The following is a 72,089-nucleotide window of genomic DNA, read 5'->3' as shown; positions in this document are numbered from 1 at the left end:
CTACATGTCCACTACTTGTGTTGATACCCCCCTACACGTACAATATTTGTCTCAATATTCTCCTACACGTCCACTACTTGTCTCGATGATATCGTCAATCCTTGGTTGCACTTTTCTTAATTTTATGATTGTTTTCTATTATCGTAAAGTAATGTGTATGATGGTCTTCATGTGCATCATTGATGTAGAAATGACAAGGTTCACCAAGATCTACAATGACATATCGAGCTCCACGATGTCATGGGTGAAGCTACATGATGTGTCCTCATCCATGGTTCAAGGTGATATTATGTGTTGTACCTTTATTTTCTCCATCCGTGGCTTTGGTTCTTAATGTATGATACTGATCTCGTCATGATTCGTCAAAAAACACTTCGCGTAATTTTACGATCATTTTCTGATGATATACTAATGATCATCCATCTAGAGATGACAAGATTTACCAATCCATTATCTACTGACTAGTCATTGTCTTTGAGGTTTTGTAGATTTTGCATTTCCTCACAAAAACAGCGTCTCTGATGCCATGGTGCATAAATCCATGATGATGATTACTATTTTATAGTTTTTATTTGATTTGAAGAAAGCGTCTCTGATGCCATGGTACATAAAGCCATGATGATTGCTATTTCAAAGTTTTTCTAAACGTTTCTAATGCCATGGTGAATACCGTGATGCCATGGTACATAAAGCCATGTTGATGATTATTATTTTAGAGTTTTTATTTGATTTGAAGAAAGCGTCTTTGATGCCATGGTACGTAAAGCCATGATGATTGCTATTTCAAAGTTTTTCTAAGCGTCTCTATGCCATGGTGAATACTGTGATACCATGGTACATAAAGCCATGATGATGACAGCTGCCAGTTGAGATCTTGGGGGTCCCAATATGTTTATTACATGCTAGCTTTGTATATATATATATATATATATGCACATGTGATTAAATTGATATCACTTTTGTTTCTATGTCGTTTGCACATGTGATTGCATCGGCATTATGTTTGTTTCTATGTCGTCTCTAGAGTGGCGTCGCAAACCGTCTCTAAGGACAATGTGATGTTATCTCTAACCTTCATGTCTCGATATGTTTCTTGAGTTGATGTTGTTTACAGGATAAAAATCACGTCAAGCAATGTGTACAGGGGCTCAAATATATTGACATTGCTCAAAGATCTTGAAGAATATGCATCAATTCAATTGTATATATATGATTAATTAATAAACTTCCAAAGATGCTTGAAAGCACACCTTGTATATGGAGTGATGTAGCTCCTAGAAAATGACTTTTGTAAACTTTGATAATTAGTAATATAACAGTGCATGTATATATTGCTGTGGGTTTTTCCCTTGTACCCCCAAGGGTTTTTTCATCCACAATTATGGACTCCTATTTGAGTGGGGGTGTTGGAGCTATATATACCAACCCCTATGCTATATATAGCTAGGAGTCCCCACTATATATGTCTACTCAATCTGATATGTACACACACTTTGGCGCTTGCATATGATGGTGTCGTCTCTCTCTCTCTTTTCGTCTACTTGTTGCTCTCTCCCTTGAGTTCAACATCATACAACTCTCATACACCCCTACACGAGTTATTTTCATTAAATTAGTGTATAAGACTTTATACTTAAGCCAAAAGCAAGTATACCACATGTCATGTCCATGCACACATGGCTACCTCATAAGTCAACCATAAGAGCCCTTTCACATGCTACTTACCTAGAAGCATTCTTGAAGCTAAACTCTGCACAAATACATGAGCACATGCATCAAAGTGCACACAAAAATTCTCTAACTCAATCTCTATTCAAACATTTGTTCTCTACTTGGAGAACCACTTACTAGTCTCTTCCCTATTTTCTAGCATGACTTTTGTAGACCTTTGGAAGCATATGAAACACCCCTTGTATAAGTCCTTTGGTTTTATTGGAGCTTTAGGAGTATTCATGAGCACTTTTGTAGCTCATTCCCTCCTTTTGAAATGGTAAAACTTTTCTGCTAGAAAATAGTAACATGCTAAATCCTACTTTCTAGCTCATTTAATCAAGCAACTCCCCCTTTTTTTCCTAAATGGTCAATTTAGGCTATGAATGAGAGAGGCCATTTTTATTATCCAAAAGTGATTTTTTTGTGACATCCACCATGGTGAAGACATTGCTTCCTATCACCCAAAACTAAGTGGAGGTCTCAATAAAGTAAATGGAGTGTGCTTAACTTCTCATCTAAGAGTGGGGTGTTGTTGGAAAGAGGGTTGCTTGGAAACACACACAACTTGGAGCAAATGAAGAAGCTAAAGTCACACAACTGAGAGTATATTTCTTAGTGCACAAAATGAAAGATAAGTTAGCCCTAGAAGGATGGGTGTATGTACAATGCACGAGGGGAAAACCTTGTATTGAGGGAAAAAATGCCCCGATCCCTAAGTGTGTTCACACACATCACTACCACATATGTTTGGTAACAAATCCCCCTTGGAAGTTACGTGGTGAATGAGATTTGACACCTATAGTGTAAAGGGAAGTTCCATGCCCTAAGGACATGATCAATCCATTAAGGGGAGTAAGCCCAAATCTTTGTGAAAAGCTTCAAACTTCTCATGAGGTAATGATTTTGTGAATAGATTTGCAAGGTTATCTTGTGTTAGCACATAAGCCAAGTTGGTCTCTCCTGCTGAGAGTCTCTCTCTAACATAGTGGTAATGCACCTCATTGTGCTTTGTGCAAGCATGAAGAGCATTTTTACAGTGCATAGACCTATTTTCTCTTTTTTTGACATTTTTCACTTATTATTTTTAAGTGACTTTTGTTGGAAACTAGGTAGGGCAATTTTGCTAAGTTTGTATATATGGAAACCTAGCGTTAGCACTTTCTGGGCAGAAGAGGCAGCAGGAGCACCTTGTTCAACTGGGTTCCTCACAACTGCCAATGTGTTGTGACTGTTAGTGGAGATGATGTTGATAGCGTTCTACCCAACACTCAAATTAGCAATAAGGCGTTTGAGTGTTGGGTAGAACTGGGTTCCTCACAACTGCCAATGTGTTGTGACTGTTAGTGGAGATGATGTTGATAGCGTTCTACCCATGAAGAACTGGGTTCCTCACAACTGCCAATGTGTTGTGACTGTTAGTGGAGATGATGTTGATAGCGTTCTACCCAACACTCAAATTAGCAATAAGGCGTTTGAACCCAGCATGAAGAACTGGGTTCCTCACAACTGCCAATGTGTTGTGACTGTTAGTGGAGATGATGTTGATAGCGTTCTACCCAACACTCAAATTAGCAATAAGGCGTTTGAGCCATACACACTCAATCGTAGCTGTGAATATTTCCCTCTACTCAACATCACAATTGGAAGTGGACACAATAGGTTGCTTCTTGCTCAACTATGATATGCATGAATTGCCGAGCATGAAACAAAAACCCCTTGTGGAAATTCGTGTGTCATAACAGCCAGTCCAAGCCAGGTCCAAAAAAGCATGTAAATCAGGCGGCAATAATCCCCCCTTGGGATAGTCTGCCAATGCTTAGACCCTGGACTATGCATAAATTTGTTGACCGGTGAGATTGCAAACTGAATATTGGGCCTTGTATTGCATACATAAATAAGGCATCCAACAACAGTTTGGTAAATAGTGACATCGGCAGGATCACCAACATCATGAAGACTTATTAACTTCAAACTTGTTTCCATGGGAGAGGCAATAGGTTTGCAGTCCTCAGGTTCAAACTTACATAGTAATGTTTCTATTTAGAGTGTTTGACACAAGGAAATACCACCATCACACTACTTAAATTGTATGCCCAAGTAATGATGAAAAAGCCCCAAGTCTTTCATCTTGAAGGTAGCATTCAAATCAGCCTTAAATTCAGCCATATGTGCCTCATTTGGTCACCCTCACGCTTTACATACAAAGTGCTTTCTGTTGGACTGTTACAAAAGCCTTGTTTAAGCAAATGAGTATCAGCTTTCTCATACCAAGCATAAGGAGATTTCTTCAACCCATACAAAGCTTTCTTATATTTGCAGACTTTATCTTGTTGTCCTTTTATGAAAAAATCGTGAGGTTGTGTTACATAAACTTCTTCAAATATATCACCATTCAAGAAAGCAGTAACAATGTATGATTGATGTACATCCCATCCAAAATGAGCTGCCATTGCACATAGAAAACGCACAATAGTCATACGACAAGTGGAAGCAAAAGTGTCTTCATAATCTATGCCTTTCTCTTGTGCATAACCTTTTGCAACAAGTCAAGCCTTATAGCAATCAATGTCACCATCCAGCTTATGTTTCAACTTATAAACCCACTTTGTACCAATGGCCTTTTTGCTAGGAGGCAAATCACATAAAGTCAGTGTGTCATTTTCAGTAGTGCATCATATTTTTATTGCATGGCAACAATCCAATTTACAAAATTTTGTGTATGCACCAGCCATTTTGGTATACCTCTAGCCTGCTCATTCTCAACCTTTCCACATCAAGTACATCATGTATATCTACATTAGAAATAGACTGATCCATAGCATTTTTAGAAACTCCCATAGGCTGTACATTTGCCTCATTGGAATTTACATTTAAGTTTCCACCATTGAAAAGAGGCAGTAAACTGCCATAAATGTCATGTGAGCTTGTATTACTGTCTCTAGTATATGACAACAAAGGCTAAGCAAAATCTTCCACGAACACAACATCTCATGACACCAAGATATGTTTTGTTTATTTTGGCAATATTGGATTGTGATCAATGATCATATAGCAAGCCTTCGACAATCAATGAAATAAAAGCCTTTGCATATGTCTCGTTGCACCACCATCTCAATGCATACACTTTGTTATAGTTAGCTACCCTCGGATGAGAACGATAGATGCAACATCAAATGGGAAACCAACCAAGTTACTTTCAACACCAAAATGGAGATGATAAAAATTCCATCAAGGGGGAGTTACCAAAATACACCTCAAATTTGTGGAAATTTCCAAAATATACTCTTATATAAATATTTCCCAATATACTCTTATACAAAGTGTTTGATGGGTCTGGTCCAAATATTGCATGGTATATTCTTTTGACAATAGAGATTGTTCTTTAGTTGAGTAGACAAGTTTAATGTTTGCCATCAAGCTCACAAATAGAGGAATTTATGTCTATAACCATGAATCGTTTCATCTTGAGAGTCCAACGAGAGAAAACCCACCTTCCTATGAATATTTTCAAAGAAAACTGTCTTTAGAAATGTTTGTGGGACTAACAAGGGGTATTTCGAAATTTGGAAATTTCCAAGGACATTTTATCAATTTTTGACAAATATAAGGGGTAAATTGGGAATTTTCACAAAATTTAGGGATATTTTGGTGGTTTCCCTTTCATTATTGACAAGGTCACTATGAATCCTCCACCTCCTATAGCTATTGAGCCAACCAAATCACATTGCCACTCTCTGTAAATCAAGAATTATCCTTCCTTTTGTGTGGCAAGCATGACTCCAAAGCTTCATCTTCTCATGCACCATAGGCATTCCTTTGACCCAATCAGTAGCCAGGTTGAGAAAAGAATGAGATTACCACGAAGTCCATAAAACTTAGCTTCCAAAATATCCCCATTCAAGTCCAACCCAATAGCTAAAAGCCAATCACAGTCAAGAGATGGGTGCCAAAAACGCTCCTAAAAGCAGAAGACTACCACGTAGGGCAGCCAACACCATGGATTCCTAAGTAGGCTACTCAAGCCCATTGCTTTATGTACACCACTGTCAATTGAGAAAATGTTCTTTCTATTAAGTAGCCTCCTCAAAATAAAACATCATAGTGTTATTCTACAATAGCAATGAGTACCCAAACAACGAACCTCACTTCACACTTTGAACCAATAAAAAAGAGTGGATCCCATAAATCTTCCAATCAAGAACCCTCCTACTATATTGGAAAGGGCCAGGCAATTGAAAACTACCTTGTTTGGTATGCATTGTAGTACAAATTCTACTATAAGCAACATCCTTCAACCAAGGATTGCATAATAAGATTTCTCAAAAAAGTGGACAAGTCATAAATCCCAAGGCTTTATGATATCTACTAGTATTCCTCATGATAGTGCATGTACATAACTCCCTTATTTCTCCATCATTTGTAATTTCCTATTCACCTAGCTGGATGAGCAGGTTCTACTATGTTGCTCAAATGAGAATAAAAGTCAAACAAATGAAAAATAAGTCGCTACAGTAGAAAACCTTGCCTTCAAAGTGCAAAGTCCCTTCTACTTACTACTTTTTTTAACACATTCTTCAATAACTTGTAGAGCGTTGATTCAAGGCCTACATTTGGCACTCTTTTGGCTTCTCTCCCATGCACTTAACACTTGTTTTGATGGTGTTGGGACTACACCTAGACCCAACATGGGAGATAAAGTAGACATGAGTATGGTGGACCATAGAGCAAAGATAAAAGGCTAGAAAATCAAGCAAAGAAATCTGCAAAAGGTGTGTATGAAGGTTAGGTCACATAAATGACAAAAGATCAAAAAATTTACAAAAGCTAGTAATATGTAACGTCAAGGCCAAATACAAATTATATGATATCTTGGGCTCTTCCATTCCTCCTATTTCAATGGTGACAATAGTCACCGCCAAAGTTCACAGCTATAGCACATGACAAAACCTAGAACAGGAATGTGAAGCTCAAAGAGTTCATCACTTTGCATAGTTGCAATGAGGAATGGTTGTTGAGAAAGAGGCACATGGAAGACGTGTAGTGCCTTGGTCCATATTCAACGTGGCTATCCTTTTAAGGAGGTGGGCTATTTATTTCCTTTTTAAACGTTCCAAATTTTTCATCTTGTCAAATCCATGTAGGGAGCTAATTGATGCAATGACTGACTGCTTTCTTTGGTAAATCATTAATTCCATTGCAATAAGGTTTTGTGTTGCACAATGTTAGGTGGACAATTTGTTTATCTTTTATTTTTACAACCTCATTGTTTCATATCTCCCATGGAATGTTCAGAAGGAGGTGTTTGTTTTGGAATCCCTAGTTGGTTTGACCTGAAAAACATCCTTCTATTTTGACATGGTTGATTGATTCGAGTGTATCAACATTGTGACTTACAAAACTTTGTTGCTTGCGTACAAAGAAGAGCAAGAGTTATCAACACAAATCTCGGGGTATGTGTAGGATTGTGGGGAGTTCATCATTGAACACGTGTATTTCTATTGTATAACTTGCATTAGAGTCTCATAGCAGTTTCTCTGGAGCACAAATGTGTTACCTTGCTAATTATGTGCATGAACTCCACAAAACCATGCAAAGATTTCCAAATTTTTGCATCTTGATAGGTTGAGGGCTTGTTTGTGTTTTTTTTTTTTGCAACATTGTGCTATCAATTAGCCTCAAAGTTAACAGGTCTACAAGAATGCACATAACCAGCTATGAGGCACTCAACCATGAAAAATTCTAGAATGACATGATACTCGTAAGTTGTGAGGTACCAAATTGGGACAATGAGCACTCATCTGGGTGGAGGATGTTGGCCAATGCTTTTCTCTAGCACTTTTATGACATGGAACATGGAAGTGTAAGGACACTAACCAGCTATGTTATTGATTAGCTCCAAAGTTGACAAGAAAGCAAATAACCAGCTATGAGGCACTCATCCAAAATTCTAGTATGACATGACACTCCTTAAGTTGCAAGGTACCAAACCATGACAACGGGCACTCATGTGGGTGCATGATGCTAGCCAGTGCTTTTCTTCTTTTGGAGCATTTTTATATCATGGAACACGGAAGTGTACGAATGCTATATTTTGAGACTTTGCATGTTTTTTTGTGCTTGTTCACTTATGTCTATGTGTGTATCTATAAGCTAACAATCTTGCCAACTATACTTCTATAGATTTGACTCTATGAAGATTATGTTGAACATTATCACTTTTATCACAACTAAGCCAATAGGCATTCCTTATGCTTTCATGCTATTGGTGTTGGGGTTAAAGTGTGGATGTGCTTTGCTTTTGGCCAGCCGTTTGGTGTATGACCACCATTGAACTTATTCTTTATACATAAATTAATAAGGGGTCTCACTCATTCAGTAGTGAGTAGTCCACCTATACATAGTCTATCACTCTACACTCACTGCACGTGCACCTGCATGGCATAGCTTTCGCAACATTGGCATGCTCTTCAATTGGTATTAGAGTGTAAGGAGAGTGGCAATATGAAATTTGACATTGCATCATGGAGACCAGAGCAAAAGCGGGGACAAAACTTTATGCAGCTTGTTTTTACCATTTTCAAGCTCCAAAAAACTATTTTTGCATATCTCCACCATATGGAGTTGGATAGATATAATCTAGGAGTCTAGGTTGGGGTTTTGGAATGTTTTGGATGCCATGGTGATGTCTATTTTATAAATTTTAGTCAAAATTACAACAAGTGCAGCAATAGCATATTTGTTCTACACTTTTGAGCCAAAAATTATTGTTTTTGGCATATCTCTCACACTTGGACTCGGATCTATATGATATAAGAGTATACCCCATGGTTTCTTGATGTTTTTATGTGTTGGTGATTTTGGAATTTTAAAATTTTAGACATTAAACTTTTTGCAGCAACCTGTAGAAATTTCTACACATAACAACTTTGACAGTTGGATACCTATACTACAGAGCATTATGCAGTTTGCATCTTTGGATATTTATGTATTTACCTTGCATTTTTGTATGTAACTGTTGATTTGGGATGTGGCTTTTGGATTGATATACATTCAGATGCGGTTTTGTGCACATTGAGAGTGTGTGGGATTTCTAGAGAGATTTATACACGGATTTGTGCGGTTTATTGTCATGTATGCCATGTGTGGATACATATGAGCTTGTTATAGCCTGGATTTTGTAGATTCATAGTTGTACATGTTGCGAACGATTGTTGTTTGAAGAATCACTCATTTTGGGAGTGAGCTCCATTGGCTCTCACTTGCTTGCCGTAAAAAATATTTACGATTAGTCTTTTTGTGGTATTAATGTCGTGGTATGTGATGATGTTTGCTAAGCTAGTCCAATGTAAAATTCCTTGATACTTCGAAAAAAATTTATGGTTCTTGAAGCTATCTCGCCTTCTTTTTTGCATGATAAGATAAAATGCTATGAATTAATAATCGCTATGAGGCTAAATGATAAAAACCTTCATTGACATACTCAATAAAATATGCATTTCCCAAACACAGTAAATTCGATTCACGAACAAAAAGTACATACGCTCAACTCCCCATCCCTACCTTAAACCCCCATATTCTTTTATGCAAACTAAGATAAAGATTTACACAAGCAACATGTCTTCAACAAAAAATTACGCACATCTATATCTTTACATGCTCAAGGCAAGAGGAGAAAATCTTTTGTCAAAATATACAAAGTACCAACCTATCCAAAGTTCACACCAAGTCTTCACCCAACCATTAACCTCAAATCACGACTCAATGTGGAAATTTATGCAAGCAAGTTTGAAATTTTACATCACCTAGTCAATGGACCAGAGGTTATTTTTAAAGTTGTCACGGATAGCCAAGAAAAATAAGCAATATGTATATTTTCAAAACATCAAAGTAGGTGAAAGAGCTAGATTTGAGAACCAGCCATTACACAATTCCACAACAGATAAACATGTTACCATATGCATGTGGTAGTGATGTGTGTGAACACACTAGAACCGCTGGGGCATTTTTTTCCTCTTTAGCAGATTTTCCCCCGCGTGCATTGTATATACACCCATCACTCTAGGGCTATCTATCATTCTATTGCACACTAAGTAATACTCTCTCTGTTGTGTGCCTTGAGCTTCCTTCGTCTTCTCCAAGCTATGTGTGTTTCTCTGCAACCCTAATTCCAACAATTGGTATCAGAGCAGGTTGCGTCCTCCCGGGTTTAGTTGCCAGCAGCTCTAGCACACGCCTGCTCACTTTCTCCGGTTTCAGTGAGCTTTGGCGAGCTTCGCAGGTCGGCAAAAATTTTGGATGAGCTCGTAGAGCTTAGTCTGCTGAGAGTTTTAATCGGGCTCATTTCGGCCTCCGTTTCCACTACAGGCAGTAATGCACAGGCTATTTCGTCATTTTGTGCAGAATTTTTGTCAGTACCATTTTTTGCATAACAGGTGCTACAGTCTTCTACTGTTTGTGCTATATAGCACGTGTTTTCTCACTTCGTTTCTCCTCTTTTTGAGCAGTTTTCACATCAGGTGCAGCATTTACCATGGCTGACAACAACATATGTGTTCAAGATGTTTGCTGCAGAGGGCAGATTGGAGGACAATTACCCTATGTGGGCTTACATGATGCAACATGTTCTTGTGTCAAAGGGCGTCTGGAATATTGTGCAGGGCATTGATGTACATCCTGGTTCTGAGGATATAGGTGATGTTCAGGATGTGGCAGGTCTTGCTGCAAGGATTGCTGCTATTAGAGTTGTTTTTCTTACGACAGAACAATCTCGTTGGGATGTAAAGGATGTGCAGGCTCATGCATTGATTGCATTGTCTGTGAAGTGCACCATTGTTCCTCACATTCGTTCAGCAAAATCTCCAAAGCAGGCTTGGGATATTTTGGATGGTCTTTATGCAAGTCGCAATGAGGCTAAAATTTCTTTGCTGCGTAAAGAGCTGGAATCGAAGATTATGCATGAGGAAAATGATATGAACACTTTCCTTGCTGGTGTCAAGGATATCAATGAGCAACTTATTTCTGCAGGTGAAGTCATTTCTGACAGTTCCCTTGTGCAGACTGTCCTTGATGCCTTACCAGATTCTTACCAGACTTTTGCTAGTACTTGGAGACTTATGACCCAAGGAAATCCTGAAGTTGTCAAGTTTGATGCATTATGCACATTGTTGTTGCAAGAGTCACTTTCCAGAAAAAACAAGACTAGACAGCGTGCAGTTGAACAGGCTTTTATTGTTTCTCAAAGAAAGGGTGGTAACAGCAATGTAGCCACTTCTTATGGTTCTACTGTGAGTAGCAAAACTTTCGTTCCTAATGCTTCTGTTGGCGGCACTTCATGTGGCAATTCTGGTGATAAGGGAAAAAAGAAGATGCGTTGTCATTATTGTAAAGCTAATGATCACTTGATCAAGGAGTGTCCTAAGTTGAAGGCCAAAGAGGCTAAGAAGAAAGAGGGTGGTTCCACTGCAAATGTTGGTTCCACTACAAATGCAGCCATTATTGAGTCTTTTGTGAAAGGAGACTATGATGCTGATGTTGATACAGAATGGGCTTTTGTGCAGAGTGCACTTACAATCCTACTGCCTATGATGCATGCATGTCAGTTGCTGCAGATTCACATGTGTGGTATTTCGACAGTGGTGCTCCAAAGCACATTACCTCATATCGTGAATTGTTCACCTCTCTCGAGTCTGTCCCTCATGGGAATTCAGTCACTTGTGCCAACAATGCCTCTTATCTGGTTCAGGGAGTTGGAAAGATTGTGCTTACTGCTGCAAATGGCAATTATATCACACTTGTTGATGCACTTTATGTACCTGGGATCAAGAAGAATCTTTTGTCTGTATCTGCACTTGCTAGACTTGGACTTGTAGTCAAATTTGTGGGTGACAGTTGTACAATTCATGATCTCAGTTTTGGCGATGAAATTATTACATCTCTGCTTTTGTGCCATGGGCTGTATAATCTCACTTTGTATGGCAAGTGTGGACAAACTTTTGCAAATGCAATTGCAGATTCAAGGGCTATTTTAGATGCAAAACTTTGGCATGCACGTTTTGGTCATCTGAATTTTGCTTGTTTGCTGTATTTGCAGAAATCTGATATGGTTGCTTCTTTGCCGCCTCTTGAAGCACCTGTCAAACATGTTTGTGAAGGCTGTATTTTGGGTAAGATGCAACGTTCGAAGTTTCCAAAGGATGGTTCAATTAGGGCCACATGCAGGTTGCAGCTTGTGCATAGTGATGTTTGTGGGCCCATGCAAACTCCGTCCTTGGGCAATTACCTTTACTTCGTGACTTTCATTGATGATTACTCCAGGCATGCATGGGTATTTCCGCTTAAAGAAAAGTCTGAAATTTTTATGTGCTTCAAACAGTTTTTGGCTATGGCTGAAAATGTATTATGGGCACCCTCCGTTCCAATCGAGGGGGGGAGTATATGTCTTATGAATTTAATGCATTTCTGGCTAGTCGTGGGATAAAACGCCAATGTATAGTGCCTTATACACCTCATCAAAATGGTGTTGCTCAGAGGAAAAACATGTCACTTACGAAAATGGCACAATGTATGGTCAAAAGTCGAGCTTTGCCGCATTCTTTTTGGCTTGAGGCCATCATGTGTGCCACTTATGTACTAAACAGGTGTCCTACAAAAGCTTTGCAGTCTATTACTCCATATGAAGCATGGCATGATAGAAAGCCTTCTATTGAGCACATGCGTGTTTCTGGATGTTTGGCATATGCTTTGGTGCCACAAACACAGCGCATAAAATTGGATGATAAGGCTGTCAAATGTATTTTTGTTGATTATAGTGCTGAAAGCAAAGGTTACAGGTTGTATCATCCGCAAACAAAGCTATTCTAGTTTCATGGGATGTAGTGTTTCTATTCAGCCTTTGTTGTCATGTACTAGAGGCAATAATGTAAGCTCATGGGACATTTACGACACTTTGTTGCCTCTTTTCAGTGGTGGAAATACGAATGTAAATTCCAATGAGGCAAATGCACAACCTATGGGGGTTTCTGAAAATATTATAGATCAGCCTATTACTGATGCAGATGTACATGATGTACTTGATGAGGAAAGGGCTAAAAATGAGCAGCTAGAGGTATACCAAAATGGTTGGTGCATACATTGCGTGATAGTAAATTGGATGCACCTTTGTCTAGTCGTACTTGTTCAAGCTCTCACCATGCATCTTATGCATCAGATTGTTATGCTTTGGTTGCGTCTAGCTTACATGATGTTGAGGAACCTCTGTCTTTTGATGAAGCACAGAATTCAGAAAATTGGATGGCTTCCATGCAATCAAAATATGATGCACTTATAGAAAATGACACATGGACTTTATGTGATTTGCCTCCTGGCAAAAAGGCCATTGGTACAAAGTGGGTTTACAAGTTGAAACGCAAGCCAGATGGTGAGATCGATCGCCATAAGGCTCAACTTGTTGCAAAGGGTTATGCATAGCAAAAAGCCATAGATGAAGAGACTTTTGCTCCCACTTGTCGTATGACTACTGTGCGTTTTTTATGTGCATTGGCAGCTCATTTTGGTCGGGAAGTACATCAATCAGACATTGTTATTGCTTTCTTGAATGGTAACTTATTTGAGTAAGTTTATGTAACGCAGCCTTGCGGTTTTGTCATGTAAGGACAAGAGGACAAAGTGTGCACATGTAAGAAGGCTTTGTATGGGTTGAAGCAATCTCCTCACGCTTGGTATGAGAAAGCTTACACTCATTTGGTCAAACGAGGCTTTCGTAATGCGATTTGAGTTGTGAGGCTGAGTATAGGATAGTCTTCACAGCTACGATTGAGTGTGTATTGCTCAGACGCCTTATGGCTGATTTGGGTGTTGGACAGGACACTGCCAACACTATCTACACTGATAGTCACAACGCATTGGCAATTGCAAGAAACCCATTTTTTCTTGCTCTCACAAAGCACATTGGGGTGCATTACCACTATGTCAGGGAGAGGCTCTCAGCAGGAGAGATCAACTTGGCTTATGTGCCAACACAGGACAACCTTGTGGATCTTTTCACAAAGGCATTGTCTTGTGAGAAGTGAGAAGCTTTCCGCAAAGCTTTGGGCTTACTCCCCTTTGTGGACTGATCATGTCCTCAGGGCATGGCACTTCCCTTTACTCATGTGCCAGCTCTCATTCATTGCATCACTCCAGGGGGGATTTGTTACCATATACATGTGGTAGTGATGTGTGTGAACACACTAGGACCGCCAGGGCATTTTTTCCCTCTTTAGGAGGTTTTTTTCCCCGTGCATTGTATATACCCCCATCACTCTAGGGCTATCTATCTTTCCATTGCACACTAATTAATACTCTCTCTGTTGTGTGCCTTGAGCTTCCTTCATCTTCTCCAAGCTATGTGTGTTTCTCTGCAACCCTAATTCCAACAAAAGAATGGATACCTATCCACAAAATAGCTCATTAACTTTCAAAAAGAAAATTAACTCTTTTAAACCCTATTACTAGACCACTGCTACATGAGTTCCCAATTCCCTTGCTTCGCCGATTCTACTGCAAGGTCTGCTACAACCTGCTCTCAAGCCTTGCTTGTGAGCTCCCTTCTAATTGCGCTCTTGCTCCTCACTTTGGATTCACCCTGAAAAAAGATCCTATTTGCTTCTGTTATGCTGCTATCATTCGACTTCTGAGCAGGGTACTTTTGAATTTAATCCTCTAAGTAGCACTACATGCTGCTCTGATTCCATCCATGAGCTCCAAGATGCTCCTCGATTTGGATGCAATTTTTGTGTGTGTGGGCGCGCGCACACACACACACACACACACACACACACACACACACACACACTCCCAAGCTCTATTGTTTGGCCCAATCTATTGGATTTGCTAAAATTTGATGCTCCGCTTGCTTGCTTGCTAGCTACCCCTGAGCTCTTGATTGCTTGAAAAGCTCTTGCTGCTGTCTGCAGGTTCGATTCCTTGCTTGCTAATTGTAATGTTTAATGGTCTAGTAGCTTGTGTGTAGCGGAAAATAACATAGACATAGTGAGCATTTCATTAGAATAGATTCCTAATGAGCATAGCAAGAGTGCTTGGATGGAGAGAGCAACAAAAGCATAACACCTAGTTAGATAGGCATGAACAATACTTCAGAAAGAGAGAGAAATTAAGCTATTGACAACAGTTGAGGACCGGATTTACCTGAAGCCGGTCCCCCCTCCAAAAGTCTTTGTACTATAGGTTTCCCCCATCAAGGGAGACATTTTACAATACAATACTTTGTGTCCCTTTAATAACTTGATGGTGCGATGAAGATGGAAGCTTCAAGCACCAAGCTCACACTTGTAAAACACAACATCAATTCCCTCACAGTCTCAGACCCAAGACTCACACACCTTTGAAGATGGTGAGAGCTAGCGGGGTATGAGAGAAGATCGAGAGGAAGAAGGAGTATTCTTACGAGAAAGAAGTATGTCTCCTCACATAATCACTCATAATAGCTTAGTAATTAGCATGGTAGACGAGATGAGCATGCATTGGAGCTTGGCTCTTGGTTGGATATGCATCACAAAGCCAAGAGTTGTTGGTGTAGGCCTCCCTTCTCACAAGCTTGGAGTAGATGATGAGCTTTCCATTAAAGCTTGAGAAGGAGAGATAGTCTTCTTTACTTCACACATGAGCTTGTGTGTGTGTGTGTGTGTGTGTGTGTGTGTGTGTGTGTGTGTGTGTGTGTGTGTGTGTGTGTGTGTGATAATGCCTTGCAAAAATCAGCCCCCTCTCTCTCTCTCTTGGTCGACCCCTCTTGCTATTTGCTCATGCTGGCATCCTATTGGCTCCTGCAAAGCTTAGGCAATGACAATTAAGAAGCATAAGTGATAGCCTTGTGACATGTGTCCCCCTTTCCCCTTTTGTGAGAGCTTTAGGTATTTAAATAATGCAATTAAACTCTCATTGGACCTCTTAGTCTTTTGGCCAATAGGAATCATGCAAGCCATAGGGGTGCTGAATGCTCATTGGACCCCTTGGGAGATTGTCCTATAGTCTTCTAGAGAGCTTAATTTCTATTGGTTCTTTTATCAAGTGTTTTTAAATGAATTAAACTAAATTTACTCTAGCCTAATTCTCATTGGTCCACCTCTATGGCCATCCAATAGGATTTAAATGAACCTTGGGGGAACTGGGCTAGGGAGCTGACATGTGTCCACTATGCCCTTTGTGTAAAGGCAGCTTGCAAGAGTGTGTGTGTGTGTGTGTGTGTGTGTGTTTCTCTTTCAATTCCTATTAAAAGGGCTCCCCCCCTCAAGGATAGGGATGTGGGAAGACTTTTTGAGTCTTCCCACAAGCATCCAATATTCCCTAAGGCTTGACCATTGGACACTACCTTTGAATTTTGGAACCTTAGCATTTTGGAAGTCTTAATGGGCTGAACGTTAGGGTCTTTGAAGCCCATTGATACACATTGCTCTTTTGTAGATGGCCCCCCCTTTGGATCCCTATTTTCCATCCTTTGGATCCCTCCTGTGAGACCGGTCTGCCAGCCTAACCAATATTCTAGCTTTTTCTCCCGTGGTACTTCCCCATATTAAATGATCAATTTAACATGAGAAAGTCATTTAGGAGAATGAGATATTAGTTAATATGACATTACCTCTCTCTTGAAATCATAGTCATCCTCGACTATGAGGTAGAGAAGATAAAGCTTATTCATTAGTCCTTTTTCTAGCTAGTAGAGGATCCCTATCTTACCCTATGATATCATTCCAGAATGGATGACTAATCCATTTGGTGCTTGAGAGCCTAAGCTGCTGCAAGCATGTTTGCGCATTAGTCCTCTCAATCTTCTATAGTAGAGTGACAAGCTCTACTTGGTGTTTGGAAGACAACATCGTCTCCACAAACTTGATGCTAAGCATGCATACTTCTTCACATTTGTGCACGATAAAGAAAAAGAGAGTCTTATAAGAAAAACTTTGTTCATTTTAAACATTTTTACATTTGCTTACTCTAGGGAAGCATTGTAAGCATTGACAAGGTTTATGTTATCCTTTAATTGTATGCCTTGCATCCATCTAGCATCTTCAAAAGGACAGTTCTTAAACTTAATAAGATACCGTCAAATAATCTTACCGCCTCTCAATACCTTGTCTTCATGTCGGAGAATGGACTTGGGTTGAAGCACCTCTTCTTAGTCCTAGATCTCTGGTGGGTCTTCAATAGTTGGTTCTTGAGGTGGCTCTCCTTTGTAAGGCTTTAGTAGGCTCACATGAAAGCATTTTGTATGAGCCGATGACTGGGTAACTTGAGTTGATAGGCCTTCTCATTGATTGGTCTAAGAATCTGGAAGGGACCATAGTACCTTTTTTGCTAACTTAGCATAGTACTTTTAATGTCCTGTAGGATTCTTGTCCATCGTGTGCCTTAATCGAGCCTTGGGAAATTTAAGCAAGACCCAATCATTTTCTTTAAAGGCTTGGGCTCTTCTGTGCTTATCTGCAACAACCTTTTGCCTTTGCTGTGAGATAGAGATAGGATCCTTAATCTTTTGGAAAGATTCTTGTAGGTCTCAGCTATACTCATCTACAACGCAGATCTTTTCGTGTACCTTAAGTAGCAGGGGACTTTTGGAACTTCCCTCAATTACCTCAAAAGGTGCTTTTCTTGTGGAGGTATGTACAGTATTATTGTAGGCATACTCCACTAAGGGTAAGTACTTCTCCCATTGGGACCTTTGATCTACTTCCGTTACGTAGGCTTTTAGTAGATCAAGAATTGTTAGGTTAGCTATTTCACTTTGGCCATCCGTTTGCGGGTGATAGGCCGAAGAGAAGTTTAGCCTTGTCCCTAAATTCTCAAAGAGACTGTTCGAGAAATTACTGGTCATTCTGGATCTCTATCTGACAATATGGACATTGGCAAGCCATGTTACTTGAAGATTTGTGATATGCAAAGGGTTGCCATTTGATGGGCTTTGATAGTCTTTTTGACAGGTATAAAATGAGCTTGTTTGCTAAACCTGTCTACTATCGTTCATATTCCCGTATTCCCATGCATAGATGTAGGCAATTCAAAGATAAAATCCATGGATATGCTCTCCCATGGTGAATTAGGGATTGGCAAAGGTTGAAGCAATCCAGGTTGTTTCCCTCTATCAAACTTTGTCTTTTGGCATACCACACATTTAGAAACATACTCTTGTATGTTTGCTTTCATGGTAGGCCAAAATAAATATGTTTCTATCCCTTTTAGGGTAGACTGAATCCCTCTATGCCCCGCATAAGGAGGAGCATGAGATTCATACATTGCTTTCTCACGTAGTGAGTTAGTAACGCATAGTCTATTGCCATAGAGAAGATAACCATTTTGTAAGGTAAATGGTTCTTCTTTCTTCCCTAGTGCAAGCGCTAAAAGCACATCTCTAAAATTGGGATCAATAGCGTACTCATCTATCATAGAAGATAGATCATTGTGAGTTGCTATGAAAATCGCATTCACTCTCGGCCGTCTTGAGAGTGCATCAGCTACTTGATTATGCTTGCCAGCAATGTAGTGAGTTAGTAACGTAGTGAGTTAGTAACGCATAGTCTATTGCCATAGAGAAGATAACCATCTTGTAAGGTAAATGGTTCTTCTTTCTTCCCTAGTGCAAGGGCTGAAATCACATCTCTAAAATTGGGATCAATAGCGTACTCATCTATCATAGAAGATAGATCATTCTGAGTTGCTATGAAAATCGTTCACTCTCGGCCGTCTTGAGAGTGCATCGGCTACTTGATTATGCTTGCCAGCAATGTGAGCAATATGAAAATGAAATTGCGAAAGGAAATTTGCCCACCTCATTTGTTTGTCTGAGAGCTTGGTCTGCATCATGAAGTACTTAAGGCTTTGGTGATCCGTCCGCAGAATGAAAGGAGTCCCCAAAAAATAGTGGTTCCATGAGTCTAAGGCATGTAGAACTGCGAGGAGTTCCTTTTCGTATATGCCTAGAGCTTGTTCAACAAGGTCAAGCCTTCGACTTTCATAGGCTATGGCGTGCCCTTCTTGGAGCAAAACAACTCCAAGGCAATCACCACAAGCGTCACATTGGACCTCAAATGGCTTTGAGAGATCAGGCAGTGTAAGCACAGGTTGAGAGATAATATTTTCTTTAAGCTTTTTGAAAGCATTTTTCTCCTTGGCAGACCATATATACCTAACTTGTTAGGTCATGTAATGGTCCCGCGATTTTGTGAGAACTTTTCTATGAAGCATCTATAGTATGCACACATACCTATAAAGCTTCTTAGTTCATGTAGATTCCTTGGATTAGGCCATCCTTTTATTACCTCTAGCTTTGATGGATCCATTTGGATGCCATCTTGAGAGATAATGGGATCTAAATATTGAATCTCTTGTAAGAAAATTTCACTTTTCTTTCGATTAATATAAAGTTTATTCTCTCGTAAGACTTGAAATATTACCTGGAGATGTTGCTTGTGTTCGTCTAGTGAATTAGAGTAGATGATTATATCATCAAAGAACACTTTAGTAAAGGTTCGGTGAGGCCTGAATAGCTTCTCCATCAAGCGGTTAAATGTGGCTGGTACATTGGTCAAGCCAAAAGGCTTGACAATGTATTTGTAAAGACCAAACGTAGTGCGAAATGCGGTCTTCACAATGCCTTGATCAACTATCCTTATTTGATATGGTAGCCACTTTTTAGGTCAAATCCTTACTGAAGTAGGTTGACCCTTGTAGCTTATCAAATAGGTCTTCTACCCGTGGAATGGGAAACCTATTTTTGATAGTGATCCTATTTAGTGCTTTATAGTCGACACACATACGATATGTGCCGTATTTCTTTTTGCACTAATAACACGGGTGAAAAAATGGAAATGAGCTAGGCCCAACCATGCCCTTCTCAACAGCTAACTCATGCACTTGCCGCATAATATCCTCTTGTTGAGCTTGAGAAACTCTATAAGGAGGTTTATTAGGCGGTGAACTTCCTGGAACAAGTTCAATTGCATGGTCATCATTGCCTCGTTTAGGAGGTAGTTCACAAGGGATGTCGTCAATAAAAACATCTTGAAATCCCTTGAGAAAATTGGATAACTCTAATTCTTTGTGATTGTTTATATTTTCTTTTGCTAAAGCATTAGGTTCATTTTGAGAATCTTTAACAAAAATCACGTACATGGAAATAGAGCTCTTTATTGACTTATTGAAAGCTTGCGTATGTACAATGGGTATGGTGTTACCCAACTCCTTAGCATCTATGTACATATATTTTTCCATGAACCTAAAGTATAATTGTCGTTCAGGGAATTTAAAATTGGCAGCCATGCGATCAAACCATGGTGCCCCTATGATTATATCCTCGTGCTTGAGAGGAGAGATAAACAAGTCCTCCTTGTCCACATAGGTTTGGACATGGAGCCTCAATTTCCCAATTCAGGGAGCGACTAAGGCTTCTTGCCCCTTGAAAGCACCATCGACGGGTAGCACGTCTCCCATCTCATAGGCTTGGATGCCTAGCTTGGTGGCCAACTCTTTCCCCAAGCATGACATAGAGGAGATCCTTTGTGGTGAGTATCCTCTTCTTGGATTTCGACCAAGGTAGCTATAGGAGGCTCATTTCGTGTATTCTTGTGGGGACAAGCACCCTTGCTCCCTGCACTTGAAACATCGGTTATATTTACGATAATGCTCTATCTCTTCAGGAGAGAGTTTATTTTTGCCTTTATAAACTCCCTTCTCCTTAGCTTTGTTATTTTTGGTGTTGCCTTTAGGAGACTTTTGGACAGTGTCCTTCCCCTTAGGCTCGTTATTACGGTCCTTGTTCTCCGTGGGCTTAAGATTTCTCTTAGCCCCTTGTTGGAAATTGATTTGTGAAGCCGCCATGGTCTCGTGTATGACCACAGATATGGTGCGTGGCCTTTGGGAGTTAACATACTCCACCATATCTTGAGTTAGACCCGCACAAAATTGTGTCTCCAAAATCCATCTTTTTGAAGACAGTGTCTTTGAGATGTAAGTCCCAAAACTTGTCTACGTATTTGTGAATAGATTTGTAGGGAGAGAGCTTCAAGCTTTGCCATTCGGTGAGTACTTTGTCTTTGGAATCAGTAGCCAAAAACTGCTTCATGATGGAAGCTCTTAAATCTTTCCATGTTTGTGGAGCTTCACCGTTTGCCCGTAGGCTAAACCACCATTTTCTGGCCGACTTTTGAAATGCATAGCTACGTGGTGTAGCTTAGAGGACTCCGTGAAGCCCTCATCTCCAAACGCCACATCGAATTGTTGAATGAAGGCCAAGACTTTGTCCGTAGCACGAAAGGTGCCACTGTAGGTAAGGAAAGAGATGTTCTTTCCTCCCTCTTTGAACTTTTTGAGCTTGGACGACCTCTTCCACGCAGCATAGGATTTCCTATGGCCTCTTCTTTTTGGTGGTTCGAAAACTGAACCATCACTTTCTTCAGAAGAAGAAGAGTTTGAGGAGAATGGAGAAGAGGGTGACCTCTTTCTCGCCTTTTTCTTCCCTTGTTCCTCCTTGTCTTCACCATCACTTTCTTCATTAGAGGAAGAAGATGGAAAAGAGGGTGACCTCTTTCTCGCCTTTTTCTTCCCTTGTTGGTGCAATGAAGATGGAAGCTTCAAGCACCAAGCTCACACTTGTAAAACACAACATCAATTCCCTCACGGTCTCAGACCCAAGACCTCACACACCTTCGAAGATGGTGAGAGCTAGCTGGGTATCAGAGAAGATCGAGAGGAAGAAGGAGTATTCTTACGAGAAAGAAGTATGTCTCCTCACATAATCCTTCATAATAGCTTAGTAATTAGCATGGTAAAGGAGATGAGCATGTATTGGAGCTTGTCTCTTTGTTGGATTTGCATCAGAAAGTCAAGAGTTGTTGGTGTAGGCCTCCCTTCTCACAAGCTTGGAGTAGATGATGAGCTTTCCATTAAATCTTGAGAAGGAGAGATAGTCTTCTTTACTTCACATATGAGCTTGTGTGTGTGTGTGTGTGTGTGTGTGATAATGCCTTGCAAAAATCAGTCCCCCTCTCTCTCTTGGTTGACCCCTCTTGCTATTTGCTCATGCTGGCATCCTATTGGCTCATGCAAAGCTTAGCCAATGACAATTAAGAAGCATATGTGATAGCCTTGTGACATGTGTCCCCCTTTCTCCTTTTGTGAGAACTTTAGGTTTTTACATAATGCAATTAAACTCTCATTGGACCTCTTAATATTCTGGCCAATAGGAATCAGGCAAGCCATAGGGCTGTTGAATGCTCATTGGACCCCTTGGGAGACTGTCCTATAGTCTTCTAGAGAGCTTAATTTCTATTGGTTCTTTTATCAAGTGTTTTTAAATGAATTAAACTAAATTTACTCTAGACTAATTCTCATTGGTCCACCTCTATGGCCATCCAATAGGATTTGAATGCGCCTTGGGGGCAACTGGGCTAGGGAGTTGACATGTGCCCACTATGCCCTTTGTGCAAAGGGAGCATGCAAGAGTGTGTGTGTGTGTTTCTCTCTCATCCCCTACTAAAAGGGCTCGCCCCCTCAAGGAAAGGGATGTGGAAAGAATTTTGAGTCTTCCCACGAGCATCCAATATTCCCTAAGGCTTGACCATTGGACATTAACTTTGAATTTTGGAACCTTAGCATTTTGGAAGTCTTAATGGGCTGAACCTTAGGGTCTTTGAAGCCCATTGATGCACATTGCTCTTTTGCAGATGGTCCCCCCTTTGGATCCCTATTTTCCCTCCTTTGGATCCCTCCTATGATCGGTCTGCCAGCCTAACCAATATTCTAGCTTTTTCTCCCCTAGTACTTCCCCATATTAAATTATCAGTTTTATCATGAAAAAGTCATTTAGGAGAATTAGATATTAGTTATTATGGCATTAATAGTCAATTCTCTGCAATTTGACACAAATCTACTTGACCTTCAATTACCTGCTTGACCTTGATCTACCATATATGCCCAAGCCTTTCTTACCAAGCTCTTGATTCCTACTTCTCAAGCTCTCAAAGCTTTAGTCCCAAGGTAACAAGCTTTGCTACCGAGTCGTAGCTCGATTTCAAGCTTGCCTTAGACTTCCTTCAATGCTTCATTCCGTCAAGCTCTACAAAACTCTATGTTCCTGCAGATGCCCATTTCTCAGTAGATTCCTCTTCTCTCTCAAGATACCATGCTCTCAAGAGAGGTTGCACACTTCGTGTGCTCCAAGGTCCACAATCGGCTCGGATCTCGGCCAATCCAACTCCCACCGTGTAAGATCTACCGCCGCCACGCTCCATCGCTACCGTCTCATCAGGAATCCGTCGAACGCCTGTCGATCGCCTTCATGGCTGTGGTACCAATTGATGCATGCGTGTGTGGTGCGGATGCGGTGCAGTGTGTACGTGTGAGAAGGGGACTGGGAGAGAGTAGACCACTATGTGGGTGGAGCAAGACTCAAATGAGCTACTCCTTATTCTTGTTATATGTACAAGAATAAGGTGAGTAGTGGGCGGGCGCCCATAGCCTGGACGATCAAGCAAGTCATAGACACCTTTACCCCAACACACAATCCTAATTCAACCTACAATTGTGAGAACAATACATCATGCACAAGTTCTCACATTAAATAACATACCTTTCAACCTAGACAAAATGTGAACACATGGCCTTGCTTGCACTTCTTTTTCATGAATAAGGGACCCAAGTCACTTCAACCTTCTTGAAGAACTAACCTTTGGAACATATTAATATACATACCACAGTTTGAGACGAGCTTTTGCACCTAAAAATGCAAGCAAAATGGCAAAATATGCAACAAAATCTTGAGTCCCATTCTAAAAACTAACGGAGTTAGGGTTGCATGAATGCACACACAGCTTGGAGATGGAGAAGAAGATCAAGACACACAATGGGCAGTATATTATGTAGTGTGTGAATGAAAGATAAACTAGTCCTAGCGTGATGGGCATATATATAGAGCACAAGCAAAAAAAACCTCCTAGTGAGGCAAAAAAAGTGCCCCGATGTTCCTAAGTGTGTTCACACACATCACTACCATATACATGGCAACAAATTCCCTAGGAGTGATTCGGTGAATGAGAGTTGGCACATAGAGTATAGGGAAGTGCCATGCCGTGTGGACATGACTACTCCACAAAAGAAAAGCAAGCCCAAAGCATTGCGAAAAGCTTTGAACTTCTCACAAAGGAGTGCCTTTGTGAAAAAATCCACAAGGTTGTCCTGTGTCGGCACGTAAGCCGAGCTGATCTCTCTAGCTGAGAGTCTCTCTCAATGTGCTTTGTGCGAGCAGGAAAGATAAGTTCATTGCAACTTCCAAACCATTTTGACTAACAGTGTAAATGAGAGTACCAACTCCCAAATCAACCATAAGGCATCCCCACCACACACACTTAATCATAGCTATGAAAGCTACCATGTACTCAATCTCACAGCTAGAGGTGGCCACAATAGATTGCTTCTTGCTTAACCATGATATACATGAACAACTGAGCATGAAACAAAACCCACTTATAGACACTCATATGTCGTAGAAACCAGCATAAGCTGAGTAAAAAACAAGTAAATTTGGAAGCAATGATCCCCCTTGGGATAAAACAACCTAAGATGTAGAGTCCCATTCAAGTAGTGATCCTCTTAATTGCATGTCAATGCTTCGACCTGGACTATGCATAAATTTGCTCAGTAGTGAGATTGGAAACTGAATATCTAGCCTTGTGATGCATACATAAATGAGGCAACGAACAACTATTTGGTAAAGGGTAACATGTGTAGGATCTCTAGCATCATGTAGAATTAACTTGAAACCTATTTCCATGGACGTGGCAATTGGTTTGCGATCATCGAGTCCAAATTTGTGTATCAAAATTTGCACATACTTTGTTGAACATAATGCAATACCCTCTTCACATTGCTTAAACTAAATGCCCAAATAATGATGCAAAAGCCCCAACTTTGATGTTTCAAATGTGGCATTCAAATTAGCCTCAAGTTCAACAATATGTGTCTCTTTCGGTCCAGTGATAAGTAAATTGTTCACATACACAACAATGATAAGATACCTATCATTTGCACGTTTTACATACAAAGTGCTCTTGGTTAAACTATTTTAAAAGCCTCGTGCATTCAAATTATTATTCATTTTCTCATACCAAGCACAAGAAGATTGTTTTAAACCATGCATGCATTATTCCATCTACACACTTTCTTTATCTATCCTTTCTTGACAAAACCACAAGGATGCATTGCATATACTTCCTCATACAAGTCACCATTAAGAAAATGGTTTTAATGTCCGTACATCCCATCCAGAATAACCTACCAATGCACAAATGAAATGAACATTATTTATATAGAAAGTGGGAGCAAAAGTTTCTTCATAATCAATTCCCTTTTTACTGAGCATAACCTTGCAACAAGCCATGTCTTGTAGCAATCTACCATTCAACTTATGTTTTATCTTATAAACCCACTTTGTACCAATGGCCTTCTTGCCAAGAGGCAAATCGCATAAAGACGAAGTATTGTTCTTCACAAGTGTATCATATTCATCTTGCATAACAGCCATCCAATTCTCTGAATTTTTTGCTTCATCAAATATAAGAGGTTCATCCTTGTCACACATACTTGACACAGCCAAAGCATAAAAATCTGGATGCACAAGAGGCATGGTGCAATATCAAATGTGTATGATTAGACAAACGTACATCCAAATTACTGTCGCGCAAAGTATGCACTAGCCATTTTGGTATCCCTCTAGCTTCCTCATTCTCAGTCCTGTCCTCATCAAGTGCATCATTTACATCTACATCATAAATGAGCTGATTTGTTGTAATGTACCCCATATTTTTCAATAAAAGTATTTCATTTACTTTGCAAATATTTGAGGTTTGCACTCTATTAAGTCAAAGAGCATTCTAATGGAACGATCGGATCAAAAGTCGGACTTTAGAACTATTAATTATGACCCTTATTCACTAAAACAATAAGGTTGATGGGAAACTTAAGCCTCAAGATTGTATCTAGAGATAAGAGTTGACTCTTGGGAAAGAAGGAGCAATTTTAGGAAAGGAGGAGTATTTCTAGGAAAGAAAGAGGAGGGAGTTAAGTTTAGAGTTCTTGTCTTGGAGCCCAACCTTCTTCTAAAATTGGAGAACCGAAATCGTGCATCGGATTCCATGTCCACAAAAAAAAAAAGAGCCACGAACGTACGCGAACTTATCCCTCTATTCTTAGCTTGCCTTGAGAGCTTATATAAAGACCCCTCTCCCCTCACTTTGAAGGGACAGACACACACTCTCAGAAGCGAAAGCTCTCTTGCCTTGACGTCGGAGTTACCTTCTCTCCCTTAACCTCTCTCCCTCGAGCTCTTACCTTCAAACCATCTCCATCTCCAACTTCTTCTCTACCATCGTCGTGTTGCACTTGGAATTCTTGAGTTCTCTTCTGTCTTTTCCTCTTCTCTACATCGATACGATGGTCCCGAAGTGAGTGACTCAAAGCTCGAAGGGCACTCATGTCGCTCCACTTCCAAGGAAGTTACAGACGAAGGCATCAACTACTCCAAACGTTGCTCAAGCGGAGGTTTGGTTGCGGAAGAAGTCGAAGTCGTCCAGCCTCAACACAGGAGGTAATCGAACATGTCGCTAATCCGGTAAGACAAATTTATAATTCTACATTGCTATTCATGATGACTTGGGAAGCTAAGCATGGGGAACCCCTTAAACTATCCAAGAAACGTGATTCTATCACAAGAAACAAGCATATGTTTTCATAGATTAGTGAAAGAACTGTTTGATAAAATTGTCAATGTTTGTTGAATTGTTATTGCTTAATAAATTGTTATCGTTGATAAGTGGTTACTGATTGATATGAAGAATTGGTTGATCATGTTTGATGAATCATTTAAAGAGAATAATTGTTGAAAGAATATCTTTTGTTCCTCGCGGGTAGCGAGATGATTTCGCGGTTAGCGGAGATTAAGATGAGGTTATCGGCTATCTTTTGTTCTTCGCCGTTAGCGGGATGCCTCGCGGGTAGCGGGATGCCTCGCGGTTAGCAAGATGCTTCGCTGTTAGCGGGATATCTCGCGGGTAGAGGGATGCCTGGCGGTTAGCAAGATGCCTCGCGGTTAGCGAGATGGGAAGGTTGCGTAATTCGCGGTTAGCGAATAAATCCTTTGCAAAGGCTCTGTTTGTTAGACAGAGAAAGTCCGCGGGTAGCGACGATTCATGAGAAATTGGAAAAGTTATTTTATTGAATAATAGGGATGTTTTCATTAGGCCTTGTTTGAATTGTTTTGGTATTGTTTGAAGGAAAAGAACCTGTGTTTGGAATTAATTAAGGAACATTGTTTCCATATGTAAAACAGAGTGGTAAAAAGTGTAAGTATGGGGTGGAAAGTGGGGGCTGGCTCATGTTGCCAGTCAATGATGGGTGGTCTCGATTAGTCGAGAAACTCTCCACTCCCTCTTATTAAGAAAAGTAAAATTAGCGACCCATTGTGCCAAAAGTCGAGATGACCCAAATCTACGTGACACAAGATTACTATTTAGTTTAGAATAAGTCTCATTTCATGTTTATGGTTTATGAATGACGGGCGTGCTTCTTAAACGTGGAGAAAAATGCATTGTTTATGGATTCTTAATATGTCAATGGGATTTCATCTTTATGTTAGGGAACAACTTCATTAGAATCCTAGAGTTATTGACCTGGCTTGTGGCGTGTGACCCTTATAAGCACGTGAACCATGGATAGAGGACTTCCTCTCTTTTGTTGCTCGTATCTATTTTGTGGAAACAGAGTAGGGTGTCGTCAATGGAAAAGGAGAATAAAGGAAGGCCGTCTATCAAGTCGTCCCAATCTTCTCGGGGTTGGGGACCTCACAATTGATAGTTGCGAACTTATCCCTCTATTCTTAGCTGGCCTTGAGAGCCTATATAAAGACCCCTCTCCCCTCATTTGAAGGGACGGAGACACACTCTCAGAAGCGAAAGCTCTCTTGCCTTGACGTCGGAGTTACCTTCTCTCCCTTAACCTTTCTCCCTCGAGCTCTTACCTTCAAACCATGTCCATCTCCAACTTCTTCTCTACCATCGTTGTGTTGTCCTTAGAATTCTTGAGTTCTCTTCTATCTTTCCCTTTTCTCTACATCGATACGATGGCCTCGAAGCGAGTGACTCGAAGCTTGAAGGACGCTCATGTCGCTCCACCTCCAAGGAAGGTACAAAAGAAGGCATCAACTACTCCAACCTTGCTCAAGCGGAGGTATTGGTTGTGGAAGAAGTCGAAGTCGTCCAACCTCAAACACGAGAGGTAATCGAACATGTCGCTAATCCGGTAAGACAAATTTATAATTCTGCATTGCTATTCATGATGACTTGGGAAGCTAAGCATAGGGAACCCCTTAAACTATCCAAAAAACGTGATTCTATCACAAGAAACAAACATATGTTTTCATAGATTAGTGAAAGAATTGTTTGATAAAATTGTCATTATTTATTAAATTGTTATTGCTTAATAAATTGTTATTGTTGATAAGTGGTTACTGATTGATATGAAGAATTGGTTGATCATGTTTGATAAATCATTTAAAGAGAAGAATTGTTGAAAGAATATCTTTTGTTCCTCGCGGGTAGCGAGATGATTCCGCGGTTAGCGGAGGTTAAGCTGAGGTTATTGGCTATCTTTTGTTCCTCGTGGTTAGCGGGATACCTCGTGGGTAGCAGGATGCCTAGCGGTTACCAAGATGCCTTGCTAGTAGCGGGATGCCTGGCGGTTAGCAAGATGCTTTGTGGATAGCGGGATGCCTCACGGTTAGCAAGATGGGAAGGTAGCGCAATTCGCGGTTAGCAAATAAATCCTTTGCAAAGGCTCTGTTGGTTAAACAGAGAAAGTCCGCGGGTAGTGGCAATTCATGAGAAATTAGAAAAGTTATTTTGTTGAATAATAGGGCTGTCAATTGTGAGGTCCCCAACCCCGAGAAGATTGGGGCGATTTGATAGACGGCCTTCCTTTATTCTCCTTTTTCGTTGATGACACCCTACTCCATTTCCACAAAATAGAGATACGAGCAATAGAAGAGAGAAAGTCCTCTATCCATCGTTTACGTGGTTATAAGGGTCATACGCAACAAGCCAGGTCGACAAATCTAAGATTCCAATGAAAGTTGTTTCTTAATATAAGATGAAATCCCATTGACATATTTAGAATCCATAAACAACGTTTTTTTCCCCACGTTTAAGAGGCACGGCCGCCATTTAGAAACCATAAATATGATATGAGACTTAGTCTAAACTAAATAGTGATCGTGTGTCATGTAGATTTGAGCCATCTCGACTCTTGGCACAATGAGTCCCTAATTTCACTTCTCTTAATAAGAGGAAGTGGAAATCACCCATCATTGACTGGCAACCTGAGCCAGCCCCCACTTTCCACCCCACACGCACACTTTTTGCCACACTGTTTTACATATACAAACATTGTTCCTTAATTAATTCCAAACACAGGTTCTTTTATACAGCCCTTCAAATAATACCAAAACAATTCAAATAAGGCCTAATGAAGACAACCCTATTATTCAACAAAAGTAACTTTTTCAATTTCTCATGAGTTACCGCTACCTGCGGACTTTCTTTGTCTAACCAACAGAGCCAAAGGATTTATTCGCTAACCACGAATTACGCAACCTTCTCATCTCCCTAACCACGAGGCATCCCGCTAATCGCGAGGCATCTTGCTAACCGCCAGGCATCCCGCTACCCGCAAGGCATCCCACTAACCGCGAGGACATCTTGCTAATCGCTAGGCATCCTGCTACCCGCGAGGCATCCCGCTAACCGCGAGGAACAAAAGATAGCCGATAACCTCAGCTTAATCTCTGCTAACCGCAGAATCATCTCGCTACCCGCGAGGAACAAAAGATATTATTTCAATGATTCTTCTCTTTAAACGATTCATCAAACATGATCAACCAATTCTTCATATCAATCAGTAACCACTTATCAACAATAACAATTTATTAAGCAATAACAATTCAACAAACAATGACAATTTTATCAAACAATGTTTTCACTAATCTATGAAAACATATGCTTGTTTCTTGTGATAGAATGATGTTTCTTGGATAGTTTAAAGGGTTCCCTATGCTTAGCTTCCCAAGTCATCATGAATAGCAATGCAGAATTATAAATTTGTCTTACCAGATCAGCAACATGTTCGATTACCTCCCGTGTTTGAGACTGGACGACTTTGACTTCTTCCGCAACCAATACTTCCGCTTGAGCAACGTTTGAGTAGTTGATGCCTTCCTCTGTACCTTCCTCGGAGGTGGAGCGATATGAGCGCCCTTCGAGCTTCGAGTCACTCGCTTTGTGGCCATCATATCGATGTAGAGAAGAGGGAAAGAGAGAAGATAACTCAGGAATTCCAAGGGCAACACGACGATGGTAGAGAAGAAGTTGGAGATAGAGATGGTTTGAAGGTAAGAGCTCGAGGGAGAGAGGTTAAGGGAGAGAAAGTAACTCCGACGTGAAGGCAAGAGAGCTTCCACTTCTGAGAGTGTGTGTCTGTTCCTTCAAAGTGAGGAGAGAGGGGTCTTTATATAGGCTCTTAAGGCCAGCTAAGAATAGAGGGATAAGTTCGCGTACGTTCGCGGCTCCATTTTTATTAGTTTTTTGTGGATACGTAATCCGATGCACGATTCGGTTCTCCAATTTTAGAAGAAGCTTGGGCTCCAAAACAAGAACTATTAAAATAACTCCCTCCTCTTTCTCTCCTAAAAATACTCCTCCTTTTGCAAAATTGCTCCTTCTTTCCCAAGAGTCAACTCTTATCTCTAGATACAATCTTGAGGTTTAAGTTTCCCATCAACCTTATTGTTTTCAAGTGAATAAGGGTCATAAGTAATAGTTCTAAAATTTGATTTTTTATCCGATCGTTCCATTAGAATGCTCTTTGACTTAATAGAATGCAACCCTCAAATATTTGCAAAGTAAGTGAAATACTTTTATTGAAAAATATTGGGTACATTACAGTCTCCCCAACTTAAGGATTCGAGATGTCCTCATCTCGAGAAAAAGTGAGGATACTCCTACTCTAATTAGTAGCGACCCTCATTATGTCTAAAAGAGTAATGTCCTTAGTCTGCTTCACTTGCTACTGCTGCTCCATTATTCAGTCGTGGACAAGAGTTTCGATAATGTCCCAACTCTCCATATTCAAAGCATCGAACATTGAAGCGTCGAGAATCTTGCGCATTTGTGACATAAGCCCTTTGTGGCTGTCTCTCGTTGAGGCTCTGATCCTGTTCAATTCTTCTTGTAATCCCTTGTTCCTTCATCAAAGGTTTAGCTCGTAGTAAAGCATCTTGTACAGTGGTAGGCTTCAGGGCTTCCAATCGCGAGCTAATTGGTTCTCTTAAACCTTGACAAAAGCGAGCTACATGCTGCTCTGTGGTCATTGATGGCGCGTAACATCTTAGTCTTACAAACTTTGAGTAGTACTCTTCTAAGGATAAACTATATTGTTTCAAACTAAAGAACTCGTTCATCTTTATCGCTTCATGGGCAGGAGGTAAGTATCTTTCCTTCACAGCTTATTTGATTTCCCACCAACTCTGAGAGTTCTCTAATACTCCCATATCAAGACAATGTTGTTTCCACCATAATTTCGCTTTCGCTCAGAGATGAAACATCCCTAACATCGCTTGATTTGCAGGTGTGGTCCTTGCAGCAGAGAAGTAATCATCCAGAGCTTCAATCCATACTTCTGCATCTTTCTCAATATCATCACCCTCTCCTTTAAAAGAAGGTGGTTGCATTTGTTTGAGCAACAACTTCTTCTCTTGAATCTCCGTATAGATAGCATCGTTCTGAGGGTTTTCCAACGTAGAAGTGATTTGAGGATTCTCCTGAGTTTACATCAATGTTTATATTAACTCAAGTCAATAGGGTATTTTTTTAAACTTGGACTTATCCAGTCCCCACTTACAGCTCAATCGTATGACTTAACCAATCATTACTTATCCGATGCATTAAAATTCAATCTCATAACTTAGCCAATCTTGACTTAACCAGTCCATCAAAACTTAATCATATGACTTAACCAGTCATTATTGTCTCAATCACATGACTTAACCAGTCATGGGTTATCCAATCACATGACTTAACCAGTCATTATTGTCTCAATCACATGACTTAACCAGTCATGGGTTATCCAATCACGTGACTTAACCAGTCATGGCTCATTCAATCCACACAATGACTTAACCAGTCAACAATTTCTTTGTAGAAAAACAACTCAATCTTCTATTCATAAAATCATCAAAATGTCATATAGGGGTCTACAAAAGATCTCTCCATGAGAAAATATAATAGAGGTTTCAACCATAACTATGGTACACGTCAATCGACATAGCGTAATATCTTTAAGAGTCGGATAATGGATATAGTAACCATACACATGAGGAAGCTTGAAGTGGTCAACTATATCTTTTTAACCTAGGCTCTGATACCAATTGTGAGGTCCCCAATCCCAAGAAGATTGGGGCGACTTGATAGACGGCCTTCCTTTATTCTCCTTTTCCATTGACGGCACCCTACTTTGTTTCCACAAAATAGAGATACGAGCAATAGAAGAGAGGAAGTCCTCTATCCATCGTTTACATGGTTATAAGGGTTATACACCACAAGCCAAATTGATAACTCTAGGATTCTAATGAAGTTGTTTCCTAACATAAAGACGAAATTCCATTGACATATTTAGAATCCATAAACAACACCTTTTTCCCCACGTTTAAAAGGCACGGCCGCCATCCATAAACCATAAATATGATATGAAACTTAGTCTAAACTAAATAGTAATCTTGTGTCATGTAGATTTGAGTCATCTCCACTTTTGGCACAATGAGTCTCTAATTTCACTTTTCTTAATAAGAGGGAGTGGAGAGTTTCTCGACTAATCGAGAGCACCCATCATTGACTCGCAACCTGAGCCAGTCCCCACTTTCCACCCCACACTCACACTTTTTACCATACTGTTTTATATACTAATTAATTCCAAACACAGGTTCGTTTATACAGCCCTTCAAACAATACCAAAACAATTCAAGCAAGGCCTAATGAAGACAACCCTATTATTCAACAAAATAACTTTTCCAAATTCTCATGAATTGTCGCTACCCACGGACTTTCTCTGTCTAACCAACAGAGCCTTTGCAAAGGATTTATTCGCTAACCACGAATTGCGCAACCTTCCCATCTCGCCACCTGCGAGGCATCCCGCTACTCGCGAGGCATCTTGCTAACCGCCAGGCATCCCGCTACCCGCGAGGCATCCCACTAACCGCGAGGACATCTTGCTAATCGCGAGGCATCCCGCTAACCGTGAGGAACAAAAGATAGCCGATAACCTCAGCTTAACCTCCGCTAATCGCGGAATCATCTCGCTACCCGCGAGGAACAAAAGATATTCTTTCAAAAATTCTTCTCTTTAAATGATTCATCAAACATGATCAGCCAATTCTTCATATCAATCAGTAACCACTTATCAACAATAACAATTTATTAAGCAATAACAATTCACAAACAATGACAATTTTACTAAATAGTTCTTTCACTAATCTATGAAAACATATGCTTGTTTCTTGTGATAGAATCACGTTTCTTGGATAGTTTAAGGGGTTCCCTATGCTTAGCTTTCCAAGTCATCATGAATAGCAATGCAAAATTATAAATTTGTCTTACCGGATTAGCAACATATTCGATTACCTCCCGTGTTTGAGGTTAGACGACTTCGACTTCTTCCGCAACCAATACCTCTGCTTGAGCAACGTTTGGAGTAGTTGATGCCTTCCTCTGTACCTTCCTTGGAGGTGGAGTGAGCTTTGAGTCACTCGTTTCGGGGCCATCGTATCGATGTAGAGAAGAGGGAAAGAGAGAAGAGAACGCAAGAATTCCAAGGGCAACACGACGATGGTAGAGAATAAGTTGAAGATGGAGATAGGTTGAAGGTAAGAGCTCGAGGGAGAGAGGTTAAGGGAGAGAAAGTAACTTCGACGTCAAGGCAAGAGAGCTTCCCCTTCTAAGAGTGTGTGTCTGTCCCTTCAAAGTGAGGGGAGAGGGGTCTTTATATAGGCTCTCAAGGCCAGCTAAGAATAGAGGGATAAGTTCGCATACATTCGCGGCTCCCTTTTTTTGGGGACACGTAATCCGATGCACGATTTCGATTCTCCAATTTTAGAAGAATCTTGGGCTCCAAGACAAGAACTCTAAAATTAACTCCCTTCTCTGTAAGGTTTCCAGTTTTTGAAACCTTAAAGGTTGTATAAAGCTTAATCAAACTGATATGATTATTGAAAAAGCAATGTAGAATTGTCCGACCATGACAAATATTGGTATTTTAGGAATCTTAAGCATATCAAACCCCGGGCTAAAAATTTTCAAATTTAAATTTGGACAAAAACTGACCCCGCTAGTCCTTTCGGAAGATTCAATGTAAAATAAATTATTAAGAAAAAATGAAGGGTTATAGTAATCATTTAAGCATAGATTTTATTAAAGGCCTCCCAAATATTTACCAATTAAGTAAAAATAGGTCAAATTATAGCAGAATTGACATTTTAAAAGCTGGCAGGTAATGGGAGGGTCATCACTGGCCTGCCAGGGACTCATTTAGCAGCAAGGGGCGCCATCTAGAGCTGTAGGGCTGCTTGAGTTGCAAGCAATTTCTTTTTTCAGCCTGTGAAGAGATTGTGAGTGCCAGAAAACTATAAATAGGACCCCTTGCTTCATAATTTGAGAGACTCGGAGCCTTGACACACTCTCTCTCTCATCTAAAGAGAATGCTACACAGAAATCACTAGAGATTAACCTCTAGTTGATTAACATAAACGGTAATTAGCCTAATCCTTCTTAATTAGCAATGCTAGATTAATCTATTTTGTTAATAAATTAAAGATTAGGCCTATGTATACTTTTAAAACCTCTCTTAATTAAATGTTCTCTGCTGATTGTTATAATTAAGCTTGGAAATATTAAGCTAATTAATTATCTTATCATATTAGGACTGAAATTAACCAAATTAATCATAAATTAATAGGAAATATATTAATTAAGCTTAGATTAAGTTGAGATAACTATCAGAGCTGCATTAGATAGTCATTAAGCTAGGAAAAGTATCCTATAATTTTCTGAGTAATTTTTCTAATTAATTAGGCAGAATTACACTGTTTTCAAGAGAAAATTAAAGGAAAAAATAATCAAATTGATTTAAAATGCTTTGAGCTATTTATCAGTGGTTAATTATATGTTAGGAAACCCGTGATAATTATTCCAAGCTAAGATCATTACTTTACCTAATTACTTTAGCAGAAATACTCTAATTTTAAGAAAATTTAAATAGAGAAAATTAGTAAATTGATTCAAAATAATTTGAGTCATTTATCAGTGGTTCATTATATGTTAGGGAACCCGCGATAATTATGTCAAGATCAGATAATTCATTTACTTAATTAATTTAGCAGAAATACTCTTTTTTTAAGACAAATTAAATAGAGAAAATTAATAAATTGATTCCAAATGCTTTGAGTTATTTATCAATGGTTCATTATATGTTAGGAAATCCATGATAATTATTTCAAGCTCATATAATTAGTTTACCTAATTACTTTAGGAGAAATACTCTTTTTTAAATACAAATTAAATAGCGGAAATTAGTAAAATGATTCAAAATGCTTTGAGTTATTTATCACTAGTTCATGATATATTAGAAAACCCGTGATATTTATTTCAAGCTCAGATATATAATTTACCTAATTACTTTAGTAGAAATACTCTTTTTTAAGACAAATTAAATAGGAGAATTTAGAAAAATAATTCAAAATGCTTTGAATTATTTAGCAGTGGTTAATTATATGTTAGGGAACCCGTGATAATTATTTCAAGCCCAGATAACTAATTTATCTAATTACTTTGGCAAAAATACTATGTTTTTAGGACAAATAAATAGGGGAAATTAGCAAAGAGATTCAAATTTATTGGAGATATTTATCAGAGGTTAATTATATATTAGAAAACCCATGATAATTATTTCAAGCCTATATAGTTAATTTATCTAATTACTTTAGCAAAAATACTATGTTTTTCTGAAAAATTAAATAGGGGAAATTAACAAATGGATTCAAATTTATTTGATTTATTTTATTAGAGGTTAATTACATGTTAGTAAATATGTGATAATTAGTTCAAGCTTAGATAATTAATTTATCTAATTACTTTAGTAAAAATACTCTATTTTTAGGAGAAATTAAATAGGAGAAATTAGCAAATGGATTTAAATTGATTTGAGTTATTTATCAGAGGTTAATTACATGTCAGGAAACCTATGATAACCTAGTTACTTTTGCACAAATACTCTGTTTTAAGAACAAATTAAATAGGGAAAATTAGCAAAAAGATTCAAAATGACTTGACTTATTTATCAAAAGTTAATTATATGTTTGAAAACTCATGATAATTATTTGAATCTCAGATAATTATTTTACCTAATTACTTTAGCAGAATTACTCTACTTTTAGGACAAATTAAAAGGGAAAAATTATCAAATTGATTTAAAATTACTTGAGTTATTTATCAGAGGTTAATTATACTTTAGAAAGCCCGTGATAATTATTTTACCCTTAGATAATTAGTTTACCTAATTATCCAAGTAAAATTACATTATTTTTTTGGGAAAAGAAAAGGGGGAATACAGTAAATTAATCCAAAAACCTTTTATATAAATGTTAAAGTTAGAAAACACTTTGGAGAATCTCTGATAAATACCCCAACCTCAGATAAATAGTTTAGATATTTATCTTCAATAAAAGTAACCAATTTTGCGTATAAAATAGACAAGGAAAATTAGTAAATGAATTTATCTAATTACCAAATAAATACCTAAGGTTCAAAATCACTATTGAAGGTTGAAAAAATTACCTCAGCATATATGGTTAGTATAACAAATTACTATCAGTAAAATTTTGCATAAATTAGACCATAAGTATAGAAGGGAAAGGTTATAAATCAAATTTATGAAAATTCGTAAAGATAGAACATATTCAATTACAATTTAGGGTGAGTAATCCATTGGCCGATATAAATTTATAATTTACTAAGGCTAAAATGGAATATAGACTAAGGATAAATCTAGTTAAAGGGCTACCCAAATTAAAAGGTAATATGGGAAATTACTTATAGCATAAATAAGTTACAGGAGGAATATCTCATCAAATTGACTATCAAGAATACCTACTTACTCCAAAAACCCTTAATTTTGGGTAAAAAAGGAAAAAGAAGATTATTCAATTAAACTTCTAATCGATTAAGTCTTTTTATAAGGCTGCTGACATGGCTCCAAAGAGAACCAGGGGAAATCCTCTTACTGAGGAAGAGGATGTTAGCAACAAAAGAAACAAGGCCACTAATGACCATGAGGCTGGGCCTAGCCATAGGCCGACGGAGGAAGGTTTGCGGGCTCCAGCCCAACAGCACATGGACGATCAGTCTCATGTGGATTTCTATTTTGTTCATTTAAAATCTTTTAAAGTTCATTTTTAAGTTAGCATTGACATACGTAAGGTTAGGAAGGATAAACTGGGTGAAAACGGAAGGTAACTTCCATTCCCGCGTACTATAACATTTTAGAAACTTCTTCACTTGGAAGAGGAATCCACCAACGGCTGTGCCCTCACATATGTTAGTGGGAAAAAAGTGTTGGTCAAGGAAACCATAATCTGAATGATGAAGTTATAGGGCCGGAATAAGAAATTTTTTTGTAGGCCGTTTGAATACGTTGTCCCGTTTCTGCTGCGAGACAGGACTAGGTCTGCTTCTAAGGCGATAGACACAAGCCATTGTCAATGGTAAAGGTCTATTCCTTGGATTTTTCTTGTTTAGGGACTCTGATTTTTATCAGACCTAGAGACCTGTCAAGGATTCCATCCCGATCTTGGTATTGGTGGGTTGGGGATCTTACATCCTCTTTCTTTCCTAAAAATGCTCCTCCTTTCCTAAAATTGCTCCTTCTTTCCCAAGGGCAATTCCGAAGAGTGAGCGAGATTTTCCGAGCAAATACAAAATTGAGCAAACTAATATGTGTAAAGCTCAAGGAGCTTATGTAGCCCTATCACCTCTAATAGCATTTTGGACTTGATTAAACATCAGAGTCTCTCAGAGAAATCCTAAGAACACCCATATAGAAGCCATCTAAAATGAAGTTTGAGTAAGAAGGAATGCACAAATCAACATGTTGGCACAACCAATATAGAAATCTCACTCAATTCTACAAACATGGTCCACACTATGTAGTATTTTTTTATTATCAACTCTCCATATTCTAGATGACGCCTCTAGTGAGCTTAAGTGCTAGTGCATTATGGTTAGGAACACAAGCACAACTAGAAGAAACATGTAAGTTGCCAACAAAGGGAGCAAAAGAATGCTATCTTGGCACTAGGATGACACCTTCATTCTCTCTCTCTCTCTCTCTCTCTCTCTCTCTCTCTCTCTCTCTCTCTCTCTCTCTCTCTCTCTCTCTCTCGGAATAAAACAAGGCAACAATGAATAAATTTTATATCTGAAGTGTACAAACATTTAAACCATTGCAATTCAACCATGTTTGGTATATATGATGGTGGATTATAACAACCACAAGAATGGTGCCACTCCAAAGCAACATTGAGGTTTGAATTTAGCACCGTTTAACTTTTAAACCTATCAAAAGCGCTACTTTGAGAGAATCATCCTCACACTTGTTGTAATTTACATGTCCATCACCATCAACATATGCCTCTCAAATCATTTTGTCAACCTATTCTTTTGTCAACTTCTCTCACGGATTCGTCATGACATGGCAAAGCTCTACAACAGAAATAAGACAATTCTAGTCCTTATCAAAAACCTTGAATGCTTCTTTCAACTCCTTCTCAGAAATCAGTATCCTTCATCTTGGAAGCCAAATTCAAAAACTCGAGAAAATCGTTCCACTGCCATTTGCATCCACTTCATTGATCATATCCTTTATGGAGTTTCTTTAAAGCAATATATGCCTAGACATTTCTAGGTGTTGAAAATTTCTTTAAGCAAACACTACCTAGGAAATGAACAAGGATTATTCCTCAATTCTTAGGCGTCAAGGAGGTTAGGATATGAACGAGTTAATGATGACAATAATTTCACTGAAAGACATTGGAACCTTGAAAATCCAAGGAAACATTTGATAGCACATGTTATGTAGAGAGAAGTTTACACACTCATACACTTTTCATACCTCAATCTTTTATTTTTTCTACAATACTCACGATTGTGAGTGGGGGCCCTATATCTCAATCTACTTAATAAATAAGCCCAACTCTATGTTTATTGAATTGAAGAAATGAGAGAAAGGTGGACTCATCAAGGAAGCAGAGAACCGCCTTGAAACAGCCTTGAAACCGCTTGAAGATTTAAGGCCCATCTTTCCTTCTTATGGTGATGGTGATGAACCCTTCGTATAATAGATCAATATAAGGATACTTTTGTCTTTGGAATGGTTTGTAGAGACAAGACACTAAAAAAGGCCATTTAGGTGCCATAATCTACTTAGGGGAAAGGTGACAAGGAAAGGCAAACAGCCTATCAGGTAGAAAGGGAACTTACAATTATGTCTACCCTCCGATTGTACAGGGTTAGAAGAATACATTTTTTCTATACCGTGAAAATAACGAAAAACTTGAAATTCTCTCGGATTTCAGATCAAAATTTGAAGCTTTTGTCAGTATTAACACTAAAACTTGTGTAGATCTCCCGGTTATTTTAAAGGTAAACTCAAAATCTAACCGAGATTTTACAGCTTTAGTTAGCTAAAGTACAATGGACCCCGGTTTTTTTCTAACAATAATGTCATTGATAGAGGCTGTGTATCCTAGAGTAAAGGTATCCGTTAAAAGACGGGCCCCTCTTCAAGGACCCATTGATCCCCAGTAGATTATGCTAATATACACAAAATTAGGAACAACACGACATGAGTACAAATTCCTTGGTTAGAGGAGCTTTAATGGATTCTTAAGCCTTGTTGAAAGCGATGAGTCTAAATTCCCCCTTGGTGGGTCTACTAATTTTGGTGCTCCATTTTGTTACCCAGAAACGCGAATTTGGTGTTGACTCGCAAAATCGAGTATGAAACCACCTCAGCTGACGAGGCATGGCTACATTTGGTACAGGAGAAACTTCCCCGCGTTTAAGGGGCTTAACAAGCTCGCGCACACTCATGTACTCACTGAGTAGGCTTTTTGGTAGGTGGCAAATCTTGAACAGATTCTGATGACCAAGCTGAAATTAAAAAAAAGGGCGACGATACTGAGGGGTGATGATGGTCTTCATAATTGAAGGGGACGTCAACGCAAGGACCTGAGAATCAAGGCGGCATCGGCACCCTATCTCTATCTCGATGAAGGGATCGTGTCTCCCTCCGTGCTTATGGTTGGGGTCCTTGACCTGACTCTCTCTCTCTCTCTCTCTCTCTCTCTCTCTCTCTCTCTCTCTCTCTCTCTCTCTCTCTCTCTCTCTCTCTCTCTCTCTCTCTCTCTCTCTCTCTCTCTCATCTGAAACAGGTCCAAAAACTCCCAAAAACAATCCGCGGCGCCGCGGACTGTTGTTTGGAGTTTTTAAATAATTTTAAATCATGGCAAGCAGCGAAAGATGCACAATCAGCAAAACTCCTGTGATTCCAAACGAAGGGGCCAGGGTGAAAGAGTTAGGGTTGCTTTGCAGCACGAGGGTCTGGCTGATGACTTGTACGGAGGCTCGAATGAGCTGAGAAGCCATGGAAGTGATAAGGTCGCCAACTGCATTTGCAGATATGACTGTGGCAGATTTAGAAAGCCCAAGGTGATGACGAGCAGTGCGCATGGCCATGCAGGTTCTTGTCACCTCAATAGTGCTGAGGTAGAGTGCCCTGGCAAGGATGTTCCCTAGTATACATATTGTGCCCAGTTCTTTGAAAGAGAGCGTACACCCTCCTTGAGCAGCCTAAGCGTAGGCTTGAGATCTTAATGTCGACTGCCCTCATGACCTATTGCCTGGTCTTGTGGACGACCAAGGGGTGAAGCTTGGCGGACATGGCAGAGAAAAGAGTCGTGCCTAGCACGAAGAACTCGAGCATCGGCTAGCAGTCCACACCTCCATATTGTATTGCATGAGGGAGCATATTGAGATGGCCCATCGACGCTCTAATTAATTCTCCCGCTCCCTCAAGCGCATTGTGACTTCGAATGCACCACCATGCAATGACAAAAGTGTGGCAGCCCATCTTGACTGGTTGATTCCCCTATCAGGCCTCTCTCTCTCTCTCTCTCTCTCTCTCTCTCTCTCTCTCTCTCTCTCTCTCTCTCTCTCTCTCTCTCTCTCTCTCTCTCTCTCTCTCTCTCTCTCTCTCTCTCTCTCTCTCATACGGCGTGCATCTTTAAAAGAGGTTTAAAAGCTCCCTAAAACAGCCCGCGGCGCCGCGGGCTGTTTTGAGGAGTTTTGAAATGATTGTAAATCATGGCAAAAACACTATACTCCTCAAAAATCAATGCAGGTCGCTGCTTGGAAAAACGTGGCCATAGGTCACTGTCTGCAGTGTGTCGCCTTCAATGCACATGCATGGTGAATGTCCCCTTTCATCTGCAGACTACATCACTTTAAACAAAGCAAGTCGCGACTGGCAAGTTGGGAGTCATGAGTGGCATGCACGGTGCACTGCACACGAAGCTTCCTTTAATATAGAAACTATGCATCATTTGGAGTTTTGCTTCACAAATGCTTTGAATTTCCTAGATCGAGTACCCTCTTTACTCATGATTGGTTTTCTTACGCAATGCTGCCAAGGCAGAGGCCTATTTTGAAAAAAGCACATGCATTCACAGTGGGAGACATACCTCTGTTTTTGAGAGAGAGAGAGAGAGAGAGAGAGAGAGAGAGAGAGAGAGAGAGAGAGAGAGAGAGAGAGTTCATCGATCAAGGTTCTTGATAAATGAATAAGCCTTGCACCAATTGAAATTAGATACCTATTTTCAAAAAAGCACATGCATTCACAGTGAGAGAGGATCATTATGACCTCTATTGAGAGAGAGAGAGAGAGAGAGAGAGAGAGAGAGAGAGAGAGAGAGAATTGATCAAGATTCTTGCTAAATGAAAGGCTGTGCAACAATGATCACTGAAAGGTATTAGGTTTTCTCACAACAATGTTCTAAGAGTAATCATCTTTCCCTTTCACAAATTTGTCTTCATATGTACCTTCACAATATTGTCTCTCTGAAGATGGATTCAAAGGTAGTGAAGAAGCTAAATAGTAAATGGGGTCTTCAGTGGCAAGCCAAACAATGGGAGTACAGGTTCAAGTGTATTTGGGATTATCCTATGGCCATCAAACATAGTTGCCTTATTTTGTTGATCCAAATAAGAACACGAGCCCAATCAAAGAAGTTAGAGATTTCAGATGGGATCTTCCCCAGGTGCAAATGTCATGAAGAGTCCAGTACCCAATGTAATCTTCCTTTTAGAACTGAACTGCAAAAAGATCAACACTCAGTTGGAAATGCCTTCTCCTAGGGGACCATGGATGTTCCACTTTGGACTTCCCTGAGAGGTTCATTTCTGTGGCAGATTTGGACCAATAGAAATAAAGCAACTCATGGGGTAAATCACTCTTCATCTTTCATTCCCTTGGCCATCAATTTCAGAGGTATCATGAAGAATTGTCTTGGTATGGTAAAAGAAGCTTCAAGCGCGCATTGAAGTAAAAGAAATGCAGAAGATCATAAGGTGGCAAAGATGGAGGCAACATATATTTTCCCTGTATGAATCCTCAAGGATTGCTTTTTTCCTATGACGTATTTCACTTCTCTCCTTTGTGGTCTAATTTCTTACAGACGGGATAACCCCTTTCCCTCCTAACAAGGCAATTGCATTTTCCTCACTTTCCTTTTAATTCAACTCTTTTCTACAAAAACAAAAAACAACAATAGATACTCCTATTTTTTCTACTAAAAATTTGGATATTCCTTTCTCTACTAAAAATCTTTATTAATGATGAGATTCCTTTCTAAGGAAATTGCTAGGCTAACATCCAAAATTTGGAATTTCACAAGATTCCTTAAAAGAAATCTTATTGGACTTCATTCTTGTGACGAACAATTCATGAACTTATGTGAAGGTTGTGAGAGAGAGAGAGAGAGAGAGAGAGAGAGAGAGAGAGAGAGAGAGAGAGAGAGAGCGGGGGGGGGGGGGAGGAGAGAGTGGTAGGCAACGATGCCGCACCGATCCAAAACTTACACACAAAAGAGGAGATGGGGGGCTTCATGAATGTGTGTGTGTGTGTGTGTGTGTGAGAGAGAGAGAGAGAGAGAGAGAGAGAGAGAGAGAGAGAGAGCCCCCTGGTTGCTTCCTTGCAATCGACATCTCAAGGTCAACATGCAGGATGTCTTCCAGACCTAGACTAAAGATGGTGGAGTACATCCTTATGGGGAATTTAAAAAATTTGGAGACACCTACTAGGGCGATTAGTGAAACAAAAATTGTACAAATTCTAGTTTTGAGTTTTAAGCTAGTGGTAAGATCTTAAAGATTAATTTTTCAAAAAGCTCTAGTTAAAAACAATGGTAATGAGACCTAAACAAGTTGCCAATAGTTTTCATGTGGGATAGAGTGCCTTTTGAGTATTTGTAAAGATGTGGGATGGTTGTGTTAGGCAGTTGAGCCTTGGAGGATAGATAGGGAATGTGTGTGATGTTTTCCACTATTCTAATCATCGTGGCTCCACAAAAAATCAAGAAGAGAGATGGCTTGCTAGTTCAATTGCTTTGAGTGTTCAAACTTTGTGGTGGATCTCGCTCGGTTTTACCATTTGCTCGATAAAGTTTACTCGCTATATGGTAAGACTCTTTCCCAAGAGTCAACTGTTATCTCTAGATACAATCTTGTCGCTCCACTTCCAAGGAAGTTACAGAGGAAGGCATCAACTACTCCAAACGTTGCTCAAGCGGAGGTTTGGTTGCGGAAGAAGTCGAAGTCGTCCAGCCTCAACACGGGAGGTAATCGAACATGTCGCTAATCTGGTAAGACAAATTTATAATTATGCATTGCTATTCATGATGACTTGGGAAGCTAAGCATAGGGAACCCCTTAAACTATCCAAGAAACGTGATTCTATCACAAGAAACAAGCATATGTTCTCAAAGATTAGTGAAAGAACTGTTTGATAAAATTGTCATTGTTTGTTGAATTGTTATTGCTTAATAAATTGTTATTGTTGATAAGTGGTTACTGATTGATATGAAGAATTGGTTGATCATGTTTGATGAATCATTCAAAGAGAAGAATTGTTGAAAGAATATCTTTTGTTCTTAGCGGGTAGCGAGATGATTCCGCGGTTAGCGGAGATTAAGCTGAGGTTATCGGCTATCTTTTGTTCCTCGCGGTTAGCGGGATGCCTCGCGGTTAGCGGGATGCCTCGCGGGTAGCGAGATGCCTAGCGGTTAGCAAGATGCCTCGCGTTTGTGGGATGCCTCGCGGGTAGTAAGATACCTCGCAGGTAGCGGGATGCCTCGCGGTTAGCGAGATGGGAAGGTGGCGCAATTCGCGGTTAGCGAATAAATCCTTTGCAAAGGCTCTGTTGGTTAGACAGAGAAAGTCTGCGGGTAGCGGGAATTCATGAGAAATTGGAAAAGTTATTTTGTTGAATAATAGGGCTGTCTTCATTACGCCTTGTTTGAATTGTTTTGGTATTGTTTGAAGAGCTGTATAAAAGAATCTGTGTTTGGAATTAATTAAGGAACATTGTCTGTATATGTAAAACAATGTGATAAAAAGTGTGAGTGTGGGGTGGAAAGTGGGGGCTAGCTCAGGTTGCCAGTCAAGGATGGGTGGTCTCGATTAGTCGAGAAACTCTCCATTCCCTCTTATTAAGAAAAGTGAAATTAGAGACTCATTGTGCCAAAAGTCGAGATGACCCAAATCTACGTGACACAAGATTACTAGTTAGTTTAAACTAAGTCTCATACCATATTTATGGTTTATGGACAGCGGCCGTGCCTTTTAAACGTGGGAAAAAAGGCATTGTTTATGGATTCTAAATATGTGAATGGAATTTCATCTTTATGTTAGGAAACAACTTCATTAGAATCCTAGAGTTATCGAGGTGGCTTGTGGCATATGACCCTTATAACCACGTAAAAGATGGATAGAGGACTTCCTCTCTTCTGTTGCTCGTATCTCTATTTTGTGGAAACAGAGTAGGGTGTCGTCAATGGAAAAGGAGAATAAAGGAAGGTCGTCTATCAAGTCGCCTCAATCTTCTCGCGGTTGGGGACCTCACATTTGTGAAATCATTCCAAACCTGCATAGGCTAAATATTTGTCTCATTTGGACCTACATTTGTATTCCCACCATTGAAAAGCGGCAACACGGTATCAAAATTGCTTGTGAGCTTACACTTGTCTCTTTTCTACATTACAAGAAAGATTGAACTACATTTTCCACAAAAACAACATCTCAAGAAGTCATACTTTTTTATTGTGGATGATATAATATGTAACCCTTGCTCTCAACACTATAATCAACAAAGATACATTTGAAAGCATTATCATTCAATTTCTTCCATTGTTGTTGTGACACAAGAGCATAAGCATGGCAACCAAAAACATGCAAGTGAACAATGGATGGCTTCTTATCATGCCATGCCTCATATGGAGTCATAGACTGCAAAGCTTTGGTGGGACACATGTTAAGTATGTAGGCAGCACACATGATAGACTCTAGCTTAGAAAGCATGTGGAAAATCTTGGCTTTTGACCTTACATCGTACCATCTCCATAAGTGACCTATTTTTTCTTTTAGCAACACCATTTTGTTGAGGTGTATAAAGCACTATACATTGGTGTTTTATCCCATGACAAAAGAAAAATGCAGCAAATGTTTTTGGCATATACCGCCCCTTGATCAACACGGAGGGTGCCCACAATATAACTAGATACATTTTCAATGAACAACAAAAAGCATTCAAAGCACATAAACACTTTGGACTTAGCTTTAAGCATATATACCTATGTATGCCGTGAATAATCATCAATGAAAATCATAAAGTACAATTATCGCTAAAAGGAGGAGTGTGCATCGGGTGGGTCACAAACATTATCGTGAACAAGCTACAACTTGCAAGTTGCTGCACTAAACCATCTTTCAAAAAGCTAGTACATTGCATTGTTCCCAAATTATAACCTTTACAAACATGCTTAGATGGTGCCTCCAAATGGGGCAATGAGGTAACCATATCAAATTTCTGCAAACACATCAAATTGGCAAATTTAGATGCCCAAAATTTGCATGCCATAGTTTAGCATATGAAATAGCTTCAGAATTTGTAATCGCATTTGCAAAGTTATCCACACACTTGTCATAAGAATTGAACTTGTATAGCCCACGATACAAGGTAATTGATGCCAAAATAGTATTACTTGAAGTAAGATTGTGAATAGTGCATCTGTCATCCACAAAATTTACAATGAGGCCAACTCTTGCTAATGTAAAAATAGACAACAGATTCTTCTTGACCCGAGGCCCAAAAAGTATGAAGGAAATGCCATTAACTACAACAGTGAGTACAAATTTTTTGACTCATTGAATTGGATAAGAGGTAATGTTGGCACAAGTTACAATATTTGCATGAGGGACAACATCAAGAAAAGTGAACAAGTCACAATGAGATGTAATGTGCTTTGTAGCACCATTGTCAAAATACCACAATGTGAATTTGCACTCTCTTATGCATGCATCATGAACGGAAGGTTCATAAAGCCATACGCACTTAAATCCCATTCAACATCAACAACAAAATTTTCATATTATGCAAAGGCTACATTTGAAAAAGATTCACTTTCTTTCTTACTTGCCTCTTTAGCATTTAGCTTAGGACTTTGCTTTATCATACGATGAACAACTATGTAATAGCTGCAATCCAACTTTTTCTTTCCTCTTTTAATAGAGTTACCAAATGCATTATTGTTATGGAAGGCATTTGCCACAGATGGTTTACTACACAAAGAAGAAACATTGGAAGTAGTAGCATTGGCATTGCTACCTCTTCTTTGTGCAACAATAAAAGCCTGACCAAAAAACGCTTCATTTAGCCCTATTTTTTCTTGACATAGCCTATTGTAACAGCATGCCAACCCATCAAACTTAGCAGCATTATCATTACCATGTCCAACAAGCCTCAAAATAGAAGCAAAAGTATGATACGTATGTGAGTTGCTCATTGATATCTTTGATTTCGTCAAGAAAAATGTCAACTTCATCTTCCTCATTCATGATTTAGATTCTAGCTGTTTGAATAGGTATACTATTTTTGCCTCATTGCGACGTGCATATAATCTAGCTAGAATATTCCAAGCATGTTTTGTTGTTTTGGCTAAACAAATGTGCACTTGGCAGACATCGCAATCAATGCATGCGCCTAGATGCATCTCTACTATCCCAATAAGCATGTTCAGCTATAGGTAAAACAACCGTAACAGTAGGAGCAGAACTACTAGAACCTGCTAGATCCTCCACAAAACCTGAATTCACAGAACCATGGTGTATATCAAAACCGTTAACAATGCTCCATACACCCTTGGAAACAAGTATATGTTACATCATGTAAGCCCACAATGGATAGTTGTCTCCATCCAGTTTTTGTCATCACCAAACTACGGTTTGAAAACATCATTGCTCTCAGCCATAGTGAAAGATTGAACTTGATGTAGAAAATGCCCAAACTGAGTAAAAATAGAAGAGAAAATGTACGTGCTATATAGCACAAACCATAGTAGACTGTTGAAGACCTATCGTGCAAAAATTTGTAGTGGAAGAAATTCTACACAAAAGGACAAAATTGCACGTGCAATACCTATAGTAGTGGAAACGAAGGCCAAAATGAGTCCGAATCAAAATTTTGAGCACACCAAAAGCTCATACAGCTCTTCCAAAGTATCTATTGACATGTTGAAACTTGCCAAAGCTCATCCAAATTGGAGAAAGTGAGCAAGGGGGTGTTGGCGACTATGTCTGGGAGGACGCAACCTGCTTTGAAAACAATTGTTGAAATTAGGGTTGCAGGAATGCACACACATCTTGGAGACGGAAAAGAAGCTCGAGGCACATAATGAAGAGTGCATTACTTAGTGTGCGAATACAAGATAAGATAACCCTAGAGTGATGGGCATATATACAAAACACAGAGAAAAAAACCTCCTAACGAAGAAAAAAGTACCCTATAGTCCTAAGTGTGTTTTACACATATAACTACCACAAAAATCATTTAATAAGACAACCTCTTAATACTATCTCTCTTAAAAAACATTATAATTACCTAATTTATGATGTTTTTTAGATGGCTTCACACATACTTTGTCTTCAAGAACCAAAACTATACCCTCACAATACCATTCACTTGCTATTGTAATAAAAAATATGTAGCATGTCCCACACGAGTTTTCCTTTTCTTATGTAGTGGCACAATTGTTAGCCTAACATTGCCTACAAATATGCTTTATCGTCAACTTACTTCAATCATACTCCTCGGTGTTTTCAACATTGATGTTAACCCTTTAAATTTCAACTAAATTACCCTCACTAACTCTCTCTCATCATGCAATTTAACTCAACCAATAACGCAGTACCAAAATCTACCATTCAACTTTGGACCATATCTTGACTATAACTAACTTGCCCAACATTATAATAGGAAGTAACTCGAAGTTGATCTGACCATCCTACTGCATATCTATTACTTTCTTTACCCTAAACTTGCACTTCAAAAGAATCCAAATATACACACCTTGAGGATAGCAATGAACCAAACTCCCCTTCATTTCTCACTGTCCAAAGTTTCCCGAACTCACCTCCATCACTTCTACTCTCTTAACTTCATTATCAAGCCAATAAAGTGATGACCTCCACGTCAAGTAAGGTGATACCCCAATAATGTGACAACTCATGTCCAGTTTCACAATCAACATCTCAGTGTAGCGATGGAGGTGCCTCTTCTTATGCAAAGGTGCCACTATCAAAATCATTCCTATATTGGCCTCTTTGGGTGCCAAACTTTTTTCAGCTCACATTTTGTTGCACACTTTCTCTCGTGAACACATATTCAAGTAAATTGAAGAGGTTTTCGTATCACAAAGAGGAAGCTCAATGCGAAACTTCAATTATACGTCATCTAACAAAAAGCACAAGGCTTCAATTATTGTGTCAGAGCATTGGCCTATTTACCCTAGTCATCCTTCACCCTGTTCACAAGAATAAGTATAGAAATTTTCAGGAAAAATTACCAAAATATCCCTTAAATTTGTGAAAATTCTTAGAATAGCCCTCAAGATTAAAAAATTCTCACTATACACCTCTTATTTTACCCAAAAATCCCAAAATGCCCTTCAACTTCAAAAAAAAAAAATTCAAAATATCTCTTAGTAACCTCACAAACATATCTAAAGAAACTCTTTATAGAAAGATTGGTTCGCCTACTCAATAGAAGAAGATGACAAAAGTAGAATTTTGAATGGTATCATGGGCTCTTAAGAGGAAATTGTTCTGTATTTCAAGAGACACTTGTCAGTATTTCTGAGCTCATTGGTGAATAGTTTTCTCTAAGACACTTAAAAATAGAACATAATTGTCTTAAAGATTAGATTATAGACTATGTAAAAATTGGGACAAATTGATCTCAAAAAGATAGAATTTTTGAAATTGAGGGGTATCTTTTTTTTTTTTTTGAGTGGTATCTTGGGAATTTCCACAGATTACAGGAGGCCGTTCGTTACACCGGCTATCACTCGAAAAGCAGACATTTTGATTGGATAGCCTCTTGAGTTAAAGCTCTTGTGGGATACTGATATTATCCTGAGGACTGGATATTTCTTCTCGCTGGCTATGGCGTCCGTCATGAACAGTGTCGCTGCTAAGCTGAGCGTGCCGGAGCCAACCTCCCAGTATTCCCCTGCGGTCTCTTCTTTTTCCATTGCTCGCCCTCGGTATGCTCAACAGTGCTCTTGTCAAAAGGAGGTTCTGGGCACCACCCTTCTTCCTCAAATTGCACCTCTTTCCGAAGCTGTTTCTTCTAGGCAGCTGCAGAAGCTCCGAAAGTTCACCATTCAGGCTGCCAAGCGTGTAGATACTAAGAGGAGCTTTCTTTTGAACTCCACTCTCAAGGCCCAGGAAACAGAAATAGACAAGGTTGCAAAGCTCTGCGAAGATATCCGCATATGGGCCAGAGAGAAAAAGGTTTTTTCTCTTCTTATGTCTCCTCTTTACTTTGATGGCAATGGACATACCCTCTTCACATCAGATTCCACCGTTTGTCAGGCTATGTATTCATTCACGTACTGTTGACTATGTATTTGCTTTTTCAAAATGTAGGAGCAAAGCAGAAAATTTGGGATAGCTTTCTTTCGTAGTGAAGAGGCTATTTTCTTTTGTATACACGCATGAGTGCAATCCTATAAGCCACAGCTCGCCGAGAGAAAAAGCATGAGGATCTTGATGACACGTGACTTATGAGTGTGATCGGAGGAGTGCTACTCATCAGAGGCATCCATTTTCAAGAAAACTTCTCACGGACACAAAACATTTTTTTCAGGGTCTAGATCCACTGGCCTATTTCTAGAGCCACTGTTTGTTCATTTCCCCTATCAATCAGAGCTTGTTGTGGATAGAAACATCCAAAATTTCATCGTAAAAGATATCGCTTCTTGAAATGGGAGTTGAATTTTTGAAACTTAATTGTTACAATTACCGGCTTCAGTTGCCCCTCTCGTTCACAAATACCACCGGCCCTTTCCTGAAATTTGCAGTAGTTCAGAGATTGCATTGCTACATCTTTGGGCTTTTTGATAGTGTTTAAGGCTAACATCGGGTTCGTCATCATTCTGCTGACATCCTTGTAATCTTAATGTGTGCCAGCTCAGTTAGGCTTATGTTTATCCTGTTATCCTGCCGTTAGCATCTTATGATTCTCTCTACTGCCAGAGCATGTTGTGCATGAGCGCAATGTGCTTTGGTGTTTCAGTATAAGGTTATTTCAGCTTGTTGTTTGTGAACTAACTGCTTGCAATAGCTATAAATTTGAATGTTTCTTCCATAACAAAGCGTTTTCCTTTCAGCAGGATGCAGATGCGGGCTGTAAACAGTTTGACTGTTATGTTGATCTTTATGAGAAAAATGTATTTCATTTTATGGAGGAGTATACCACTGTGCTACACATGAACGATTTTCGAGCCTCACATGAGCATCTTAAGTTCTTTGAAGAGGTAACTTGTTTATGACTTATTTTATCAGTGAGGTGTGATCAATCACCTATAACCTCGATATAGTGCATGGTCGTATGTAACACAAAAGTTTGTTTTCTATCAGTAGATCATTTGATATTGAATGATCTGTGCCTGCTTCACAGAGTTTAGATGTGCTGTATACATTATCTTTTCTAAATGCCATTGATGTGCACTTTTTTTTTTTTTCATTCGAGCTTGTGCTTCAAACCCTTTTTACTCGCTGTGCACATGTAAGTCTCCATTAGTTGACTATTTTATTCTTGAGATTTTTTATAAAGCTGATTTACACACACTTTTCCTCAAGCATGCATGCGGTTTGTATCTACGTGTGTGCACATGGTCTTTAGTCCTTTGACTGTCAATCTAATCAAAGTAATTTTTCTGATATTCAGGTGAGGCCTTTGCTTTTGGAGCCCATTGCACTTTCTGTCTATGAACTCAGAGACGGCAATGTTAGTTGCATGCTGAATCCTATAGGCAAGTGTTCAGTCCAATTCTATGTTTTCAGTCATTAGCCTTGCGTGTGGGAGCGCTCAGCTAAGCTGGCTTTGTTTGTACAAGTTAAAAGGAATACGCTTAGCTGGATTTAAGTTTTGAATGTTTGTGTAAATGGATGTGTGTCTTTTCTTTTGCTCAGGAAAGAAAGCTCTATTTCTTTCATTGAAAAACCCTTGAGGATGCCCACATAGACGGGCTGTCCCCAGGTCGGTACAAACCTGTAGTCTAATGAGCAAGGCCATAGGCTTTAGTCTGAAACTTGTTCTATGTGATACAGACTTGTCTTCAACAGCACAACAGCTGAAAAAGCTGTCTAAACGGTTACACCAAAGCCACAAGGGCTTAATGCTTGATATTAATAGAAAATGGCAGAGGAATAGAACCTCTTGTAAAGTGATTGAAAAGTGCTCTGGCCATCTGTTGTAGAGAAGAGAGAAACTTCAGCAGCCCCTTAGTGATTGCACCACGAAACCTCTTAACAGAGATCTCGAAGGAGGTAGCAAAGTGAGTGTTTGCAATTGATGCAAGTGATAAAAGCTGCGCCACACAACAGCCATGAAGTTTCAACATGGTACGAGAGCCTTGTAGATACTAGTACGTGCCAGAGAAGTAGCTATAACTAGGGTGATAGAAGTGGGAACCTGGGAAGCAGGTCAAGGGTAGAAATCTGCTATGCAAAGACTCGGTGGAGAAAGACCCCCCCCCCCCCCCCCCCCCCCCCCCCCCCCCCCCCGGCCCCCCATGCTCGCGGAACAGACCAAACATTGTTACAGGAAATCCTGCAAATTTTGAAGGAAGAACAGGAGGTTAAAGCCCCTCAGCCAAAAGGTTGATGGCAGGCCTAAAAGCGGTGCCTGAGGTTGTAGAACGCCATGGGAGTGGGGGCAACCCGAAGGCCTTGGGTAGAGACCCTACGACACCCACAATCAGCTTGTTAGAAAAATAAATAGTGACAAAAGACAATCGCCGCTTCTGTTCTACAAGCGGGCGAACATCACAGCGAACCTCGAGGAAGACAACCAATAGTGCAGCAGACTCACTCTCTCAAAGATGCCTCCACCTTCACCTACACATGGGCCAATAGTGAAGATGACCAATGTGAAGCAGACTCACTCTCTGAAATAGGCCTCCACCTACCAACACAAAAGCACATGGGCCATCCCAAATTAGTTTGGCTTAGATTGCATGGGACGGTGAATATGGATTGTAGGGCATAGGTGGTGTGCAGCTATACAGAGGTACATTTCAAGTTTCAACAGTGTAAGAATTGACAAGATAGTGGCATGCTTCTTGTTCAGCCATGCCTCTTGGTCGACACTTGTCATTCCTAATAGACTTACATTGTGTGTGTGTGTGTGTGTGTGTGTGTGTGTGAGAGAGAGAGAGAGAGAGAGAGAGAGAGAGAGAGAGAGAGAGAGCATGTGTCATTTTTATGCAGGGCCAAAAGGGGAAGGAGGGCTTGATGATGCAACTGGTCAGTCAGGCAGAGGCGGGGAAGAATACATGAAACCTAAAGCAAAGAAGAGAAGAGGTATTGAATATGAAAGGAAGCCGCAGGAAGCAGCAGTAACAGCAGTAACAGAGAAGGCTGAAGAGAACCGATGGAGCTTTGAGAAGATAATTAGTCGGGTGCTTGGTCAAGATTCTGACACAAACACTGATTCAGCGAAGGAGGAGCAATGGAGTTTAAAATCCTTGTTTGGAAAGAAGAAGTGATGAGGCATCCATTTTGAGTTGCACACAAACTTTGTGTCCCCTGTGAGCCACCACACTGAGATGCAATGAGGCATGTCTCCCATCATCGAAAGCTCGACATCCCTTGTTGCCTCCTCTCTACCATAGCTATGGGTGTCAACTTCACATGGTTTGAAGCTGAGTGCATCCTCAGCTTTGAGCTTGAGAACCTGAATAGGCTCAGTATAGGTTGCGAACAAAGCTATTCTCTTTTTCTGACGCTCATGAAGTGTCAAAGTTTGAGCTGGCTTTGAGCAAATTTTTGTATTCTAAAGCTGTCAGATGGTAAGCATATTATTTGGAAGCTAGATGGTGCTTTGCAATCACACTCTAAGCAGGTCTCTGCAATGTAGTGAGGTTCACATTATGCTATGTGAGTCTTTTATGAAGTTGAAACGGAGCCACAACTCTATATTGCGTCATTGAGCACCTAACCTCTTACCCTACTCTTGTTTGGGCAGGTCAGAAACTTTGTAGAGATTATGGGAGTGTTCTCAGTGGATTGCTTTATCAGAATGCAAGGCCTGACAATTTGGGCATGGAATATTCTACTTGGGGATTTGGGCAAGGTCTCCCATTTGTTTGAAATTTATGTGGAGCCCAATGTCAATTTTCAATACCTAATGCATAGATGAGGTGGTGATCAAAAGCTTACTAGGCTTACACAAGATAGCCTTGCAAAAATGAAGGCTGCAACAATTTCTCGCCATGAGTAACAACAATTCATTGCAGCTAAGTCACACGCTTTTGCAGAGTGAGGCGTTTTCGTGCAAAACTATAAGAGAGGATTCGAGGATGGGCAAGTCGGTAAGCTTTAGGCTTGAAAACCATTGATAGCCTATGTGTGAACTCAAGTGTCTGTCATGGTCGTTGGTCGGGGGCAGAGAATTGCAATCGCTCATCTATCGGAATCTGCCCTACGAACCGTCGGGTACTCGACAATGCATCACGCAGAATAAATTTCAGCAGCTTGTGCTCTTTGCGCCAACCATCTTTGACACCTCAACGCTCGCAATAATCACTGCTGGTCTATCACTGTCATGGTAGTTGGTTGAGAGGCTGCAGTTTGCAGCCGTACATCTAGTGTCCATTCTACACCGGAATTCTCAAGCTGAACTGTCAGATTGTTGACAAGTCAGCACGCAGAATCAACAATCATTTGCCTCCTCAACGTACGGAATAAAAAATGTATCACTGCCCATTATTTCAAGGAATGGCCACTGCAGGGCCATTCCCTACACCGTCACAGTCCAGGGTCAGGGGGCACGGCATCTGAGCCGTCCATTGGCAGCTGCTTCCACAGCAGAATTTATGGATGCAGCCGACGGATTTTGGACATGTCAGCAGTCGTCATGGGACTAAGCCTCCTCCAGTAGCATCGTCGCATCTCAGCAGATGGAATTTCTGCAGGCAGCCAGTTAAATGTCCTCACCTCATCACCTGGAATATCTGCGCCATGCTGCAATGAGAGCGCTCCAAGTCAGCAGCCAGAATTACACCTCAGCCAGTAAAATGTCGAAAACTGACGGATCTACACAATCTGACCTCACACTTGCTTGGCCCCCTTCCCCTCGACTGTGACGGTCGGGAATGGTCCTTCGGTGACCATTCCACAAAATAATTGCTCCCGCCATGGCTCGCGGCCTCCCAGCCGCTCGCCATGCAGTCACAATTATTTTGGGGAATGGTCACTGAAGGACCATTCCCTACACCGTCAGTCGCCATGGCAGGGTCGTCTTTTTCTTGGGAAAGGGTTCCCTACTCCACAACAGTCCACAACCAACTCGCATCATAAGCTTTGTTGTTGCTGTCTTGTAAAAGCAATGCTGTATACAGGCGGCATCTTGTGCCCCGACAGCTGACCACCCAACCAAGCACCTTCACACACGCCAATCGCAGGGTCAGTTTGGAGGGATTAACCTTTCCCCCACATAACATGTGTGAGAGAGTGAGAGAGAGACAGAGAGAGGAGGAGGAGGAGGAGGATGATTTTTTACCGTAATTCCAGAGGCCGCAAAGATCTATTGAAGAGTGTTGAGAGATCTATAAAAAAGACATGACACTAGAAAGGGGAGAGAGAGAGAGAGAGAGAGAGAGAGAGATTTAGGTTGGGTTAAGATTTAACCGGTGGAAGAAACAAGCTTTCCTAAATGTCCTAGTGTGAACAGTGTGGAGGAGGAAAAGTGAAGGGGGTTCAGAGAGGCCATCAACTCTTCTGCGGGGGGGGGGGGGGGGTCAGAAGAAAAGTGGAAGGCCCGGTGGAAGAGTGCCTCAACTTCAACCAATCAAATTTCGCCATGGAGGATCAACGTCCTTTTACATTTTTCTTTCGTCGCCTAGTATGAACTCACCCTTACATGGGGAGAGATAACGTATGGACTTTTGTGGTTGAACTAAGAGAAGCTTGGTAAACAAAGATTGACATGAAGTATGAAGTGCATAAGACCGAGTTGTCTAGAAATTTAGATTTGTTTACCTCACCTCATGAGAGACGTAATTGCCAAAAAAACTAGTCTTGCTTGGTGGGCATTGCTATAGAACATAACAGGACATATGCAGATTGACATCAAGCGTTTAGTACTCAAGGATACAAGTACAAAGTGCATTAGCGAAATTTTTTAAAATTAAATTGTACTACCGACTTGATAATCATGTCATAAAATCGAATATCTAACCAACCCAAATGATTTTCTCATATTAAATTGATCATTTAGTGTGGGAGAATAAACGGGAACAAGGGTTAAGATATAGACATGTGCTTATAGATTTATCTCAACACGGGGCCAATGGTAAAGGGGCCCAAATGAGAGATGGTCTATCAAAAAGGAAGGCTAACCAACGGAGCATAAGACCTTAGGGTTAGCTTCATTAAAAACCTCCAATAGTTATTGTAAAAGTCCTTTGACCTTAGGTAAGCTAGGACTAAGCTTGAGGTGGAAACCCGACCCAAGCTTAAGGTGCTTGAGGTGCTTGTCATGCTTGATGACTAAGGTGCTTGAGGTGCTTGATGATTGGGATGCTTGAGGTGCTTGTCATGCTTGAGATGGTAGGGTTGTACTTGAGGTGGGAACCCGATCCAAGCTTGTGGTGGGAACCAAGCCCAAAGTTGAGTGGCTTGAGGTGTACAAAAGTCAACACCATTCCCTACAAGGAGGGGGCGAGCCCTACAAGAGGGGGGATGAGAGAGAACACCCACACACTCACTCAAGGCAAGCTTGGTACAAAGAAAGCAAAAGGGACACTTGTCAAGTTCCTCCTCATGTTGCCCTCATGGTGTGCCTGAAGCCTATTGGTTGGCCATCCAAGGAATCTAATGATAATTTAGAAGGTTTAATTCATTTTTTTTGCATTTATCAAGTCCTCTCTCTGAAAGAGGAAAGGGGACACTTGTCCCAAGCCTACCCGTGTTACTTGATTTACCTCCTGCTTGTGATTGGCTAGGCCTGGAGGGGTCCAATGAGCTTCAAACATCCCCTCCAATGAGCTACAAGTGGAAATCGACCAAGGAAGCTAGGGGCTTGCTTAGGGGGTATACTCTCCCACACACACTCACACACACTCTCATTGTGTGAAGTGCAAAGTGCAAGTGCTCCCTCTCCTTCTCCAAGCAAGTAGAGAGGTTGAGAGCCTACACCAATACTTTTGGCTATGGAGTGCAAATCCAACCAAGCGCCATGCTTCAATGCTTAAGCTTGCCATCTTCTCCATCTTCATTACTATGCTATTATGAATGCTAGCAAGAAGAGTGATGATAAGTGAGGAACTCATTCTTTCTCCTATGAAATGTTTTTTCTTCCTCTTCCCTACTTTCATTCCCTGCTAGCTCTCTCCACTTTCGAAGGTGTTTGAGGTCTTGGGACTGAGGCTTGGGATAGTTAATGCTTTCCACAAAGTTTATGTTATGCTTGTGATGCATGAACCTTTCCATCTTCATTGCATCACCTAGGTCTCAAGGAACACAAAGATTGTATTGTAACAAGTCTCGCTCTCTTGATGGGAGAAATCATAATACAAATGCTTATTGGAGGGGGACCGGCTCCACATAAATCTGGTCCTCATCTGTTGTCATGTTCTATAAATTCTCTCTCTTGCAAAAGTATTGTTCATGCCAAGTTAACTAAATGCTATGTTTATGTTGCTACCCTCAATTATGCTCACCTGCTATGCTCACAAAGTAATTTCACAAAAGTACTCTCTAATTTCCGCTACTCTCAAGTTAATAGGCGAATTCCATTACACTGGTACCATAGCATTGGGTTTCTGTTTTCTTGCTTAAGAAGAGAGGTCCTTAAGTAGCCTATAAATGATTGATTTTGTTAATTATATTAGGGTAAGTGAAACTGGGATCTATTATCGGTTTTGTTGAGGCCACTATGTGGGATATGGTGCACACCTCAGGAGCTTTGGACTTAATAATGGAGTCTTTTTAGACTTGCCTACGGCTTTACCATTATTGAGCCATAAGAAGTCCGAAAGGAGTTAGCCCTTGGCAACTCCTGCTATGTTAGACGTGCTCCACTACTCTCTATAATTAACCACTTCGAGCCGTGAGTGTAGATACTTAAGAGCCAATTTTCAAAACCTAAGAGGAGTGGCAACTAAGATTTTGAATTGCCAAAGCATACACTAAGTACGTGCACAAATTTTGTTACCATGGCTGACAATAACCAAGAGAGTAGAATGAACATTGATAGCTTTGATTTTGCACATGAAGGTGCTAATGATGATGCCTCCATGTTTGTGAATTATCCCATAACTAGGTTGCAATAAGCTATGGGTACCCAGGGGATTCACCATGGAAAACTTACCACACCACGTAAGTGTAGGAGAGGGGGTTTTTTTAACAAGCTACATAAGCATATAAGTTAGGGACAAGCCCCCAATAATTTATCTCCCAAGCTTAAAAACAAGGGAGCGGGTATCATATTTATGTAGGGGGGGGGGGGGGGGGGGGAGAAAAGGGAAAAATGAGAGGATGGCTTTATGTTTGAAAATTATGGCTTCCCAAACTTGAGTATGTCCTCAAACTTATGAGTCAATAGCTACAAAGATACATGCAAGAACTAACATTTCTTTGTATCAATTGCTTGTTTTGTGATGATAGTTCATTTGTTGAGGGATGAAAGCTATAAAGATTTTGTATAGATGCAAATTTACATGGAGAACCTAACACAAACTTATAACCATATTTTTTGAGTAATTTAGATGGGTCGGAATTGGACGAGTAGCTAGAGTGCAGGCTAAATGGGCACATAGTTTGAAAGTCAAACTAAGACACATTGAGGGTACATCTAGTGATCAATGGAAGTGGTTCATTAGTACGTTTCTAGTCACTATGCTACACGCTCTTTGACTAGTTTTACTCAGTTATATCATGTGAGACCTAAATTTTATATGTAGGATAGGGGTATGATAGTTTTTTGCATTGATTACCGTATAAGTGTAGAAAGGGGGGTCATATTCCCTCGTACGAGTCGTATATAGGAGTTTTATTAAAGTTGTTCGCTCGCATGTGGCGTCCCATTTTGTATATAGAGTGAATCCCCCAGGTATGGGTAACACTGTTTTGCAAGCCGAAGTTACTCAACAACTTCGCGCTTATGGGATTTCCCTTCCTCTCCAAGAGGAGAGAGATCTCAGGAGGCCTCTTGAAGAGACCCCCAAAAGAAGACTCTCTCCCATACGAGAGGAGGAATCCAAAGAGCAAGAAAGCAATGAAACTTTAAGTTCCTCTGCAGATGTGGCTCCACGAAGATGGCGGTCTAAACGATCGCCAACCTCCCAAGGGGAAAAGATCACACACAATCCTTCTCCTCGTCACTCTGAAAGGGAAGAGAGGAAACAAAGGAAGCAAAAGGGCTAGAAAGAGGTCACCCTCCTCTCCTTCTTCTTCACCTTCGTCCTCTTCCGACGAAAGCTATGGCTATTCTCCTAGAGAATACAAGAGGGGAGGACATCGTAAATCATACCCTGCATGGTGAAGGTCACAAAAGCTAAAGAAGCTCAAGGAGGGAGGAAAGAGTATCTCCTTTCTCACCTATGATGGCACCTTTGGTGCTACCGACAAAGTGTTGGCCTTCATCTATCAATTTGATGTGGCTTTTGGAGACGAGGGCTTCACAGAGTCCTCCAAGCTACGCCATGTAGCTATGCACTTCCAAAAATCAACTCGTCAATGGTGGGCTAGCCTTCATGGCAACGGTGAAGCCCCAAAGACACGGAAAACTCTACGAGTTTCCATCATGAAGCAATTCCTTGCAAGCGATGCAAAGGACAAAGTGCTCACTGAATGGCGTAACTTGAAGCTTCTCTCTCATGAGTCTATCCACAAGTATGTAGACAAGTTTTGGGATTTACATCTCAAGGCTATTGTCTTTCAAAAGATAGACTTTGCCGAGCAAAAGCAACAATTCTGTGCAGGATTACCTGAAGAGATGGCCGAATACATCAACTCTCAACGGCCTGGTTCTATCACCAAAGTAATCCATCACCCCATGGTTGCTTCACGCATCAATTTTCATCAAGGGGCTAGACGGAATGTCAAGCCCATGGAAAACAAAGACAAAATTGATGCAAAGGGAAAAACCAATGCTCAAAATTCTTCCCAAGACTTCCAGCAAAACCAACAACAATCGGTCCAAGGAGAAGGGAGTTTACAAAGGCAAAAAAAAACTCTCTCCTCAAGAGCTTGAAGCTTTTCGCAAGGACCATAAGTGTTTCAAGTGTGGGGAGCAAGGACATGGCTATCGTTCTTGCCCCAAGAAGAATGCTCGCAATGAGACTCCTAGGGCTCCCACCACTGAAGTTCCAAAAGAGGATGCTCATTGCAAAGGATCATCACTTTCCTATGCTTGGGGAAAGGTAAGAGAGCATGATGCCTTCATCTTGTTTGACCATGGCTCTACTCACAGCCTTATATCAACGGAGTTGGCCACCAAGTTGGACATTCAAGCTTTCGAGATGGGAGATATTGTAACAGTTGACACGGCTTTCAAGGGACAGCAAGCCTCCGTTACTCCCTTGATTGGGAAGTTGAGGCTTCATGTCCAAAGCTATGTCGACAAAGAAGATTTTTTCATCTCTCCTTTCCAACATGAGGATGCTATCCTAGGGGCGCCATGGTTTGATCACATGGCTGCCAATATGAAGTTCTCTGAAAGGATAATCTAATTCACCTACAAGGGAAAGAACATGTATATAGATGCTAGTGAGCGTGATCGCACTATTCCTTTTGTAAATCCTCTTGCTTTTGATAAATGAATGAAGAGCTCAGTTTCTGCGTACATGATTTTTGTCAAAGAGTCTCTAAAAAGATCCTAATGTTTCATCAAATGTAAATGATAGGAATCAAGAAGAGTTAGACTTGTCTAATTTTCTAAAAGGATTCCAAGATGTGTTCATCGATGATATCCCTATGGACTCACCTCCAAAACTAGGGGATGATGACCATCGCATTGAGCTCCTTCCAGGAAGCTCACCGCCTAACAAGCCTCCTTATCAAGTCTCTCAAGCTCAACATGAGGAGATCATGAGGCAAGCACAAAAATTGGTAACAAAGGGATGATGGGGCCTAGTTCCTCTCCCTCTTGTTCTCCAGTCCTTTTAGTACAAAAGAAATATGATACATACCGTATGTGTGTGGACTATCGAGCACTAAACCATATCACTATCAAAAACAGATTTCCCGTGCCTCAGGTAGAAGATCTATTTGATAAGCTACAAGGCTCTACCAACTTCAGTAGGATTGACCTTAAAAGTGGCTATCATCAAATAAGGACAGTGGATGAAGATATCCTAAAGACCGCATTTCGCACAATGTTTGGTCTTTATGAATATCTAGTCATGCCTTTTGGCTTGACTAATGCACCAACTACATTCAATCGTCTAATGGAGAACATTTTTAGACCTTACCGCAAATTCACTGGAGTGTTCTTTGATGATATCATCATCTACTTCAAGTCTTTGGAGGAACATAAACAACATCTCCAAGTGATTTTCAAGCATTGAGGGAGAACAAGCTTTTTCTCAACCAAAAGACAAACGATTTTTTCCTTCAAGAAATTCAATACCTAGGTCATATTGTCTCTCAAGATGGTATCCGTATGGATCCATCGAAGTTAAAGGTAATAAAATCATGGCCTAACCAAGGAATCTACATGAGCTAAGAAGCTTCATTGGTATGTGTGCATACCATAGACGCCTCATAGAAAAATTCTCTCAAATAGCAGGACCACTACATGACTTAACTAAGAAGAACGTTAAGTATGTATGGACTGCTAAGGAGCAAAATGCTTTTGATAAGCTCAAAGAAAAGCTTATCAAAAGTTAAGTATGTATGGACTGCTAAGGAGCAAAATTCTTTTGATAAGCTCAAAGAAAAGCTTACCTCCCAACCAGTCCTCAAGCTTCCGGATCTGCTTGTGGTGATTGCCTTGGAGCAGTTTTGCTCCAAGAAGGGCATGCCATAGCATATGAGAACCGAAGGCTCAATACCGAGATAAACGAGTCTTGGGCATTTATGAGAAAGAGCTTTTAGCTATTCTACATGCCCTAGACACATGGAAGCACTATTTATTGGGGACTCCATTTATTCTACAAACCGACCACCAAAGTCTCTTCATGACGCAAACCAAGCTTTTCGACAAACAAATGAAGTGGGTAAATTTTCTTTCGCAAGTTGATTTCCATATTGCTCACATTGCTGGTAAGCACAATCAAGTTGTCGATGCACTTTCACGATGACCAAAAGTTAATGTGGTGTCTATGCTACTCACGATGATCTATCTTCTATGATAGATGAGTATGCTACTGACCCTGACTTTAGGGACATAATGTCAGCCCTTGATTTGGGGAAGAAAGAGGAACCATTCACCTTATAGGATGGTTATCTTCTCCACGGCAATAGGCTATGTGTTACCCATTCCCTTCGTGAGAATTATGTATGAATCCCATGCTCCTCCCTCAACTTACTCTTCGGGGAGTAGAGACGTATTTCTATTGGCCTACCATGAAAGTGGACATACAAGAGTATGTTTCAAGATACGTAGTATGCCAAAAGACCAAGTATGATAGAGGGAAGCAACCTGGATTACTCCATCCATTGCCTATCCCAAATTCACCATGGGAAAAGATATCCATGGATATCATCTTTGGATTCCCCAAGTCTATCCATGGGAATACGGGAATATGGACAATAGTCGATAGGTTTAGCAAGCAAGCACACTTTATTCCTATCAAAAAGACTATTAAGGCACACCAAATGGAAACTCTCTTCATATCTCAGATTTTCAAACACCATGGATTACCAACATCCATCGTGTCAAATAGAGATCCTAGAATGACCAGTAATTTCTAGAAAGGTCTCTTTGAAAATCTAGTAACAAGATCGAATTTCTCTTTGGCCTATCACCCACAAACGGATGGCCAAAGTGAGATAGCCAATCTTACAATACTCGATCTACTCAAGACTTATGTTGCCAAAGTAGATCAACACTCACAATGGGAAAAGTACTTACCTCTTGTAGAGTATGCCTACAATAATATTGTACATGCTTCTATGGGAGAAGCACCTTTTGAGATCATTGTGGAAGACCTAAAAGTCCCTTGCTACTCAAGGTACATGGGAAGATCTTCACTGTCGATGAGTATAGCCGTGACCTACAAGAATCTTTTCGAAAGCTTAAGGAGGCTATATCCATCTCTCAACAAAGTCAAAAAGCTGTTGCTGACAAGCACAGAAGGGTCTTAACATTCAAAGAAAATGATTGGGTCTTACTTAAGTTTCCTAAGGCTCAATTAAGGCAAACGACGGGCAAAAATCCTACAGGCCATCAAAAGTATTATGCCAAGCTAGCAAAGAGATACTATGGTTCTTTCCAGATCTTGAAGCCTATCAATGAAACGGCTTACCAACTCAAGGTACCCAACCATTGGCTCATACACAATGCTTTTCATGTGAGCCTACTCAAGCCCTACAAGGGAGAGCCACCAAGTGAACCAATTGAAGACCCTCCTGAAGTTGAAGACCAAAAGAGGTGCTACAACCCGAAGCTATTCTTTTGCATGAAAACAAGGTACTACGAGACATGGTAAGATTATCCGACGCTATCTTATTAAGTTCAAAAATTATCCTATTGAAGATGCTAAATGGATGCAAGGAATACAGCTTAAGGATAGTATGAACCTTGTCAATGCTTACAATGCTACATTAGAGTAAGCAAATGTATAAATTTCTTTTAAATGACCCATGGTTTTGTCTTATAAGACTATTATTTTTTTAATTGTGCACAAATTTAAATAGTATGCATGCTAAGAATATTGTTTGTGATACCGACGTCTCTCAAACACCAAGTAGAATTTGTCACTCTACTTTGGGAGAATGGAGTGAAGAGCAGACATGCTGCGGCAGCTATGTCTTTCAAGCACCAAATGGATCAGTCATCCATCTTGGAAAGATGTCATAGGGTAAAAAGGGATCCTCTACCCGCTAAGTAAGATTGACTAATGACTAAGGCTTTATCTCTTCTACCTCATAGTCGAGGAACACTATGATTTCAAGAGTGAGGTAATGTCATAAAATCTAATATCTAACCAACCCAAATGATTTTCTCATATTAAACTGATCATTTAATGTGGGAGAATAAACGAGAACAAGGGTTAATATATAGACTTGTGCTTATAGATCTATCTCAACACGGGGCCAATGGTAAAGGGGCCCAAATGAGGGATGGTCTATCAAAGAGCAAGGCTAACCAATGGAGCATAAGACCTTAGGATTAGCTTCATTGAAGACTTCCAATAGTTAGTGTAAAAGTCCTTTGACCTTAGGTAAGCTAGGGATGAGCTTGAGGTGTGGGAACCCGGCCCAAGCTTAAGGTGCTTGTCGTGCTTGATGACTAAGGTGCTTGAGGTGCTTGATGATTGAGATGCTAAGGTGCTTGATGATTGGGATGCTTGAGGTGCTTGTCATGCTTGAGATGCTAGGGTTGTACTTGAGGTGGGAACCCGGCCCAAGCTTGAGGGGCTTGAGGACCAAGCTTGTGGTGAGAATTGGGTGAAGGAGTACGAGCGGAAGTGCGACGCGAGAGAGAGTGCGAGAAGAAGAGCACGACGATATGGTGAACTCACTCTACTGTAATGTGTAGAGCATAGTGAGTTCTTATTAGGTTTTCACAAAAGAATATGTGTACATACCTGGCGGCCCGCCCACTTACTTGGGCGACCACATTGGGCTTTATACCCCAACAACCTCCCACTTAAAGTCCAATGTGGTACTTTAAGTGTGAGAGAAGCTACTATACAAGCTAATATACAAGAGATGTAGAGAAGTGACGTACTACCCTACACCTAACTGCTTGCGAAAATGCGCAAAGCTCTCTGAGGGAAGTCCTTTTTTAAGTAGATCAGCAAGATTTTCTGTGGTGTGAACTTTGACAAGCTGAAGTTGCTTATCCTCAAGCATTTCCCTGATGAAATGATACTTCACATCCACATGCTTTGTCTTTGAGTGGTAAACTGGATTGCGAGCCAATTGTATAGCACTACTATCACAATATAACACAGGCATCTCTTCTTTGATTCCCAAATTTGTTACTAGTCGATTAAGCCAAATTGATTCTTTGCATGCCTCTGATGCTGCAACATATTCAGCCTCTGTAGTAGACTGAGTAACACAATCTTGTAATCTAGAACGCCATGATACTGCTCCACCAGCCAATGTAAAGACATACCCTGACGTAGACCTTCGGTTGTCTAAGTCACCTGCATAATCTGAGTCTGTAAAACCGTTTACACTTAGCTCCTGACTCCCATAGCATATACGCATACTCTTTGTAGCTTTCAGGTATCTCAATATTCCTTTCACTGCCTCCCAATGTTTCTTGCCTGGGTTTGATATGTATCGACTTACTACTCCCACTGCAAATGCAATGTCTGGGCGAGTAGCAATCATTGCATACATTAAACTACCCATTGCAGAAGCATATGGAATCTTATCCATTTCAGCCTGTTCTTCCTCAAACACAGGACAATCTTGTTTGCTAAGTTTCACATATGGTGGCAATGGAACATTCAATGCCTTTCCCTTCTCCATATTGAAACGTTGCAAAACCTTGTCAATATACTCTGTTTGAGATAACCAAATCAACTTCTTTGATCTGTCTCTCTCAATGCGCATACCAAGTATATGACTTGCCTCACCCATGTCTTTCATGTCAAACGATTTTGCCATCTTTGACTTCAAAGCTGAAATTTCCTCCAAGTGCGTGCCAGCAATCAACATGTCATCCACATACAAAATAAGGATCAGCCAACTGCCATCCTTAGCTCTCTTTGTATATAGACAGTGATCGAACTCACTACGTTTGTAGCCTTGAGAAAGCATAACTTGTGGAACTTATGGTACCATGCCCTCGGTGATTGTTTTAAGCCATAAAGACTCTTTAACAACTGGCATACCCAATCTTCCTTGCCTTTCTCAACAAACCCTTCTGGCTACTGCATGTAAATTTCCACATCTAAATCACCATGCAAGAACGTTGTCTTGACATCCATTTGGTGCAACACCAAATCTAATATGGCAACCAATGCAAGAAAGCATCTCAATGTAGTCATCTTGACCACCGGAGAGAAGACTTCATCAAAGTCAATGCCTTGTTCTTGCTTAAAGCCCTTGGCAACAAGCCTTGCTTTGTACTTTGGCTGACTATCATGAGCGGTGATCTTATACCTGTAAACCCATTTACAAGGTAGAGCCTTTTTGCCCTGTGGTAATTTAACTAGCTTCCATGTCTTGTTTTTATGCAGAGCTGTCATCTCTGACTGCATGGCCAATTGCCAATTCCCGGAGTCCTTCATTTGCATTGCTTCCTTGTAACATGAAGGCTCATTGCAATCAGTCAACATGACATAGTTCATAGATGGAACAAACCTATCAGGAGGTCGCGTGACACGTCCAGATCTACGCACAATAGGTGGCTCAGGCTCAGCCACAACCTGTGGTTCCACTCTATCCTGTCCTTGCTCCTCTTGAGCCCTGACATTTTGTCTTGCACGTGCAGGTCCATCTTCTTGGAAGACAACTCTTCTAATCTCCTCAACCCTCTCTGGTTTAGAATGATATTTGGCTTCATTAAAGTGAACATCATTGCTGCGGATAACCTTTCTAGATTCGGGATCCCAAAGTCTGTACCCCATCTCACCAGAATTACCATAGCCTAGAAAGATGCACTTTCTACTCTTTGGCTCAAGTTTGTTCCTAAATTCCTTTGCAACGTGAGTATATGCCTCACAGCCAAAGACTCTGAGATGCTTGTATGAGGGCACCTTGCCTGACCATACCATCTCTGCCACTAAATCCTTCTACAAAACCTTGTTAGGAGATCTATTTATAAGATGAACAGCTGTTGATACAGCTTCAGCCCAAAACCCATTTGGTAGCTGTGCATTAGACAACATACTTCTGACCTTCTCTTGTATGGTCCTATTCATCCTCTCAGCAACACCATTTTGAGGAGGATTGTAAGGAGCAGTAAGTTCACATTTTATACCTTTTGACTCACAAAAGTCCTGAAAGGCCTTTGAAACATACTCTCCACCATTGTCAGTGCGTAAGCATTTAAGCTTCTTGCCACTCTGATTCTCCACAAGTGTCACAAATGTTTTGAAAACACTCAACGCTTCATCCTTGTGCTTGAGAAAGTAAACCCATACTTTCCTCGAGTAATCATCTATAAATGTCATAAAGTAAGAAGCTCCCCCTAGAGATAGGTTAGGCATAGGTCCACACAAATCACTATGAACAAGTGCCAACTGTGTATCTCTTCTACTGCTTCTATGCTTATGTGGCTGCTGTGTTTGCTTACCATACAGACAATGTTCACAGAATTCAAAATCATTAAATGAAAAGCCAGACAAATAACCAGAACGAGACAAGATTTCCATTCCCTTCTTGGACATATGTCCTAACCGGCTATGCCACAAAGAAACGTTCGGCTGCTCGGTTACATTGATTACATTTTTAGAGACATTTGATACATAAATCATGTAAAGTCCTCTAGACTTTACTCCATGTGCTACTGTCATAGAACCCTTGGATATCTTCCACATGTTCTGTCCAAAAGTGGTGACGTAGCCAACATCATCAAGTAAACCTGTGCTGATCAAGCTCTTTGTAATTGCGGGAACATGTCTCACATTCTTCAGCGTGAAAGAAGAGCCATTCTGAAACTTCAATTGAACATCTCCAACACCTAAGATCTCACATATCTGCCCATTGCCTAGCCGAACATGATCTTTAGTGGTCACATAAGAGGTAAACCACTCCTTGTTTGGAGACACATGAAGTGATGCCCCTGAGTCTATAATCCAGTCACTCAGTGCATTTCCATCAGATGCTGTAAGAAGAGCTGAGTCCATTGTATTCTTCAAAAAAGTAGATGTCTCCTGACACTAGACTGTCATCCTCTGCAACAGTGTTTGTCACATTTATTTCTTGAATCTTCACTGAGGACTTGTTCTTCTCACCATGGTCTTCAGCTTTCTCTTTGCCTTTTTCTGCTTTCCATTCTCTGCAGTCTCTTTTCATGTGACCCTTCTTGCCACAATGGTAGCATTCTATGTCACTCTTGCCTTTAGCACTGCGGGACTTGCTACGAGACTGATTCCTCTTTCCACCTTTGTACTTTTCTTTGGTCCTTCTCCTGACAACTAAGGCTGTTCCTTTGCCTTTGTCCATTGTCTTTCTATTGGTTTCTTCAGTAAGCAGACTTCCTTCTACACCTGCTATGTTCAAACCATCTGGAGGTGTTGAATTACTCAAAGCTGTGCGAAAAGTGTCCCAACTTTCCGGCAATGTGATCAACAGGAACATAGCTCTAACAGGTTCATCAAACTTGACACCTTGAGCTGACAACTGACTATAGATTGTGTTGAATTCATTCAGATGATTGGACATAGGTGTCCCTTCTTTCATCTTCAAGTCAACAAGCTTCTTAAGCCAGTATACCTGTGAAGCTGCACTCTGCTTCTCATAAAGATCACTCAGCTTTAACCATGCTTGATAAGCCGACATCTCGTCTGCTACATTGAAGTAAACGCTTTCTGCCAAAGTCAGCATAATGGTAGAAAGTGCCAATTCATCCATTTCGCTCCATTCATCTTCATCCATATCTTCTGGTTTTATCCCCTTGAGCTTTATAGGTTTTATCTGCTTCTTTTGTACCGACACATGCCAAATCTGCTTGTTCCACAATGGGAAATTGGTTCCATCCAGCTTCTTGATATTGTAAAGAGAAGTGTCCTGTGATCTAGCCATAGCTACGCTTCACAGTAGTTTACTTTCCTGGGAAAAATTCGGCAGAGTTTCCCCTGTAAACTGACCTCTGAACCAATATCAACCTGTCAAATGAACCAAGACAGCTTCAGATTCTGCAAAAATTTTGGCAGAGTCTCCTTTGTAAAATGGCTCTGGTGTACTAAAAAACAAACCAAAACAACTCAAAAAACCACTATCTCTCTAACACTGTAAGCTGTGGGTAAACCTGTCCTACACCTGTACTGTCTCTCACTGTCCTGCACTGTCCTATCACTGTCCTGTAAGCATAGACTGCGACAATGCCTCAACAGTAGTAAAGCAAAGATGCAATCCCAACTGTCTAACTCACAGTCAATACATCCTAGCTGCCTATCTAAGGGTGCTCGAGGGATCGCTCCAAGACCTGTATCACCGAAAGGATCTCAACATTCAAGAATCCCCTAGCTCAATAAAACCTCACTCGACCCTCAACAAAGGCTGCAGTAAATCTGACAGTACATAGACTTCCCACAAAGTCATACATCCACAAATTTCCCACTGTATGTTGTAGCCGCTGCGGCGGTTGTTTGCTGCGTGACTCACAGCCAGCAAACCCTCAACAGACATACATCATCTCTGACAATACATCCCATGTGGAAGTACCTGCAATGTCACGATGAAATCTGGAATATCAAGCAGCAAACACAAGCTACCTCATGAACTAGTGGATGTCGCCTATAGTCTGTGTGTAGATGCGCCCGTGTCGTATGTGACACGCCTCCAAGAACTGTGAGCCGTCCTTCGATGTGTAGACAGCCACAAATCAACACTCTGGGAGTGTCGATATCCTCAGCACCTGCAGTCGTAGGCCAAAAACCCCAAATTTGCAGAGTCGGATCTGCACCCGCTGAGACCACGTAGTCAAAAATGGCATGCGCAGAACTTTGTCGAAGCCGAACGGTGGCCGAGATGACCTCAGAATGAAATTCTGAGAACACTGAGCCCTTTGGGCTCACCCACAAGATTTGGGGCCGTGTCTTTGCCTGTCGAATTTCACTCCAACCTGAGCTGGTGACTCTAGCCTCCTGCAGTGCTGCCCCGAGCCTCGATCTGAGCTCTGATACCAGTTGAAGGAGTACAAGCGGAAGTGCGACGCGAGAGAGAGTGCGAGAAGAAGAGCACGACGATATGGTGAACTCACTCTACTGTAATGTGTAGAGCATAGTGAGTTCTTATTAGGTTTTCACAAAAGAATATGTGTACATACCTGGCGGCCCGCCCACTTACTTGGGCGACCACATTGGGCTTTATACCCCAACATTGGGCCCAAGGTTGAGTGGCTTGAGGTGTACAAAAGTCAACACCATGCCCTACAAGGAGGGGGCGAGCCCTACAAGAGGGGGGATGAGAGAGAACACCCACACACTCACTCAAGGCAAGCTTGGTACAAAGAAAGCAAAAGGAACATTTGCCAAGTTTCCCCTCATGGTGTGCCTGAAGCCTATTGGTTGGCCATCCAAGGGGTCCAATGATAATTTAGAAGATTTAATTAATTGTTTTAGCATTTATCAAGTCCTCTCTCTCAAAGGGAAAAGGGGGACACTTGTCCCAAGACTACCCTTGTTACTTGATTTACCTCTTGCTTGTGATTGGCTAGGCCTGGAGAGGTCCAATGAGCCTCAAGCATGAGCTACAAGGGGGGGTCGACCAAGGAAGCTAGGGGCTTGCTTAGGGGGTATACTCTCCCACACACATTCACACACACTCTCATTGTGTGAAGTGCAAAGTGCAAGAGCTGCCTCTCCTTCTCCAAGCAAGTAGAGAGGTTGAGAGCCTACACCAACACTCTTGGCTATGGAGTGCAAATCCAACCAAGAGCCATGCTTCTATGCTAAAGCTTGCTATCTTCTCCATCTTCATTACTATGTTATTATGTATACTAGCAAGAATAGTGATGATAGTGAGAAACTGATTCTTTCTCCTACGAAATGTTTCTTCTTCCTCTTCCCTACCCTCATTCCCTGCTAGCTCTCTCCACCTTTGAAGGTGTTTGAGGTCTTGGAATTGAGGCTTGGGATAGTTAATGCTTTCCACAAAGTTTATGTTATGCTCGTGATGCATGAAGCTTTCCATCTTCATTGCATCACCTAGGTCACAAAGGAACACAAAGATTGTATTGTAACAAGTCTCTCTTGATGGGAGAAATCATAATACAAATGATTATTGGAGGGGGGACCGGCTCCACATAATCCGGTCCTCAATTGTTGTCATGTTCTCTAAATTCTCTCTCTTGCAAAATTATTGTTCATTACAAGTTAACTAAATGCTATGTTTATGTTGCTACCATCAATTATGTTCACTCGCTATGCTCACAAAGTAATTTCACAAAAATACTCTCTCTAATTTCCGCTACTCTCAAGTTAATAGGCCAATTCCATTACAATTATGTACAGGTGTCGTCCAATTGTGCAAGCTGGAGGGCAATGTTTATGTCTAGCTACATAAAAGCAATGTGAATAGTTTAACATTTCGTCTTACATAAAGCGTCATAGAGTGAAATGCTAAATACAGTGTATGTCATGCAGAAGTGCCATACAAAAGTATGGTGGAGAGTTGGCACTGTGGTTTGTCCAGAAATTAAAAGAAATGGAAGCCATGCCCCGTCCCATAAGCTTTATGTCTTGGACCAAGCAAATGCATAGGCATGGGGAATTGGATGCAAATACCGAACCTTGCAGTGTTGTCGAAGTGCAGTCGTGGTTGTGTACTCGAAACGTCCATTGTTGTGAATATGTGATTTCTTTGATACACAAAACATGAGAACACAAATACAAAAGATGCAAGACATAGACTTCACTTAAAGAGAGGCAAAGGTTACTCTAGTGATGAATTTTCAATTCATAAGCTCCATCACAATCGCTACAATAGAATGGCTCAATCAGCAGGCTACATGTACTGAACTATCGGATGCCTCGTTTTGTGTTTGGACTCTGCATTATACTATTTAAATAAAAAACTCAAGCTGCTTAAAGTAACATTAACTTTGCATTCTACTAAAACCTATTAAACTAAGGCGGATGTGAAAGTGGGACGTGCATGTGATGGTGTGTAGGCAGAAAAAGATAGCATCACAAGTGTGACAAGTGGATGGGCGGACACGCTCGGCTAGCTTTGCAAGGCTCCGTCTAATTGCATGTGTTCAGCTTTGGCAGGCGGCCTAATGGTGTTTATACTATGGTCAAAAAGCAGTAGTGCAAATATGGTTTGGAAGCAAAGGTCAACAAAGAGCGTTAAACCAACATACTTCCATTTTGAAATAGTTGAGCATGTCCTCACACATACGATTGAGAAACAGGAATCCTTTGTAGAAAATGTCAGAGAGAATCATTGTACAATCCCTTCCTTTCATTCATGAAAGGCCGCAAGCGGCACAAAGTAGTCATGATCCTTGACACTTGCAACGCTAACTCAAGTTTCTGTAGTTGAGGCCCT

General features: G+C 40.5%; 1 protein-coding gene across 2 annotated transcripts; it reads left to right on the top strand.

Annotated features, from left to right (window-relative positions):
• The first annotated feature begins 49,616 nt into the window (after positions 1-49,616).
• Positions 49,617-53,613, top strand: LOC147430308 (uncharacterized). Of its 2 annotated transcripts, none has more exons than XM_086494777.1 (4): positions 49,617-50,027; positions 50,909-51,052; positions 51,466-51,550; positions 53,010-53,613. In XM_086494777.1, the coding sequence occupies exons 1-4, from the start codon at positions 49,677-49,679 to the stop codon at positions 53,285-53,287; spliced, it is 858 nt and encodes a 285-aa protein (XP_086350903.1). In that variant the 5' UTR covers positions 49,617-49,676; the 3' UTR covers positions 53,288-53,613. The 2 variants fall into 2 exon arrangements, with proteins under 2 accessions (XP_086350903.1, XP_086350902.1); XM_086494776.1 differs by having other exon boundaries at positions 49,618-50,027; positions 50,906-51,052.
• The last annotated feature ends 18,476 nt before the right edge of the window (positions 53,614-72,089 follow it).

This window comes from Adiantum capillus-veneris, chromosome 22, assembly GCF_014529385.1.
Source record: "Adiantum capillus-veneris isolate H3 chromosome 22, ASM1452938v2, whole genome shotgun sequence".
NCBI lineage: Eukaryota > Viridiplantae > Streptophyta > Polypodiopsida > Polypodiales > Pteridaceae > Adiantum > Adiantum capillus-veneris.
The sequence above is the reverse complement of the archived record's forward strand: the minus strand, read 5'-3'. Positions and strand labels throughout refer to the sequence as shown.

Bases quoted from the DNA above. Each gene is read 5' to 3' on its own strand.
- LOC147430308 (XM_086494776.1), top strand. From the start codon at position 49,677: ATGGCGTCCGTCATGAACAGTGTCGCTGCTAAGCTGAGCGTGCCGGAG. The intron at 50,028-50,905 runs GTTTTTTCTCTT...TTTTCCTTTCAG, and splicing joins TATGGGCCAGAGAGAAAAAG to CAGGATGCAGATGCGGGCTG. The intron at 51,053-51,465 runs GTAACTTGTTTA...TCTGATATTCAG, and splicing joins ATCTTAAGTTCTTTGAAGAG to GTGAGGCCTTTGCTTTTGGA.